Source organism: Lygodium microphyllum, chromosome 13 (assembly GCF_053477565.2).
Source record: "Lygodium microphyllum isolate KBCC chromosome 13, Lygodium_microphyllum_v1.1.10, whole genome shotgun sequence".
Lineage (NCBI taxonomy): Eukaryota > Viridiplantae > Streptophyta > Polypodiopsida > Schizaeales > Lygodiaceae > Lygodium > Lygodium microphyllum.
Window position 1 is genome coordinate 4295 of NC_141147.1, and position 72089 is coordinate 76383.

Genomic DNA, 72089 nt, shown 5'->3' on the forward strand with positions numbered 1-72089 from the left:
AAGAAGGTGCCATTCAGACTATATCAAAAACCCCCACACACAAAAAACCAGGAACAAAAAGAGAAAACCTACAAAATCCACAAACAAAACAACCACTGAGACCATCCCAAGCAAACCACGTCCTATAGAAAATTCGACATGACCTACGCACATATGTGATCGAAAGCTTCATGGTATGCATAACAATCAAGCACCCTGATCCCCATAGACAAGCACACAACAAAAAATAAAAGTGTCACGCATACCGTAACCCAAACACAGACTCAAAAAGTCATGATTGAACCAAAAACCCTAGCCGAAAATATAAAGAACATCGATCAGACCAAGGGCAGACTAATAATCCCAAATCCCACGTAACCTTTAGTGTCCTATAGTGCAGTGAAGTGGGTGGGTGAAACTAACGACTCATTTTTTAGATGATCAATTAAGCACAATTCATTGTTAATTTAATATGTTAATGCATGGTGAGTCGAAAACGTAGCCCAGTCCCTCTCAGACTGGACACGACTTAACTTGACTGGGTCTCTATTAATGCAGTTCATTTTTACAATTATATGATGTGTGACACTTGAGTACATGCATGAATGACTTTGAAGGGTCATTTTAATTACAATTTAAATGTGTTTGGAACGTGTATGCGTGTGCACATATGAATGGTTTTTAATTTACACAAATTAAGTGGGTATAGTGCAAAGGTGTGCATGCAACAATAGGGTTCCTTTTACAATTAGCATTTGGTTCATTTTATTTACAAATTTATGATGTGTATTCTGTTTATTTGGTATGTGCAATGGTCGATAGATTTTAAATTACAATTAATGGTATGTTATGGTGCGCGTGGCACATGGAAAAAGGGAAAAAAAAAATGGTAATGTGCAGGCCTATTTGCAAAGTCTGATACCACGTCCTCAAAGATGGAATGCACAGTCCATGAAAATCCACAAAAAACTAACAGAAAGTCGACTAACAATAATCGTCCTACCGTATAGAAAAAATGGAAACCAACTAATACCTTGACCAAACAAAAAAAATGATACACATGACTAAAATAAATAAAAAATAAATGTGAAGGAGAAAATTTTGATCAATTAAGGGGGAGTTTGTTTTGTGTTTTTTTAATTGTCAATGATGTGGAATGTGGAGTATGATAAAAAGATATATGAGCAGCATTTTGATTTGTTGTGGTTTAGATTTTGCTTTGTGTGCTTTTATTTGTTTGATTTTGTGGGTTTTTTTTTCTCATACCATGACAGTATAGTATGGAGATGTTTTGTTTTGTTTTGTTTTTTTTAACATTAAATGGAAAGAATTTGGGAAAGTATAATGGAATGGTTTTTTTTGTGTTTAAAAAAAATAAGAAACAGATTTTTTCCCCCATGAAGGCTGAAAACCATTTTGCTTTAGATTTTTGGAAAATTGTTAATCATGTTTTTGAATTTTCAAAGGATTTTAAATTATAAATAAATTTTTATAATATTTTTCCATGAAAGAATTATGTCCAAAAAATATGTTTATAATTTCCATTTCAATTTTTTTTCCAAAATATGAAAGAATATGAATGTGATTTTTTTTTTGAAATTTTTTGGTTTTTTGAGATTTTGTTTTCTGATTTTTATGTATTTTTCTAGAATTTATATGAATTTCCATCATTTTATGAATGATTTTGGCCAATTTATTTTTTTCAAAAATTATTTAATGGATTTTTTCATGAGGAAAATTTTGCAAAATGTAGGAAATGGTTTTTAGTTTTTTTGGGGAAAATTTTTATGCTTTTTTTTGAAATTTTAAATATTTTTTAACGGATTTAATGATTGTGAAGGGATTTTCGAGTTGAAAAAAATGAATACATGGGTACGCGCATGTGAACAGCAACGACCTCGCACACCCACGAACGAGTCCGATGCAGGTCCTTATGCGTGAACACCTGCAAATACCACGGATACAATGACCACAAATGGCTACGTGTGAATAGCCGCTAAGAAAACCCGAAAGCACATCCACGTGCACAAACATGCACGAATCCACACACGGAGACACGGCACATGAACCAAGATGAAAAAAAATGGACCCACACGGGGAGGAACACGCATCCATAGGTAGAGGGTACGTGACAGGATGGGGGGTGGGAGTTTAGTTGCGAATTGAGGGGGGTTTCGTAAGAAAGGAGGCGTATGGGGGGATGGGGGGTTTGCAGGGAGGAGGAGAGGGGAGGGTGGGAAAGGGTGCCTAATGGGGGGTGGGGGTTAGTGGGAGGGTTGGTGGTAGGACAGGGGAGGAGCTGTAGGAAAAGGGGGGGGGGGGGGGGGGGGGGGGGGGGGTGCGAGGGGGTGTAGGGGGTTATGGGCGGGCAAGTAGGGGGGCAGGAGGGGTAGGAAAAGGGGGGGTAGGGGGTTATGGACGAGCAGGTAGGGGGTGAGAGGGGTAGGAAAAGGACGAGCTGGCGATGGTGATGGCGATGGCGGCCGGTGGCAATTGGCGGTGCGACGGGTGGCAGCTGGAGGCGACGTGGTGACAACGCGACATCTTGGCGGTGGCATGGTGACGACGCACCAGCCTGGGCAAGAGGCATCGGCAGGTGGAAGGAGGGAGTGGAGGAGGAGGTGGGAGAGGAGGGTGACGAAGGAGGGAGAGAGGGGCGGGGCGGGACGGGGCGAGGCGGGGAGAGGTAAAGAGTGGGAGAGAGAGGGGGTGGCGATGCTGCGGGGAGGAGAAGGGTGGGAGAGGGAGTGAGGGGAAGGAGAAGAAGGAAGAGGAGGAGCAGGAGGAGAGAGAAGGAGAGGAGAGAGAGAGAGGAGAAGAAGAAAGGGAAATTGGGGGGGGGGGGGGGGGGGGGGGGGGGGGTGGGGGAAGGGAAAGAGAAGGTAGTTGGGGGTGGGGGGGGGAACAGGAGTGAAGGGGGGTGGTTTGGTTGTTTGATTTTTTCTTTTTTTTGTTTAAAATTTTTAAAGGTAAAATAAAGAAAATCCATTGAAAAAAAAAACATAAAAAGGGTGGCTTGCCCATGTCCCGTGCGTGTGCGCGGGGGCGAGGATAAAAAAATTTCCATCGGCAAGATCAAACGGGGCGAGGACGGAAGCATGGGAGTCGGGGATGCAACAGAGGCATCTCGAGGTGTGTAAAAGCGAAAACATGTGCGTTCACGCATGAGGCGAGGCACGCAGCAACACGGCAAGACAAATAAAAATTAATAACACACAAATTGTGCATCAGAACGAAATTTTGTAAAAAGGGAAAATGGGCCAGATGATGAGGAAAAGATGAGGAAAAGTGCAACAATGTGTCCAAGGCAAAATCACGGCGTTCATATGGAAAAAATACGAAAAATGAGCCCAAAAATACATACGGGGAATAATATCGGAGAACCCATTTACCAAAACACAGAGCAAAAACTAGAAAAAATGTGCAAAATAATATGCCCTACAAACTTATCATATCAAAACATGGTTTTGACCAAGATAGGATGTGTTCACATGGAAAAAATCCAAAAAACAAACTCGAAATTTAATATGGGAATAACCAAGTACTGAAACGAAGGGCAATAAAAAAGGAAAAATGTCCGAAGGAAGGGGATTCACAAGGTTGTCACATCAAAACTCATTTTCAGGGGAATGAGGAGGGGTTCACATGCGAAAAACAAAAAAAAACCCAAAAACACATTGAAAAATTAATAACTAAAAATCCAGCAGGCGAAATAGGGTGGAGATAAAAGAAAAAATTTGGGGACAAGTTGGCTGGACACGATTGTCAAATCGAACTGGAATTCTGATGAAAATAGTGCATGGTCACATGGAAAACTGTAAAAAATACGCATGAAAATGTCCCGAAAACCCGCAAAAATTAATAACAGAGGAATCGTGCATTGGAATGATGGGTGGTAGAAGGGAAAAATGTCAAGGGAAAGGTGGGGCAGGGATAGCACATCAGATTATTGTTCCGAAGCAAAAACGGATGCATTCACATGGAAACACATCCAATTGATGAAAAATGGTGCAAAAATTAATAATTCAAGAAGTGTTTAGCAGAACAGGGGTTGGTATAAAGGAAAATAGTCAGTTCAAAGGGATGAACATGGCTGTAAGGTTGGATTTGGGTTTCGGTGAATGCAGGGTGCGTGCACATGAAAAAATTTCAAAACAAGGGATAAATGGAAATAGAGAAGGAACGGCCCCAGGAGTGGGGTGAAAGTGAAAGGGTGGATGGATACACAAGTGACTTTTAATCAATTCCTATATAGGAAATCTTGTGAAATGTAGGAAATGTTGTAGTATTTCCTATGTGTGTACGCATGTATTCTCTATATACAACTAGGAAATCACATTTCCCACATCTAATATTAGGGAATTAAAGGTCAATATAGACTATTTCCTACCTTCTTTTAAAATTCCCTATGTAAGAGTACACATGAATGTAATTCCCTACTTCTCCTTGTAGGGAATCATAGGTCACTATGAAGATTTACTATGTTATCTCTAAATTCCCTATATAACAGAATTATGAAAGAGTGCCATTTCCTAATTGTAATAGTAGGAAACTATAAGTACATAGAGAATTTCCTATCTTCTCTCAAAAATCTATGTATAGGATATTATAAGAAATTCAAGCTTTGATCTAGCTTGTAAACACAAATCATAATTAATGAAATTGGAACCATATGAAGGTGATCCTAGATTTTCTAACCCCCCCTACACACACATATGAACATGTTGCGTACACACGTGCCTACATGTACATGTGCACATATACACACAGAAACACATGTGCACATAGACACACACACATGCAAGCCTCTTTAGTTTTAATCAAAAGGCCATATCTAAATATAGTCATGGGCTTGTTTATCCTAGCACTAAATGTTGGAAATGACCACCATGTTGAAGAAAAATGAGGCCTCAAACCAAGTAGTTACATACCTATTTTGTGCAACATTACTCTCTTTTCTCTAACTTTTTTCAATGATATAAACATTTAATGCCTATGTTTTGATATTTCATGTAGACATAGAATATTGTATAATGGCAAACATGGTAATGTTTGGATTAAAAACCTTATAGGTCTTCATGCACGCCTTACATAAATTGTTCTGCAAATCATGGCTATAAGAACAATAGTAAAATACTCATCCGTGCAAGCTTGGACATGCCAATCTAAACATAATCTTGGTCTAGCACTCTATGACCCTTGGATGAGAAACCATCAAGATTTTGAATGGTTTTAGTGTTTGGACTAATGACCTAGATGGTTGAGATGGTCCAATTGTTTTGAGATATCCTATTACTCTTATTAGAAGAAAATGCTGGTATTTGTATAACTTCTTTAAATAAGCAAGATTGTGATTGCCTTTGACTTCCATAGTGAAAAAAAGTGTCCAATGAGCCATAATCTTCCTTTAGTAGTTCTTAAAATAGCAAGACACATATGTTGTATACTCTAGATAACTCAAAAACCCTGGGATCTCCTAGTAAGGCCCCTTATGGACTAACTTTTAGAGGTCCCTAGAAAGGAGGAGTTACACTGTATGACTATTGCAACCATAAAAAAGAAAAATACAAAATACAAAGCAACATAGTTCAACAACCCATTGTGATGGCTTGGTTGGTAGTCATTGTGATAGAGCAATTCTCTAAATGAATGTAAGGATGGCATTATAAGCTTGGGTGGGACCATAGCCATAAATAAGAACTCCACTTTTTCTTCTTTATCACAACTCATTCTAAAGTGACGATGCTAGCAAGCATCCATTTTTGAGCTATATCCATGTAATTTGTAAGGAACCTACGCATTTAAATTAAGACAAAAGTGTTTGCCATTTGGATCAATGCTCTAGAATGACTAAGGGCCATTTCATATTCATTCGGGGACAAATGTGTGCAACAAAGCCATTAATTGAGGTTGCAATTATCGAATGGGGGATAGAACTATCTTAGTGTTGCTACATTTGACACAAAAGAGGTGAGTGGATAGTTGAAAGGTGACAAGGATCAAAGCTTGCTTGGAAGTGAGCTATGGCGGAGAGCAAGAGCAAGAAGAGAGAGAGACACAAATGGGAACTCCAACAATCACAATGTGTGACCGGGCCTTCCTTTATTCAAACTTTCACTAAAAGAATAAAGAATAAAGTGACGGTGACGGGCGCCCACCACCTGCAATGTGCAGTGGCGGGTACTGTCAGTGTAGTAATACACGAGCGGCTAGGCAAAGGCGCCTTTACCCCCAACAACCTCCCACTTAAAGGCGAATCTGCCCTAGTGAGAAGGGAAAAGAAAAAAGAAGAGACAGTACAATGTACACATGTACAACAGGATGAGGAAAAACGTTATCTCATCCAATGCCCATCGATCTCCTGAGGAAGGCAAAGCACTCAGTAGTGAGACTTTTCATGAGTAAATCTATAGGATTTTTGTCAGTGGAGATCTTGACAAGGTCAATAGACTTGTCCTCCACGACCCCACGTATGAAGTGATACCTCAGCTCAATGTGTTTTGTCTTCGCATGGAAAACTGGATTCATGGCTAGCTGAATAGCACTCATAGAATCTGAATGCAGCGTAGGGATAGTATCAATCCCAAGGTCATGAACCAAACGGCCCAACCATATGGCCTCCTTGCAAGCCTCAGTGGCTGCAATATACTCGACCTCAATGGTAGAGAGAGTCGTACATTTCTGAACCCTGGACATCCAAGAAACAACGCCTCCAACATAGGTAAAGACATAGTCAAAAGTGGACTTCCTACTATCTGCAAGTCCTACATAATCGGAGTCTGCTTAGCCTACAACTCCTGTATCTTGGCTACAATAGCAAATACACATATCTGATGTGCCCTTCAAGTATCTCATGATACCCTTTACAGCATCCCAATGCTTTTTTCTAGGTGTAGTCATATAGTGTGCCACAACACCAACTGCAAAGGCAATATTTGGACGAGTGGCTATCATGGCATACATCAAACTGCCCACGGTCGATGCATAAGGGATTTTGGCCATCTCAGCCCTTTGCTCATCCATTTGCAAAAAATCGGCCTTATGAAACCTTCACATAAGAAGGTAATGGATAGCCAATAGGCTTCACGTCCTGCATGCGGAAACACTCAAGAACTTTATGAATGTACTCCCTCTATGAGAGGTAGAGTAGTCCCTGATGCCTGTCGCACTTAATGCACATACCAAGAATGTGAGAGGCATGTCCCAAATCCTTCATCTCAAAGCTCTTCTTCAGCTGAGATTTAAGAGCATCCAGCTCGTCATGAGCTTTCCCTGCTATCAGCACATCATCCACATAAAGTACCAAAATAAGCAAGGAGCCATCACGGGCTTTCTTCGTGAAAAGACACGGATCCATAGCACTCCTGTTGTAGCCCTGTGACTGCATAAAGGCATCAAACTTATGATACTACTCCCTAGGTGCTTGCTTCAAGTCATAAAGATTTTTCTTCAACTTGCACGCTAGGTGCTCCCTGCCAAGTTCTGCAAAGCCCTTAGGCTGCTCCATGTATATCTCATCATGCAAATCCCCATGCAAGAATGCAGTCTTGACATCCATCTGATACATGTCCAAGTGAAGCTGCACAACTAAGGCCAAAACCAAGCATAGGGTGGTCATCTTGACCATAGGAGAAAAGACTTCATCAAAGTCAACTCCATGCTCTTGTTTAAAACCCTTAGCAACAAGTCTTGCCTTATAAGCCAGCTTGGGGTTTTCAGGGGCACTTTTTAACTTGTACACCCATTTGCATGGCAGAGCCTTCTTGCCTTGAGGCAATGCAACAAATCCCAAGTCATATTCTTATGCAAGGAGTCTATGTCAGACTGCATAGCCCTCTCCCAAGAGTGATTGTCACCCCTACACATAGCCTCATGATAGGTGAGAGGCTCTCCTGCATCTGTAACCAAGACATAATGCATCGAGGGCTCAAATCTATCAGGTGGACGTCTAGCTCTAGTAGACCATCTCACGGCAGGTTCTGCGGCTTGTGCAACACCTTGGCTATGTGTACCAGCTACTGCTTTTGCTGCAGGCTGTCCAACTGGCTGTGCAGGAGCATGTGGCTCCTCCTGGAATATAACGCTACATATCTCTACCACCCTCTTAGGCTGCCTATGCATCTTGTCTTCATGGAAGACTACATTATGGCTGCAAATGACTTTCCGCACTTGCAGATCCCAAAGGCAGTAACCCATCTCACCTGCATCTCCATAGCCAAGGAAAATGCATTTGACACTCTTAGGATCCAACTTAGTACGCTTGTCTTTGGGTACATGACAGAATGCCTCACATCCAAAGACACATAGATGCGCATAAGACGGAGGTTTCCCAATCCATACCTCCTCTGCAACCTAGAAATCCAAACCAATAGAAGGTGAACTATTTATGGCATGCACAGTTGTACTGACTGCTTCAGCCAAAAGCTCTGTGGTAAGCTTGTATGGCTAAGCATACTGCGGACATGCTCCTGGATGGTTCTATTCATCCACTCAACCAAACCATTCTGGGGTGGGGTATAGGGGGTGGTCAGCTAACGCTTAATACCCCTCTCGTCACATAGTTGCTCAAAAGCACGTGACACATATTCTCCCCCATTGTCAGTCCTAAGGCATTTCAGCCTATGCCCAATCTAGTTCTCAACAAATGCAAGCCATCTCTAAAATACAACCAAGACTTCTAACTTAAGCTTAATGGGGTAAGCCCAAACTTTATGTGAAAAATCATCAATGAACGTCACAAAATACTTTGTACCGCCCATAGACTGACAGGGCATGGGCCCACAAATATCCAAATGTACCAATGCGCCAAGGGCTCACTCATGCATGTCCTACCAGAATTCTTACATGTATTCCTAGTCTGTCTGCCATAAAGACAATACTCACATAAATCAAAACATGCATAGTCAAGGGGCAGTAAGTACTGCAAACCAGAAAGCATTTTCATTCCCTTCACGGACATATGGCCCAAGCAGGCATGCCAAAGAGATACATGTGGGATGGAACCCACTGACAAAACATGGTCAACAGAGGACCCATCAACTACAAGAGGATAGAGACTGCCAGCTTTGGCACCTCTAGCAAGCATTTCCAGGTAGAATCCCCAAATGAAACATGAAGCCTAGCATGATCAAGCTACCCTACAGACATAAGACTGCATGTAAGCACAGGTACATGATGTACATCCTATAACAAAAAAGTATTTCTAGTAGAGAACTACATCCATACATCCCCAATGCCAACAATAGCAAGTGACCTATCATCACCCAAGCGAGTTGAACTAGAGACAGTGCGGTAGGAGTAGAACCACTCATGGCATGGTGTAACGTGAAATGAAGCACTAGAATCCAAAATCCAGCACTGCGCATACATAGAGTGAACATTAGTCAACGATGTAGCATCACAAGAACTAGCAGCATGTACTCCCCATCAGAGTCATCAGTCTACATGACATTTATCTCCTCAATTTTCACACTGGATTTCGCAAGCATAATGCTACAATCAAAGGACTTTTCCTGTACTTTGTCTTTCCCCTTCTCTTTGCGGTTCTCATTGCGCAACTCATGACACTGTGGGCGTAAAAAACCCTTCTTACTGCAATGATGACATATCACATTAGCATTTCTTCCACTAGACTTGCTACGCGACTTACCACGTGACTTAGACCTAGACTTCTGCGAGTCTCTGCCACGCCCAGTCCCATGGTCATTCTTGCCATTACCATCTCTGCCTCTAACAGTCAAAGCATGCGACACATGAGAGGCATCCAAGTTCTTACGATTAATCTCTTCCTGCCAGAAGAGCACTCTCTACATTAGGCAAGTTCAAAATAGTAGCAAGAGCACATAAGGCAGTGCGGAATACATCCCATGACTCACTTAGAGTCCCAAGCAAAAACAATGGAGTAAGCTCATCATTAAAGGTAATACCCTGTGAAGTCAAGTTCTTGAGAATAGCATGGAACTAGCTCAAATGAGCAGACTTTGTCATATTCTCCTTCATGCGCAAGTCCATAAGCTGCTTCAGCCAATAAATCTGACTTGCTAGACTTGCTAGACTTTGTGCTTCCTCAACCACATTGTAATGCACCTGTTCAGTGAGAGACAAGATGAGGGTGGACTTACATAACTCATCAAGCTCATCCCATTCATCATCAGTCATAGTTTCAAGTCATAGTTTCAGGCTGCTCGCCATGCATCCTTAGTGGCTTTATTTGCAATTTTACACCAATACCTGCCAAACTTGGCTCTTCCAATAGGCATAATTCGTACCATCAAGCTTTGTGATGTTGAAGATAGCACTGCCAGTGGAAGAAGAATCCATAATGCAGTCCAAAATAGTGCAGATAGTTCAAAACTACTTGTTGTTTTCTGCTGTGAACAGCAAAATACCACCAAAACCAAGGCAAAATGACCACGTACTGATAGCTAATGATGCTACCCACCAAGTACCATCAAAAGTACATAAAATCAAGATGATTTAGCATGAAAATTCCACATCAATCCATACATAACTGCTTGTTGTAATAAATTACAGTCAAGTACAATGAGAGCAAACTGTAAACAAAATCAATGCACCAAGTCAACCACGGACTGTCAAAGCATAACCAGCATCAAGCGGGCATAAATCATCATATGACAATCATATGGACATTGAGAAAACGCCCAAGCATGTGAAACAAATCCGTTAGTAAGCCGGCACACCCCCTGTGTATAGGGCAAAGTGTACACAACACTAGCAAGACTTGACACAAAGAGGTGTATGCTCAAGGAGTGCGAAGCCCAAATCAGCCCAAGTACATGTATACGAACCACAACATATCAATCATGCAACATCCAAGTGAAGAAGATCCCAATCTCATAAGACTCAAAGCTCAATAGCATAAACCACCAGCTCAATATCTGTCAAACATCCAACGATGTTCCCACTGGCACAAAAGCCATAGGGTTCAATCCAAGAAGCTCAAGAAATGCATATGAGAGCACTAGTGATGAAAGATCCAAGATCAGACATCAATAAGACATCATGAGCATATATGCTATGTGGCCTCCAAGTATAGCATCCATAGACATCAATTATATCCCAAATACAACTCAGGCAAGCCAAGAAATATCCCAAGTAAGTTTTGGGAAGCCAGATGCAAGCCAAGACAAGGAACTAGTAGCAATCGGCTCCAAACAATGTAACGAGCATGTACTAGTGGCATAGGCCAAGCATGTCAAGATCGATCAAACATAGGTAACATACATGCCACATGTACATCCAAGACATAGCATCAAATGCATTCCAAAGCCAAGTTTGAGTGCAAATAAAGATCAAGAATCAAAGACAAGCTCAATGTCGTACCCCAAAGGTCAAAAGTTCATTGCATATCCCAAAGACATAGCCTGAAGCCAATAGGCATAACCAAACATGAGGTAATAGGCTTCCGCCCAGTGTTGTACAGATGTGATTTACTATTCAAAACTAAGTATTTTCAGCAATAAAATCAATCCAAAATGATGGCATAACATGTGCCTTGCATCCTCCAAACAATTGGTCATCAATAGGTCTCAAATCGCTTAACTAGGAAGCACCAAACAAGCATAGGCATCAATTGCTAGTGTAGCATTGACATTTAATGTTTGTAGACTATTGTAAACTATTTCAAAATAGTGCTATAGGACCTTAAATCAATTTTCAAGGCTTGGGGAGGCTTCAAAGCATGTCAAGCATCAATGCCAAGGGTGCCACATTGATCCAGGATCAAGGCATGACCTTCAGCAAGTGGGAGATGAGCTATCCAAGGAGCATGTAGATCAGGCGCAAATCATGCTGATCTGTTGAGGGCTTCTGCTACTATTCTTGTGCTAGTCAGGATGGTAAGGAAGCTATGGGGGGTGCCCAAGGAGGCACACAACAAGCCTCAAGTTCCTAAATGCAAGAGGGAGCAAGATACAAGCTCCAAGGGTTTGAGCTATGGCTGCCCTAATTGAGTGCAACCTGAGAATTGAATAAAAGCACTGAAAGAACATTTCAATACCTCTATAGAAATTCCCTGAGGGTGTCTCAATAGGTCGCAAAGGTGCTCGAGAAGCCGGGGAGTGACAAGAGCTTGAGAAGGTCGGCTATGGTGGCTGTCGGGAAGGAGACCCAATGCTGTAGGTATTTGAATGGAAGCTAAGAATGCCATGAACCAAGCTTGAGAATTTGGGAAGCCTCGCTTTGATACCAGTTGAAAGGTGAGAAGGATCAAAGCTTGCTTGGAAGTGAGCTATGGCCGGAGAGCAAGAGCAAGAATAGAGAGAGACACAAATGGGAACTCCAACAATCACAATGTGTGACTGGGCCTTCCTTTATTCAAACTATCACTAAAAGAATAAAGAATAAAGTGACAGTGAGACGGGCACCCGCCACCTGCAATGTGTAGTGGTGGGTACTGTTAGTGTAGTAATACACAAGCGGCTAGGCAGAGGCACCTTTACCCCCAACAACAGTTTTCTATAGTACACAAAAAGGAGTGGCTAGCCATTGCCACCAATCAAATGCATGCAAGCATCCAAACAAATTTGAAAGCAAGAGCACCCAAATCATGTTTGATTTGCCTTTCATTTCTTTTGATTTATGCATTCTAATGTGTTTGTTCGTTTGGATATCTATGAAGCCTTCCTAAGCCAACAATGTTTCTCAAGGTGATCAGGTCCACAAGTCAACTTTGGCTCTTTACATGCGTAGCCTAGTATGTCTAACCAACAAAGCACCATTCCAAGTCTATTTCATAACCTAGTACATCTATCCAAGATTAGATAGAGCACCATTCCAAGTCTATTCATAAATCACACTTGTTGGCTTGTGGGGGCTAAAATCTTGTCTAACTTACAATTATCAAAAGTACAATCCAATTTGGTGATGAGGATACATCTAACGCAATACAATTATCAAAGATACCATAGAGAAAATTGAATTACACCAATCAAAATACATCATGGAGAGAAAAAGTGGATGTGTGTGAAATAGGAACAAAGTTTGATTCTGGTTATGACACGTGAGCTTTTGGATGACTTGTGCCTATGTGGTTTCTGAAGTGTGCCTCAATCGCTTTAATATTATAGTGTTAGGAGCTGAAAATGGATCCCATTGGGTTTCCTGTGCTAATGGAGCCCTAAAAGGCATTTGTCATTATTAAAGGTAGATTATGTGCTCTCAGATCCACTTTGATTTTCTAGCAAAAAAGGACATGAGAAGTGGGAAATTTTATTAGTAGAGTTGCTCTTGTAATATATTCAACAATCAATTTTTTGCATGTCTTTACTGATATGTAGATAGTTGAGGTATATATTTTTTATTTAAACCTTCAACAAATTTTCAACCTCTTGCTAGTTGTATGATAATTCCACTATGCATCATCAGGCTAGAGGTGATTGAAAAAGACAAACAAGGGGGCCTATTCCTGGATAAGACAAGAAGGAATAAATTGTGGTGGGTCCATGAGAACCTTGAGTAGGGGATACTACTATCTTTCAAGGGAAGCAAATGATATTCTGGACTTGCATTGAGAAGAAGACCACGGTGAAGAAGGTGACCAAACTATGGAAAGAGGTTGACAAAAACAGAACCAATAATTGCAACAAATCATTAACAGAAGGATGGACAATGTCTTTTGAAAGCAAGACAAATAGAGTGTTGCAGTAGGCTGAACCTGGTTGAGATTCTCTTGCATTGTACAACCTCACATGCAAGTATTTATTTCTACCATAAGGGAATCTCTTTAAAAATACATGCAAACCATCATCCACAAGTAGAGAGCAAACACAATGTAAGCGTAAAGTTGATCTATTCTACATTGCTCCATGTCATGTTTGGTGATATCCACTTGAAATCTAACCCAATGGTATTCATTCCATATTTCCCTTGCTAGCATGTGTAGTCCTTATATCTATCCACAAATCCATTTGTTTAAAAACTTGGTATTGGAGGCTAAGTATTAAACCTAAAGTCTAAAGAAAGTTTAAAGCTTTTGTATGTGAAAGTTCCTCTTGCATGCTTTGCATTTCAAAGACACTTTTCATGTGTAGGCACTGATGGAAAAACCATTTCATATAGCTATTGTTTACACCAAACATAGTTTTATGTACTAATCGCATGATGCATAGAACTTTTAATGTGATGTAGTATTGCAAAGATTCTATTATGGTAACATAGGAAACTTGCAAATTTATCAAGGTGTAAAATTTCCAAAGTAAATTTTTCATATCCCAGATATTTATTCATATTCTCATGCATGGTTTATATATCTAATGTCTAGATAATCATGCATTTGCATATACACTTATTTATTAAAGTCGCACATACACATGTTTGGCCAGGGACATAATAGCCCATTATGTCTATGATACACAATATCTATGATGTCTATATTTATATATAATGTCCAAGGAGCTGTAGAACTAAATGTTGAGACATAGGCATATGAACCCTATGTAGCACCATAAAGCATTTCAAAGGAGGTGTAGAACTAAATGTTGAGACATAGGCATATGAACCCTATGTAGCACCATAAAGCTTGAAAAGCTTTATGGTGCTACAGGAAAGAACTCTAAAATTTTCGTTAAGATCAAAAATTTTAGTTTGGAGTATAAGCAAGGTAGGTAAGTTCATTTCTCACATGAAGGGGCTTATGGCACAACTATCCTCAGTTCAAGCTCCAATTCATGATAGGTCAAGCTCCATATCTTATAGCTTGCCAAGACTAGTATTTATGCTTTTTGTGCCAAGTGAAGATGCGAGCATATTCATCCATAATCATGGGGGAAAAATCTAGCAAATCATACATCCTCTTCAAGTCATGCCATTTTTCCTTCTCACATGCAATCGTGATACTGTTTCCATGGAAGCGGTCAACCTTAGTTGGCATCTTGTTCTAGTCCCCTACGAAGATGGTACACTCTTTTGAAATTTTTCCTTTCAAAGCTTCCCAAAGCCTTGATCTATTCATGGATGCAAACACATTTCTATATATTTCTCTATGACATTCGTTTTCATTGGAGACATTGCCAACCGGACATAGCAATACTTTCATGTGTTTAGGGTGCAAGAATTTATAACTAGTTGCATGTGTAATGCACCCAACATACCTTCTCTCTTGATTGTCCTTGAAAGGAATTAATGTTTAGCTTCGAGATGACCCTATTCATATTTTAACTTTATTACTATTTTCTTACAAATTCTAATCCTTCTATCATTGAAGCATGGGTTTAAGATGGCCATATTTACAAGAGCAGTAAATGAGGATAGAATATATCAAATATCTATATCATCATATCATAGTAAAAGAACTAAAACTAAATAAATATAAGCCATGAGCCATGATTTACAAGAAATTAAAGTCATTAGAGCACTTCCATGTATCAACAATCCCATCTATAATGCACACAATCATCATTCAATTTTGTGAGTAGATGTTTTATCTGCAATGTTAATGTTGGAAATGATTGTTCCCAAAATGGTCAAGAGAAATGTTATGTGATAAGTTCAAAATAATTGCACTTGGCATAAATCACTATTCTCAAAAATTCAAATCAAATTGTGTTATAATCCTTGGAGGGGTTAGACAAAAAGATATTCTCTATACTTAAAAGTAGAAATTCAAGATTAGAAATCTTAAATACTTTAGTTGAAAATGCTTCAAATTGCATTTTTTATAGACATATCTACAATATTTTTCTATCAATTTTTTTAATCTACCATGAAAGTTAGGAAAAATATGCTCATGCATCATGCTCAACATCCGTGCCATGGCATATGCTATGATCATGAGCATGGGGAAGGAAGCCCATCATGGGTTCATTTCCAAAGGATTCCCATAGGATTACCAAACATTAGAAACAAATGAAACTACATGGGCCAAAATATCTTGCAAAACCCTTTAAAAAAATTCGCTAATGGTAACACCCTTTTGAAGGGTAGCCGTATGTCGTCTTTTGCCCATCGTCTGTCTTGAAGGGCAGTCGTTTGTTGTCTGTCTGGCGGGGGGGGCCTTTGTAGCAGCATTGTCTCTATCTTGAAGGCTTCCCGATCGCCACCAGTCTCAATATTCCCAATTGCCGAGGTCTTGCTCTCCCTCAAAATCATGAAGACCAACGCTCACCAATACGAGGATGAACAATGAGAGATTGGTGGATTTGGAGCTAAATTTGGCAAGGTAAATCATACACAATATAATTTATCATTAGCTAGATGAGCCTTCTCATTTGTTAGTATGCTAATGTGAATAGACTTCGTGTTCGTATTAGTCCACCAATGATCATCAAAGCTAATTAATTATAAGAATCGCATGTAGCAACACATATGAACACTTCAATGTAGGCAGATTTGGTGATGATGAGCCTGCTTGTAGAGGGTGAGGCCTGCTTGGATAGTTCTCTTGTGGTGTAGAAGGGGTTGAGGGTATTGGTGACAGTCCTCTCCATGGAAGGCAAATAAAAACTTTGGGTAGTTGGGTAGAAAAGCATGACTACCTCCTTGTAATTGACCCCAAGTTAGACCAACCTACCTGCCTGCTTTTTCAACTAAATCTCTACCTTTGTGCATTTGTGGATGCAGATTCTCATGCCTGGGATTCGACATGTCTTATCCATGTATTGGTGGACTCTGTTTGGATAGTAATCTACTAGAGATAGATGATCCAGAATGTAGATGTTCAAGAGCTTCAAATCTAAATAGGTATTCCTTCTTCTACTATGTTGTTGCTATAAAACATACTAGAGATAGATGATCTAGAATGTAGATGTTGAATTAACTCTGGCATGGCAATAGAACTATAGAAACTGGCTACTTCTAAATTATCTCTAACATGGCAATAAATGCTAATGTAATATATGAGCTTGGTACAATTGTGTTGCATGCAACTAGGACTACGTGGTCATCTCCCTGCATGGGTTTTCTATTGCTAGAGATTACTTGGAAAACTCTTGGTTATTGACCTTTATCTAGGGTGCAAATGTCAACTCCATAGAATGTGAGAGAGAGGTGTTATTAGTAGACACCAATTTTAAGAAAGTAGAGGATATATTGGTTTAGACCTGTGTGTAAAAAGCAATGCTTGGGGAAAAGGGGACTTAGAGATATGTATCATAATACATGAGGACCAACTTGCATAAAGTCAACAAAGCCAGCTAGATTATATGTTTTGGTGGAGACTATGGCAAGCATAAAGTCAGGTATAAAATGTTTGAATTACTTTTTCAAGATGCATAGACACTTCAGTCTGATATCATAATGGATTCATAACTAACTGATGATTATCCTAATTCGTACTTCTTGGTTATGGCATGGAATATACTTCAACATGGTACATGGATATGGTTGAACTCTGAGGTCTAAAAACAAGTGGTACATTGTGACTAGAGGTAAGATTTGTTTGGAGGATGTAGGGCTAGCTAGATACATTCCTTGAGAACCCGAAATCTACTTTAGCATGGTTTGTTGTCTCTGAGTGAAGCTACAGATTTTTTCACAAGATCAGATCAAAAAATATCATGATGCAACAATCATCAATTATGCAACTTGTGTAGTGGACTTTAAGCTTGTAATTATCCATGATGTCATGTTGGAGATGGCCCTTCTGCATCTTGATCTCCACCAGAGACTAAGACCACCCAATCGAGATTTTGTGGTTACATATTTTCTACAATCCAGTAAGTACTACTGTAGCCTATTCCTAGATATTGTGGTTCCTGGTAAGTACTACTGTAACCAATCAAGATTTTGTGGTTACATATTTTCTGCAATCCGGTAAGTACTACTGTAGCCTATTAACGGAGTCCAAAGACAATAAATGTAGAGCCGAGCTGGAGAGGAGCCCCTTGTTGCATCCTAGCACTCCTTCATGGTACAACATTTGTGCAAAATTTCTCTGGATTGATCATCATGATCTGCATCATGCAGAGGTTGATCTGTTGGTATCATAAGCTACTGCAGTATTGCAGCTGGGCAGAGTTGTCCATCTCTTTTTGCAACTTGCCTTCTAGTCGAAGATGGTGGATTTGAAGATGCCCCTTCCTACATATGTGCAGATCAACAGCCTATCCTCAAAGGACTTGTAGATCATCACCCCTCAAAAATTAGGGGCTAGGACTTGTGCTTGGATCCATGCTCCAGGTAATTTCAATAACTGGTACTGAAAGGCTAGTGGACACACTTCTCGACCAGATCAGGCATTATTCAGAGCTCTTGTGTGCTCAGCATGATCGATTGACATAGGTATTTGGATCAATAGTTCCTGAATCTCCTGTAGCCAACTCCAATCCCCTCTCCCTAGTAGACCAGAATCATGAGAGAAGTGAGAGCTACAATGACTACCCTTGTGGAGAGGGATGGCATCATGCCCTAGAAGAAGCGCATTAATGTCTTTGTATCCCCCTTTTCAGGCTCTGTGTTGTTGACACAGTGCATGAGGAACATGCAAAGCAGGGAGATGACCGAGCTGGGGAGGACCCCCTTGCTTACAGCATTTACAAAAGAGAGTGTCAGAGGTGACTTGCTCTCGTTTTGGTGTGATCAGCCAGGCCGTTTAATGATCCTTCCATGGTGCCAATCGTCTCTGTGATCTGGATTGGATCTGTTGATGGCCCCATAGGTTTTGTTGTTCCGTTATGCGGAATTTGATTATCTCTTCAGTCAGATTTCATACTTGTCTGAGATCAGAAGGCAGCCCCTTCCCATCCAGGGTTTTTAATGTTGCCCTCCCCATGCAGGTGCATTCAACAAATTACCTTGGTTCTACAATCAGAATGCGCAGACTGCCCCTCACGTGGTTCTTTCAGGTCTTCTTCCTGTTCCATTCATTACCAAGTTATGATTAGATCCACTTTGATTTCATATATCTGTTTTCTCTTCTAGCTCTTTGTATTCTTGTCATTTGATCATTTACAGACATTCTTTGAGCACTGCTCTCAGTCAGTAGATGAAAACATCTACACTGTCCCACTGCATTCTATGTCTCCTATTCCCTGGGTTTAGTCATTTAATAATGATAAAGATCACAGGCCTTTCCTTCGAATCAAGAAGATGTGGTTGCCTATTCCTTGGTTTTAGTCATTTAATATTGATAAAGACCATAGGCCCTTCCTTGGAATCAACATCGGGTGCGACTGCCCGTTGTCTACTCCATGCTATTTACAGGGTAATGCTACTGTTTGATGAAAACAAAATCCTACAACTCTAATGTTGGAAGTGATAGATGATCCCTCATATTTCTGCCAATGAACAATCAGATACTCACAAGTACATTACTTTCATCATTTTTTCTTTGCTCATTAGAAAGTGTGGCATGTATTGTGGCTATATTGGAGTCATATGTTCTTGATGAGCCTGAAATTGGTTGTTGTCACTCGGTGTGGGAGAGTACATGGCTACACAGAAAGCATTTATGGAGGCAAAATTATTCGAAAGTGATTACTCAGATGAGTCTCTCTGCACCTATGAACTGACCTGTGGCTTCACATCTAGAGATGCTAAAGTTTGAGGTAAGATTGTGCTTCTCTGAACTGTATTGTTTCTTTGACCATCGTGCATTCCTAATGAAAACATGCTTGTAACTTATAGAGACATCCCGGAACTCCATCATCAAACTCATTTGTCGAGTCAAGAAAATCTGCCTCTTCTCAGGATCAATCGGCACCTCATAAGCCTTCTGGACAACATTAAAAGTGTTGATCTATTTTTCCTTCTTTTTTCCCTTATTGAAACGAAAAGAGTCTGAGGAAGCAGAGATGATTTCCTCCTTGATTGAGGAGAAGGCCTTCTCTCTCTCTAAGATGCTCACCTCCTTGATTGAGGATAAGGCACACATATGTAGTTAGCTTGAGAGCCATGAAAGATCTTCTACCCCATAGTCTTCAACCTTACTACTGAGTCTAATATTGACATTTCCTTGCTAGAGGAGTGTTATGATCGGTTCCACAATTTGAAGATGCCCCTTCCCAAATATGTGCACAGATCAAAAGCATATCCTCAAATGACCTGCAGATCAGAGCAGCACTATGAAGCTAATGAAAACATAGGCATATCCTCAAGCTAATGAAAACAGAGCCATAGCATGCATGAAAATTGAGATCGCAAACGTCTCCCAGAGAGGAGGAGGAGGAGGATAGTCTGTCAGAGCTGCATGCAATGGACTCTGCATGTAGCCATGCCACTGAAATTGCACCCATGGGCCCACCTTTAATCGTGCTTTTTAAAATTTTGTTTATGTATGGTTTAGATAACTATTGCTAAAGTACTTATGTAGCTCTATTGCTAAAGTACTTCAGTCCATATAGTTTAAATGTAGCAATATTGTTAAACTAGTATGGACTATGATATGTCTATGCAACTAAAATATGTTATCGGTCGGATTTTTTTTGCAGTCTTGGAGTTTTAATTGTGGAGCTCATAATTTCATCAACCTTGGATTGAAGATTGAAGATACTCAAGTAAGGGATGTCTTCTTCTACAAGCACATTAACAAAATGTATATATAACTACAAAATGTTTAATTATTTCATTTTCTTAGCATCAGTAGCAATCCACAAATGTGTAATTATGTTGGATATGTGGCCTAGTGTGTAGAAAATGGACAATATGTTGGCTAGATGATAACATCAGCACTCCAAAATGGTGTAGTAGGTGGGCATTCTCCATGATGAGAGGTATGCCATGTTTGAATTCCTTTTTAAGGATACATAGACACTTCTTGGTTACATCACGATATATTCATGCAATCCTCGAGGAGAATGTGAACAGGAAGATCGTCATCATAACCGGGGCTTCATCTGGCATCAGCAAGGTATGATCAACAACTTGTATTTTACTGAATTTCTGTGACAACTAGATAGCTTTTAGTAGTTTGGTGTTCTCATGACTGATCTGCCATATGGTGAAAGGAAGATAAATACAATCACTCACATTGCCAATGGGATAACATCAATTCCAGTAGGGATGAATCCCATATACAACAATAAATTGTACAAAACTTTGCTTACTTCCTAATTGACTTGTTCACTTTCATACTGTTGTAACGTTTATGGATCTACTGATGATTTAAACTGAAGCTCTATAGACATCCGTCTTTTTTCAACACATGCATTAAATGTTTTTACATAGGCTTTTGATAGTATGGCTAAACATAATTTGATCGCACTTTCAGGTGCCCCTTAAATAGGAGCACATCACTTAGTTAGTCACAGTATGAATTAATCTCTGAAAAGATGACAACACTAGCTGGGAGTACATTGGTGTTTAGGTTTTCTCACTCTCAATGTTCAAAATGTGTACTAATATTTCAAGGACTAGGATGGTGTGAGGTTTTCTTATCTAACATTCACTATGTGTATTGATATTTTCTGCATATGCAAGTTTGTGTTTCAATTAGCAAAGCATCATCATCAAATGATATTTCAAAGAAGAGTAAAGGTTCCAAGGAGGAACCATAAAAAAAAGAGAGAAAGGTGTATAGTTTACCAGGGTAGAAGCATGATCCTCTAGATGAGGTGGCATATATTCTCTCTCTCTTTTTTGTGAGCTTACTGATAAATGAAAAACTATTGTTCAAGCTTACTGATAAATGACAGCTCTGTGAGTTACTACTATAGAACATGGCCATTATGTTTGTCATGGTTCCTTCAATTTTGTACTATTGTTATTGAGTTGCAATGTTTTAAGGGATTGCCTTGAACATCAAGCACTTGCAGTTGCTAAAGATGTAGCAAAAGGAGTAGCTGAATGACAACAAAGCATGACAGAATGACTCAAGCTTGATGTAGAAGATAGCATCCTAGAAGACAAGGATGTTGATGAATTTGTAGAAATCAGGGGATCAGAATCTCCCATGTAGAAATCACGGGATCATAGCCGTTTGGATCTGATCAACAGCCCATAAGCACTACATGACACCAGAGCAGCCTCAAGCACTAGAAAATGTAGCACCCACTAGGCATCGGGAGTCCGGAATTCTTGAATCTCCCTTTGGAGTTCCTCTTAGGCCTTGCTTTTGCCTTTCTGGCCAACCATTTGGATGCAGACAGGACCTGCTATCAGTAAAAGGGGCATAACTTTTTGTAGGGAACTCCTATTGATGAGATTTTTGGAAGTTGGAGGGGACAAAGTCCTCTTTGAGATGAGATATTAACCTTTGTGACAAAAAATGATCATAATTTTTTGCAATGGATCTGTGCTTGTCCTAGAGCGGTCTTCTGCACCCTATCCATAGTGACCCTAGTGCACAAAAATAGGCATAACTTTCAAACCGTAGCTTCGATTGGGGAGGTTTTTTATTCAAATCAAGGGACTACTCCCAAATTCAAAATGAAAATTTCTACAATGGGATCTTCTTGATTGTCCTATAGGATTGTGACCAAAAACACTGCCTGGCTCTTATTGCAAAAGCCTTACATGGATGGAGCATAGTTAGAAAGGCATGATCAGCAACATAAATAGCATCTTGAGCATATTGAGCATTATCCCAAGCATCATTGCATACCCATCTTATATCTGCCATCAATGCATAAGTGAATTCACTCCCATACATCTCTTCTGACTACATGCACTTCAAGTGTTATATATGGATGCCATTTAGCATTGATGGGGTATCCAAGGGGAATCATTGCATTAGGAAAAATGGAGTTCATGGGGAAGTACCTGAACTTGCATACAAGTATCGAGCTCTGGATCACCGAGAGGTGGGCAAAGTTCCCCACGGGCCAGGTTGTGCACCCCTTTAGGGTCTTAAGTGGTAAGGGAGGGTCACCTCTTTTTTGTCTTACCACATCACCTGCTGGCATCGGCCTTTTTCCTCAGTTGAAGTATACATGGCAGATATTTTAATTAAGCAATCATCATGAGATGCATTAGAAAGGAGACATTGAGCCTTTTCATGAGATGCAAGGAGTGGATAAGGGTTGGGGTAGGGGTTACCTTGACAGTCCAGTGGCTACTACTTACCCAATTTACAATGGCTATTATTCACTTTGAGGCTTATCCTAGGCACAAGACAAAATGGGGGGTTAATGTCAGCCAATACAATGAATTTTCAGGATTGGATATGATGCATGCATGTAGAGGCAATTGAGCTACTGAGCCTATGCAATGTTGAATCTCTCCAACAAGGGATTAAGCTCAGTAAGTGGCTAAATTTGAGAGATTAACATACCTCTTCAATGCTTGGGGAGACCATTGAATCATAGCCATGATGCTCGTTTGCTCCATCAATCAAGCCCAATTGGTTGGGGCATTCCCATGGGAGAAGACTTCAGCATTTGAATACTCCTAAAGATGATGATGGCTCCTATGCTTGTTCCTGAGCTTGAGCTTCAGAGAGGGAAAGCTTCAAGTGAATCTTTCATGCCTTCCCACAAGGCTCCCATGCAAGCTGAGCTCCATGTCTTCAATCCAGGTAAGGAAGGGAAAAAGGGGTTGAGAGATCTCCTGATGGTTGAGCTCCACAGGTTGTGGGATGGATCAAGAGCTTGGATTGAGTAGTAATGGTTGCCCACATACAGTGTTCAACAGGGGATTCAATCAAGGTCTCAATGTTAGAGGGGAAGGGGTCAAATCTTGTTAAAGAGGGTTTAGCCCTTGCCCCCCCAAGAGGCCAAGAGTGCTAGGGGGAAGGCTAGGAGTAGGAGAAGGAGGCAGAAAGAAGCCAGGGGTAGCAGCACAATTTGCTCCACAAATTGCAGGTTGCTGCCTGCTACCTTTGATAGGGATTCCTTTTGAGGTTGCCTGATGGTTGGAGCAAGCTTGGAGGGTTTGTGTTGGTTGGTAAAAGTAATTGGGATTTTTTCCCTCTTCCAACTCTTGGAACTCCAAACTTGGCTTGCGACCCCTAAATTTTGCATGAAAAGAAGTGATGACCTGCTATTTTAACTGTTTCACCTCCAGATATGTCTAAGTCTCTAGCCGTAGCTCCTACTTGCTCCAAAAAGCTGAGGTTAACTACAGTCCTTCTTGTTATACCTATACATGTAAGTTGAGTAACTAGGTTTTTGGGATTTGAAAAGGAAGAAAGGGGAAAGAAGAAAAGGACCAAAGTCTAAAGCTCTCATACTACTTGTAATGAATGAAACTAAGAGGAGAGAGAAGAAGAGCTGAAGAGAGAGACAGAGAGCAAGAAGGGAAAAGAAGACTAGAAGAGGAGAGAGAAAGACAGAAAAGAGGAGAGAAGAAAGTAGGAAGCTGGAGATGAAGATGAAGAGTATGTTCTTGATAATAACTTGTTTCCCTAATCTGGGACTCTTACACCTTATATACCCTAGTTAGTGTGATTGGGTATCTAACCCCTAGTATGTGTGTATTCCGCTTGTTACATAGGAAAAAAACCCTATATAGAAAAATATTCTCTATTTAGGAAATTTTTCTTAACATAGAAAAAAAAAGCCTATAAAGTGAAAAGTTTTAACATAATCTATTAGATGTGTATTATGTCTTATTTGAAATTAACTAAAAAATCTCTATATAAATTTCTATTTGAAAATTTGCTAGATAAATTTCTACTTAGAAATTCACATAAGTAGGAATATGTAAACTAAGAAAAATGTAATATTTTCAAGTTATAGAAAAATTAGAATCACATAAGATATTTTCTATATAGGAAAATTACCATATGTAGGGAAACATAGTGGAAATATTTTCCTACTTATAAAAGAAAAAAAAGGAAATTCCCTATCAATTCCCTAATTAAAATTACACACAAGTACGAAAAGTAAATAATAGGGAAAGTGGAACGTTTCCTAGTTAGAGAAACTAAGAAATCGCATAGGAAATTCTCTACATTCCCTAGATGGCTATGTAGGGAATTTCCTATGTGATTCCCTAGTTTCTCTAACTAGGAAATGTTCCACTTTCCCTACTTGTGTGTATTTTTAACTAGGGAATTGATAGGGAATTTCCTTTTTTTTCCTATGTAGGAAACGATTAAAAGTCCCTTGTGATAAGGGACCCCATCAGGTTAAAAGCAGGGCATGGCATAGATGCATGATCAAATTGAGGCATATGCAGGGGGTATGCATCATAGATGTGCAGGGACGTGTCTCCACACTTAAAACCTTAATGGGAAGGGCAAACCAAACATCAGGGACTAGGACCACACATTAGACCAATTGCTGACGTCCCCACACTTAAGACTTGACCATCACTAAGAAACAAAATGTGTAAGTTTAGAAAAACTTGGCCCATGTTGGAGAGAATTGAGGTTGACTGTCGATGTCACATATTGTGTCGCAATCGGATGTAGGAGAGACCAAGGTGTCTTTGCAACACGTTCACATCTAGCATGGTAGGCGCCATGTAGTAGCAATACCTAGGGAGGCAGCTTTGTTGAGGAAATCACACAAAACTGTCGATTGCGCAGAATATTGCACTCAGCTCACGGTCACTCAAATGGAATGAAAGAACAATCACTCGCCCCATTATTGACATCACTCAAGTGAATCATGATGCAAACCCAACTCTCACACCCAAGTTAGGAATCGACAAGGAGGATGGTGCAGAGGGAGTATGCCAAGGTGCATAGTTGATGGTGCATTAGTGCGTCCAATCCCATCTAGTATAGGTGCAAGCAGGAAGGCTAGGGATCTGGATAATGCAATGCACAAAATAAAGTGACGTGTCATGTGGTGATAGTAGAGACCAATCCCGTGTGTGCATAGGAAAATGAGAATATATCCGACTCCAATTGTCGTAATGTCCCTCAATTCTCACCTCTCAATAATTGATTTAGGAAACACTAGTCACACTCAACCCCCCTCTATCTCACACTCTGTGGATAGATACAAGAGGACATCACATTCCTAAAACCCATTGGTGTTATCCTCTGTTGAGATTGAGCGAGGCAGAGACAGAGTGAGGAGCAAGCATGCTCTCATCTTCTTCATTCATACATTCTCACTTAACCACACACATAGAGTAAGTGTATACAATAGTACTAAGGTCCGTAGGATCATTCACACTGGGTCTAAGACCACCGACTTATTTAATGTCCCACACTTGCAGATACAGTTGGACATAGCTAATGTCGGTCATACATACTAACAGGAGAATAGTATGAGCTTGATATGCTAACAATCCCCCTCAAGCTCAAATCATCTGATGAACTCCAAGTAGTTGTCTAAAACTACTAAGCTTATCTTTACCCAAAGACTTGGTAAAGATATCTGCAACCTGTTCATCAGTCTTCACATGCATAAGATCTACTCTCCCTGCAAGAACCATCTCTCTGATAAAATGATAGTGTATCTCTATGTGTTTTGTCTTGGCATGGTATACTGGATTCGTTGCCAGGAGTACACTACTGAGATTGTCACATAATAAGGTCACTGGAGCATCCACCTGAATATCCAAATCAGCCATAAGCTTGAGCAGCCATGAAATCTCACATGCTGCCAATGCAGCACCCCTGTACTCTGCCTCAGTACTAGACAATGCAACTGTTGGTTGCTTCTTGCTGCTCCAGCTGATCATGCCACTTCCAAGACCAAAAGCATAACCACTTGTAGATCTGCGATCATATGAGCATCCTGCCCAATCTGCATCTGTGTATCCAACTAGTTTCAAGGGCTTATCTCTCATATAGAATAACCCATAATCTATAGTGGACTTAACATACCTCATAATCCGCCTAACAGCATCCAAATGTGGCTTTCTGGGCTTTTGCATAAACTGACTTATGAGCCCAACTGCATAACTCAAATCTGGCCTAGTGATGGTCAAATAGATCAGACTTCCAACCATCTGCCTATACATAGTCACATCCTGAATTTCAGCTCCAGTGCTAATATCCAACTTGACATTCTGATCAAGGGGTGTATCCAATGGTTTGCATTCAACCATGCCATACTTCTTCAGCATTTCCATGGCATAATGTTTCTGCATTAGCCATAAACCATTTTCAGCCTTGATTACCTCAATACCCAAAAAATACTTCAACTCATCGAGATCTTTCATGTCAAATTCAGATTTCAGCATCTTCATTACATGTTGTATGCCCAAGTCATCATTACCAGTGATTATCAAATCATCAACATATATGACCAGCACTACAGTCTTCTTTGTAAATAGCCTGTGATCAGCCCTACCAACAGTAAATCCCAACCTCTGCAAGTAGTTACTGATCCTAGCATGCCAAGCTCTCGGAGCCTGCTTCAGCCCATACAATGCCTTTTTCAGCTTGCATACATAATGCTGAAAATCAGGGTGAACATACCCTTCTGGCTGAACCATATAGACATCCTCTGCTAAGTCACCGTTAAGAAATGCATTCTTAACATCCATTTGCTGTAATTTCCATCCTCTAGCAGCAACCAAGGCAATCACAGTGCATATGGTTGCCATCTTGGCAAGATGGCTGAATGTTTCCTCATAATCAGGTCCATACTGTTGGGCATACCCCTTAGCAACCAGCCTGGATTTATACCTTTCCACACTGCCATCCAACTTGCATTTGATTTTGTAGACCCATTTACAACCAATGGTCTTTTTTCCTTCAGGCAGTGGCACGAGATCCCATGTCTTATTTTCAGCCAAGGCATTCATTTCTTCATCCATGGCTGCACACCAGTTCTCATTTTCCACTACTTCAGCATATGTACTTGGTTCTTTGATCTCCATCACTTTTGTCATGTAAGCATAATGCTTTGCAATGTAGCCACTATATGTCAACCTGTCAACAGGGTGTCTGACCCTCTGTGAGCGTCTAAGTTGTGGTGCACTGCTCGATTTCCCTCTCTCATGAGACAGAATGTACCTAGTCTGCCTTGCACCAGGTGTATAGACAGTCGGAATACCAAGTTCACTGTCTAAAGTGTCAATAGACTCATATCTAGAAGTCATTCTACCAGGTGTCATCATCCCAAATACATCCTCAGTAACTTTCTCTTTTCCTTTGTCCGCGAGATCATATCTCCCCCTCACTAACATACTAGTGTCAGTGGACGGTGAGCTCCTCAATCTCCCTGTCCATGGGGATGATGTTTGACTACTAGGTCCTGTCATAGCAGTGCTCTGCTGCATATCAATTGTGAATACATGAGTAGAAGGCATATCTGATGGCACTGTAGCCAGTGATACATAGCAAGAACCCATCTCATAAAAAATAACATCCCTGCTCACCAAGGTCTCCCTGGTAGAGGGATCATAGCATTTGTATGCCTTCTTCTCCTGCGAATATCCAATGAAAACACACTTATGCGCTTTTGGATCCAACTTTTTTCTTTTTTCATCTAGAATATGCACATAAGCAAGATAGCCAAAGACTTTCATGTGACTTACATCCGGCTTATAGCCATACAGCTTCTCAAACGGTATCATCTCATGAATACCTGCAGTGGGAGTCCGATTCAAGATATACATGGCTGTCATAACAGCCTTAGCCCAATAATAGAGCAGCATCTTCTTCTCATTCGTCGTGGCACGAGCAACTTCCATCAAGACCCTGTTCTTTCTTTCAGCTACCCCATTCTACTGAGGAGTGTAGCTGCAGGTAAGTTGCCTGCGTATGCCATTTTGAGCCAAAAAGTTGTCAAAACTCATTTGATACATACTCCCCACCTCTATCTGATCTCAAGCAAGAGATATAACAGTCAAATTCCTTTTCAACCTGCTTTTTAAACTACTGAAAAATAGCAAACACCTCATCCTTTGTCTTCAGAATGTAAACCCAAGTATAGTGATTGTAATCATCAATGAATGTCACATAATACTTCGAGCCTCCCATGGATGCATTATGGGTTGGCCCCCAAACATCATAGTGCACTAACTGCAACAGACATGTACTCTGCCTTACATGCCTGACAAATGGCAACCTTGACTACTTACCAAACTGGCAAGCATCACATACATGACCAATATCTGAATATTGGAACTTGGGTAAACCTGTAACAAGATGTTTTTTTTGCATAATTTGCAGCCTTTTCAAATTTACATGCCCCACTCTCTTGTGCCAAATTTCCAAGTCTCTAATAGTGCCAAAACCATGGGCAAACATAGCTCAATTCAGCTTTGGCAAGGTAGCATCAAGAGTAAACATTCTGCCATTCCTGTGACCACGAGCTATCAACTTGCATCCATTTCCAAACTCTTCAATAAAGCAACCATGCTTGTTGAATCTAACCTGCAAGTTTTGCTCCGTCATCTGACCAACAGATAGTAGATTCTTCGTAATCGAAGGAACATGCAATACATCATGCAAATTTTTCTTTCTGCCATCATGAACCACAAGAGGCACTTTACCTTTATGCTCAATGCTATGTTGCGTGTCATCACCTGTACAGACATAGCCATTTTTTTCAGCCACCATATCAGTGAACCAATCACCGTGAGGAGTCATGTGGTTTGATGCCCCTAAATCAATGTACCAAACTACATCATCAGTGCATTTTTAGCAACTCTATCTTTTACATACTGCATGACAAACAATCTATCTCCTGAAGTATCATCTGCCTAACTAGATGTAGCAAAATATCCATGTTGTTTGCCTTTTTGATTTCCCTGCTTCTTCTAGTAGTCCTCCTTGGCAATATGCCCATACTTCCCGTAGTAATGACAATCCTTATCCTTGTTCGGATTGTCAGATGGACGCTGCTGTTGCCAGGAGCCTCTACCTCTAGGGCTAGATCTCCCCCTGCCTCTAAAGTTTCCACCACTTCTTGCATTCGATACCTGCTGGTTGTTATTGCCATAGGATGCATTTTGCTGGCCTCCTCTACCAAATCCATAGCCTCTACCACGGTTTCCATGGCTGCGTTGATTGGAATAGAAAACTGCATCCTTGTTTTTAGAATTGCTAGATCCTGCAGCCAAGCCAAGCTTAACCTCTTCATGGATAAGCAATGCAACCAGCTCATTGAAATCAGGCATTTCAGCCCGCACAGACACAGAAGTGTCAAAAGACTTATACTTAGGCCCCAAGCCATTCAAAGTCATAGCAACCATGTCTTCATCTTCAACCTGTGAACCAACAAATGCCAACTGATCCGCAATGGTCTTAACCTTCATGACATAATCTTGTATAGATCTGCTCTTCCTCTCCATGTTGTTGAACTTCTGCTTCAACTGTATCTTCCTGGCACTTGTGGTTGTGCCGTAATACTTGACCAAAATGTCCTATGCATCCTTAGGAGAGCTGCAGTTCATTATCTGCATTACCATGGCATCTGAGATACATAAAAAGAGCCAATGCAAGACTCTACGAGCTCTTTCTGTTCAAGCTCAGTGTAATCGTCTCTGATCAGTTGTACGTCGATCTGGGAGCTCAGGTTCAGCTTCCGCTCCAGTCACCAACTCCCAATAGCCTTTCCCTATTAAGAAGTTCTCCATGCGGAACTTCCATATGGCATAATTGTTACTGTCAAGATTTTCCCCCACTATCTGGGTTATGTTGTCAGTCCTCTCTGCATTAGCCATGTTGTACCAAACACTTTTTAGTCACTGCCTGACTTCCTGCAAACTAACAAGTATGACTAACCAAGTTCAATCCTCAACTATTTATGACAGTTTTTTGCAATTAATTTCAGTTAAAAACCAGGGTATTTTAGCCCAATGACAGCTCAAAATAGTCCACAAACCAGTGATCTAACTCATAAGCATAACAGTTCAATACATATGCTATGGAGTTTCTTCGACTTAAACTCCTGCAACCTCACTACCAGAGTAAATACATACAGTCTGAAAATTGTAAACTATGAGTAACCAGCAGCAATGTCAAGGCCAAAATCAATGTGTATACGTGTCATACATGTTCCAAACCCTCCAGAATATCTGCTGGTACATGTGGGAGTCCAGTCATAAGCATATGGGTACACAACAGTGCATATCCAGCAAGTACAAGTGACATAAATTTACTCACAGATTGTATACAGCCAATAAACTGTCAAACCAAGATGTATTTTAGCCCAAGATGTCCTCAAACCACTTCATACATATGCCACTATGTGTACAGGTCAATACATGACCAAACAAGCATCCACAAACACTCTATCTGTAAGAGGCAATGTCATATAGTGCATTCACTGTTTATGACCAGCCAAATACCCTATGAATACATTTGTTTCCAGATTCATACGTCAATTTTGAAGAGCTTTCAATGCTCATATCAATGCTTATAGCATTCAACAGTCATATCTAGTACCATACAACTCCCTGTAGGTAACAAAAGGCATGTACTTCTTCAAGGCCAATGAGTATATATTGATGATAGTTTATGATAGTTTTCAGCCTGTCATAAACTCATAAATCTCAGATAATTCTAGCTCCAATGCATGACCTCAAGTCTATATGTCTTCCTGGTATATACATGTGCTTTAACGATGATTCTGAGCATGTTTGAATGCTCCTGTCTCATGTTACAGATGCATACCTGTTGTATGTTACTTGTATAAAGTAGTCCATTATTTATTCCAGATCTGTGAATAGTCCTTCAAGCTCATTAATGAGTCCATGATCAAGTACTGATATATCCAGAACTTCAATGACCTTCCAAAGAGCATAGACAAGCTATGTGTCAGTCTATGGATGATGGAGTTGATGATTTGTAGACCATGAAGGCATCAACATAAACAGGCGCAGTCACGTTGTTTTCAAAAACCTGGACCAACAGCTACTGTTGATGATAATGATGATGATGAGCACTCAAATGTGCTCAAGGATGCTCCCAAAGACTCCCAGGAAAGTCTTCACTACTGCCATGAAGCATAGAGTCTCACATGAACAAATGCATACCTTAGAGAAACAATAGCAGCCTGTTTGGTCTTGAGAAGTCCTGATCTTCAACTCTTGCAAGTCTTCTTGACTTCCTCCTACTTTAGAGAGCCCGCCTAGCATGGCTCTGATACCATGTTGAAATTGAGAGAGGCAGAGACAAAGTGAGGAGCAAGCATGCTCTCACCTTCTTCATTCATACATTCTCACTTAACCACACACATAGAGTAAGTGTATACAATAGTACTGATACTGCTAGACACGGCTAATGCCAGTCATACATACTAACAGGAGAATAGTATGACCTTGATATGCTAACATCCTCATAGTCACTCGTGCAGAGGTGGTATGCCTTGTGCACAATTGATGGTGCAATTGTGCATCCCGCCCTGTGCTAGCATACTGTGCAAGAAGGAAGACCAAGGAGCCTGATAGTGTAGTACATAAGAATAGATCACGCTTTGTGCATTGAGAGGCCCAACCCATGTGTGCAACACTCCATTCACACATCGCACCTCTCTATTTGATGCCAGGAGGCATATTCCACGGTGGATTCCGTAAACTTAGAAGACCGGGGCTCATACGCAAAGAGGATTCTTTGTGCGAGAAGTTGATGGGGACGCCTGTCCTTTTCGGGCGTTTCATTAATTTAGTGTGTACATGGGTGATTCCATAGCGGGTGATTCCGCAAAATGCATATTAAATTAATAAACGTTTATGAGTTTAGAGTGCGCACTCGTAATAAATTAAGGTTAGGATTTATTTCTAACCAGTTGATTTATTTATGTAGCTGAAGACTGCTAGGTATTCACTTTTGTCGGTTTAATTGTATTGTTTTACTAACGATTGTGAATGCTTCAGTTGATGTGTAGAGATAGCAGCAGTGGCGGAGGAAAGCATTGGAGTCTAGCGGGTTTTCGACTTTTGGATTAGATTTTGATAGGCGCCACGCCTATATTTTGTTATGTCTATTGAGACATCGATTATTTATTATTATTTTGTACGCGCTTATGCGTCTGGATATGTTATTTCTATTTGGACATTGAGATTGGGCGTGCCAGACACTATGGGCACCGTCCATTAGCTTTATTTTCCTATTTTTGGTAGAAAGCAAACTCAAAAGCTAAAAGCTTGTCATATTTTTGTAATTGGGCTATTATTGAGCATGAAGATTGGAAATATACATTAAATACATGCTTTGTGAAGCGCTCACACAAGGCATGGGGGAGATTGAACCCAATTTGTCTCTTGCCTCTTGTCGTGCTTGCTTTTACATGGGTTTTTGTGCTAAAAAGTAGAGTACTTTGTTCTTGGGGACCTTCCGGGATTCACCACGTGAGCTATCTGCGACCGATCTGCGCACCAGTGGTATCAGAGCGGAGCAGAGATCAAGAGCTTCCAATCGCTACCAATCTCGGGCGAAGGCGGAGCTCCAGGAACAAACGGCCTCTACAGTCAATCTCGTCGCGAACCGTCGATACAGGCAGACTTCTGGCGATCAAGAACCCCTGTTTCCACTGTCAGATCGCGAAGGACCAGGCTCTGTCGACGGAGGACCACTCATACATTCCCTTCATCAAGTCGTTGCAAACAGAGATAAGCTCTTCTCAAATCCAACTTAATTATTTTATTAAAGCTTAATCTTAAGCTTAGAAGCTTTAAAAAAGCTTCAAACTCCACGAATTTGAGTCGTGATATCAGGAAGTAGCCCCGAAAAATCCGCGCAGGCAAAAACGGCCCCCCCCCCACGAAAATTGACGTCGTGCTGCCCATTACTTCCTCCTAACATAGCTTAAGCTATTAAGCTTAAGGTCACACAATACTTTGCAAGTTACACAGGGCAGAGAAGTCGATATACTCCAGGTCTCGCACTCCTGAAGTCAAGTTCCGTAAGTCGACTCTAATCAAGTTCTGCAAGTTCTGCAAGTCGGCCTAAGTCCAGCAAGTCAGCAACTCTGCAAGTCTGCTAAGTCAGCAACTCTGCAAGTCAGACTAAATCAAAACTGACTAGTGCTTAAAACTCATAGAAGACTTGTTCGTATGCAAAAACTTTGAACTGGAAAGTTGTTCGCAGCAAGCTGTTCTACCTATCTACAAGTTCGTTGAAGTACTTTCAGCAAATGGAGACAGAAATATTGCAGAATTTCTGAAAATTGAAGAAGAAAATACCCAAAAATACATAGCCTTGTAACCCCAAATTTGAGCTACGCTCATCCCGCTAACTGATTTTGAGTGAGAAAGGTTTGTTGAGTTTTATAGGATGACTACTCCACATATGGATGATCCTATGGTTGAAGATGACCTACCCGAGCCTACCATGGAACAAAAGCTGGATCTTATCATGTTGCAATTGGAAGAAGAGCGAAGAGCTAGGCAAGCCTTGCAAGCGCAATTGACAAAGCTACAAGGAGCGTCCACTGATAAAGAAGAACCTCAAGCTGAAGATTTGATTCGCCGTACCATCGACGCCACTCTTGAAGCACAAACCATCCGCAAGGAATCCAAGATAAGTAAACGAAGTTTCAAGTTTCGCACTTTCAATGGCATAAGAGAAGGAAAGACTGTTTTATCATTCATTAGCCAGTTTGATGACTATTTCCATGAGGAAACTTATCCCGAGAAAGATAAAATCAAGTGTGTTACTAATCATCTGATAGACAGAGCATCACTTTGGTGGACTGTAGTCCGCAAGAGCATAGAATGTCCTGCTACATGGGAAGATTTCAAGAAGAAGTTCATGCAAAATTTCCTACCACTGCAATTTCTTGAGAAGGCTATCAAGCAATGGGATTTACTTCAACAGCGCGATCGTGAGCCTATTCCACAGTATACAGAGCGTTTTTGGAATGCACTCCTACAGTTACGCATGCTTGAAGATGTACCAGAGACGACACATAAGCGGAAGTATATGTCTGGACTTCTTGGACATTACTACGCTGAAGTGAACATGTTCAAGCCTGCTACCCTTGAAGACGCCATTTCCTTAGCTCACGACACTGAAGATAAGTTACGTGGAAGAGATCGACGACCACAGCCATTCCAAGCAAACGGTAATTATGGATCTAAACAATTCAATTCCAATTTCAGAAGGTTTAATCCAGGTCGTTTCTCATCACCATCTTTCCGCAAGAATTGGCCTAAACCACCTGCATTACCATCCACTGTCAATCCAAATCCTAAGCCTATTCCACAAGCAAATCCAAATATACCCAGACTCCCAGCCATTGCAAATAATGTGACCAAAGCCAAGCCCATCGTATGCTACAAGTGTCACCAGCCAGGGCATCTCGCAGCAAATTGTCATTCAAAGAAGCCATCAGCACATATCAACTACCTTGGAGCTATGGACGAAGACGAGCATGAGGATATGCCGGATTTCACTGAAGAAGAAGATGATCCTACTACTACTTCCGATACTTTACCAGGTATGCCTACTTCACATTCATTGTTGACTATGAAATGTATGGTGCATGGAAAAGAAAGAACTATATTGCATGATGACGGTAGTACCCATGACTTTATTTCAGCAAAATTGGTAAAGGAATTAAAACTGCATACTGTACCTACGCACTATCGCATAAAAGCTGCATTCTTAGGCACTAGGTACAATGGCACACAAGAAGTTCAAGATTTAGAAATTCAAATTGGTCCATATATTGAAAGAAGAAATTTCTTAGTTGTCCCATTACAGTCTAGCGACATTATTCTAGGAATGCCATGGAGACACCAACATAATCCCAATATAGATTATTCCACACACACAATGAATATAAATTTTCAAGGAAAATCTATTACATTATTTGGTATGTATGCATCTCATATGTTTCCACTGCTTTCGCATACTCAAGCAAAACGTGCACTACGCAAGAATACTAAATCATATCTCATTTGGGTGAATGAATTGCACGCAAAGGAAACTCATATGCACCCTAAGCATAAGGAATTTCTCGCATATTTTAAGGATTGTTTTGCAGAAGACTTACCACCAGGTTTACCTCCATCACGTCCAGAAGACCATAAGATTGACCTAATACCTGGCACACAACCACCTTGCAAAGCCCCATATAGGCACAATCAAATAGAACAAAAAGAAATTCAGAGTCAAGTAGAAGAATTACTAAATACAGGCTTAATTCGACCTAGCAGTTCTCCATTCGGTGCACCTGTGCTCTTAGTCAAGAAAAAGAATAATACTTATCAGATGTGTATTGACTACCGAGCATTAAATAAGATCACTGTAAAGAATATGTATCCTATACCTAGAGTTGATGACCTTATGGACAAACTGTAAGGATCTTCTATATTTAGTAAAATTGACCTTAAGTCTGGATATCATTAGGTGAGGTTAGATAGATCCGACATATTTAAGACTGCATTCAGGACACAGTTTGGCCATTACGAATTCTTAGTTATGCCATTCGGATTAACTAATGCACCTGCTACTTTCAGTAGAATGATGAACCGTATTTTTCTAAAATATCAATATTGTGTGATTGTTTTCTTTGATGATATTTTAGTATTCAGTCAAAGTGAAAAAGAGCATTATGAGCATTTATCATTAGTTTTTTAATTACTCAAAGAAAATCAATTGTTTGCAAACCCTGACAAGAGTGAATTCTTTAAGACAGAAATAGAATATCTAGGTCATATTGTATCAAAAGAAGGAATAAAAGTTGATCCTAAGAAAATTGATGCAATATTGCATTGGCCTATTCCTAAAAATGTACATGAATTATGCTCATTCCTTGGTCTTGCTAGTTTCTATAGGAAGTTTGTACGTAATTTCTCATTACTTGCTTTACCATTGACCAAACTTCTTAAGAAAGGCATTGTTTATCAATGGACTGAAAATCAGCAGAAATCCTTTGATTTACTCAAACGTGCATTAACCAATGCCCCTGTTCTACAATTGCCTGACTTTAACAGACCATTCTTTTTAGTTGTGACCGATGCTAGCGGATCAGGAATAGGAGCCGTATTAATGCAAGACAACCATCCAATAGCATATTCTAGTTCTAAGCTGAAACTTTCTGAGCTTAAATATTCCACTTATGACAAGGAACTCTTAGCAGTTGTCCAAGCATTAAAACAATGGAAGCATTATTTAATGGGTTCAGAATTTATGATAAAGACCGACCAGCAAAGCATTAGACATCTACTTAGCCAACCCCAAATTTCTGACCGTCATATCAAATGGGCTTCATTCATTCAAAGTTTTCATCCTATCATTCAATACCAACCTGGAAAAGAAAATGTAGTTGCTGATGCATTGAGTAGAAGACCTGCAATTCATAACATTTCTATCATATCTTTTGATTCTTTGATTGCTATGAAAGACACATATCACCAGGATATTACTTTTCATTCTGATTGGCAAAAATTAGTTCAAAATAATTTCATTCCTATTGATTCATTGTCATATCATGATGGATTCATGTTCTTTGAAAAGAGACTGTGTGTTACTATTCCATTCCAATCTTTTGTTTTGAATGAAATTCATTGTCCCCCATATCAAGGTCATAGAGGTATCATTTCTACATTACGCATGTTAACTGAAGATTTTTATTGGCCACATATGGATGCAGATGTATCTAATTTCGTTTCTGAATGTTTGATTTGTCAAAGAATAAAGAGACATCATGGTAAACAGTATGGACTATTAATGCCTTTGTCTATTCCATCTAAACCTTGGGAACATATATCTATGGATTTCATCACTGGTTTACCAAATACTAAATCTAACCATGACATGATTTGGACAATTGTAGATAGATTTAGTAAGCAAGCATATTTCATTGCATGTAAGAAAACTTTAACAGCATCACAAGCAGTACAGTTATTTTTTAAAACTGTTTTTACTAACCATGGATTGCCAAAAGTGATTATTTCAGATCGTGATTCTAGATTTTGTAATAATTTTTGGATTACACTGTTTGCAAATCTAGGCACAAAGATTGATTTCTCATCTGCATTTCATCCAAAAACAAATGGACAAACAGAAGCCACAAATAGCACTATTCTAGATCTTTTACGTGCATACACTATCTCTAAACCTCAGACATGGGATACTCATTTACATTTATTACAGTTTGGATATAATAATACACCGCACACATCTACAAAGAAAGCACATTTTGAAGTTATTTATGGATATAGATTATCTACACATGTTGCATCTTTGTCTAATAGAATACAAAGTGCCGATGATATTGCTGTTATGCATAACACTATTTTTGATGAAGTAAAGGATATGATTGCTAAAGCCCAACAATCATATACCAAACAAGCCAACAAGAAAAGACAAGCTATGAATTTCAAAGTTGATGATTATGTTTGGCTTAGAATAGAAAAGCGTAGACTGCAAAGTGTAGATAAACATCCAGTTGTCAAATTAGCTCCTAGATTCTACGGACCATTTAGAATCATTCATAAGATTAATGACAATGCTTTCAAGTTAGAACTGCCATCTCATTGGAAAATTCATAATACATTTCATATTAGTTTATTGAGACCATTTAAAGGCCAATTACCTATCCACCCTGTCTATGAAAACCCACCTTTACTAGAAGAAGAGATTGAAATACTTGAACCCGAAGCCATCATAGACACTGACTACATGACCACTAGAACTGGCCGAAGGTATTCTAGATATCTAGTAAAATTTAAGAACCATCCTCTAGAGGAAGCACAATGGATGCACGCTAGAGACCTAAATGCTTTCCCCACTCTGTTAGCTCCACATTGAGCTAATAGCAATTGAGGTCAATTGCTATCCCACCCCGGGGGTATGATGCCAGGAGGCATATTCCACGGTGGATTCCGTGAGGTTTTACGGTGAATTCCGTAAACTTAGAAGACCGGGGCTCATACGCAAAGAGGATTCTTTGTGCGAGAAGTTGATGGGGACGCCTGTCCTTTTCGGGCGTTTCATTAATTTAGTGTGTACATGGGTGATTCCATAGCGGGTGATTCCGCAAAATGCATATTAAATTAATAAATGTTTATGAGTTTAGAGTGCGCACTCGTAATAAATTAAGGTTAGGATTTATTTCTAACCAGTTGATTTATTTATGTAGCTGAAGACTGCTAGGTATTCACTTTTGTCGGTTTAATTGTATTATTTTACTAACGATTGTGAATACTTTAGTTGATGTGTAGAGATAGCAGCAGTGGCGGAGGAAAGCATTGGAGTCTAGCGGGTTTTCGACTCTTGGATTAGATTTTGATAGGCGCCACGCCTATATTTTGTTATGTCTATTGAGACATCGATTATTTATTATTATTTTGTACGCGCTTATGCGCCTGGATATGTTATTTCTATTTGGACATTGAGATTGGGCGTGCCAGACACTATGGGCACCGTCCATTAGCTTTATTTTTCTATTTTTGGTAGAAAGCAAACTCAAAAGCTAAAAGCTTGTCATATTTTTGTAATTGGGCTATTATTGAGCATGAAGATTGGAAATATACATTAAATACATGCTTTGTGAAGCGCTCACACAAGGCATGGGGGAGATTGAACCCAATTTGTCTCTTGCCTCTTGTCGTGCTTGCTTTTACATGGGTTTTTGTGCTAAAAAGTAGAGTACTTTGTTCTTGGGGACCTTCCGGGATTCACCACGTGAGCTATCTGCGACCGATCTACGCACCACTATTAAATGTAAAGGGCAACGACTGGTCGCTCACCCCACCCTCTGTCTTACACTCATTGATAGATATAGAGGGCAGACCATACTCACATCCCGATCCAATTAGGATGAAAACTTGCATCACTCAAGGGGCTATTGATGAAGATTGCTTCATCTATTATTGTCATCAGGGTGTTGAAGATAAGGTGTACCCAGGGAGGCAGCCAACATGTCAAGTACTTTGATTAGGTTGGAAAATAGATCGTCTGTTGAAGGAGTCAAATGAGTTGATAAAGTTGCAAAGACAGCACACCAAGGTGGCTTGAAATTGTATTTGAAGAAGTTTCGTGGGTGAATCAGCTATCCTGAATTGTGGGGTATTACCACCTTTTCCATAGCCAATTTCCTGTCCAAGGGTGTTTCCACCTTTTCTCAGAACGAGACCTACTATGACAAAGAATTGCTTCCTTTTCTTCCATAGCACTTTGTTTGTTTGTTTGTCTTTTTTTTAATATTTTTTTTTTTCTTCTTTCCTACTCCCGAGGGTGTTTTCACATTTTCTCGAAGAATAGGTCGACATGACAGGGACTGAATCATTTTTCTCCCATGACTAATATATTTTTATTTTTTATTTTTTTTAAACTTAAGAAAGAGAATGGTAGAAATACCTTAATACTTATATCCCCATTCCACCGGCTGCACAGTTGCAATATTTCCTACATGGATTGGATTTCAATATCTAGGTGCAACTCAATAGTGTCGCTTTGGCCGACATTGACACTGCTATTACCCAAGCAAGAGTAGAGTCATGCTTGCAAGCACCTTACGTAGCAATGATAAATTGGAATGGTAATAATTTGGCACTGACCAATAGGAGTCAAGGGGGCCCCATGTCAAATGTGAATGGAAGAGGGAGTATCATGCCGAATCTGCCTATGTTACCAGCTCCTCCTAATAGTATGACTATGCCTATGGCTAGTTAAGCGGGCCCACTAAATTGTGGAGGCCAAATAATAAATCTGAATGTTGTCCCAATAGGTCAACGGCCAAATCCTAATCAAGTGGTTAGGCCAATGGGACGACAGACAAACGATTGCGGCTATGAGTTAAGTGCCTCTAATGTCCTTGGAGAAGTTAAGGACATAATGAAGCACTACACCGATATGATTTTTGAACAGTATAGACAAATAGCTCTGGATATCAATTTCCTTAAGAATCGATAGAATTTGATAGGGAGTTGAAGCCCTCAAGAGGATGCCCCCTCAAGATTCAGCTATAAGTGGTGTGGCGGCCAACATTTCCCTAGGAATTGACCGAATGTCAAATGCAATATTTGTAGAAAGTCTGGCCATTCAGCCCTACATGTTAGAGTAAGATCAGTTCTCTCCAAAAAGGGAGTAAACTACCAGGTCTAGTTAACCATCGCACACAAGGAAATAATCTCCACCAAGACGAGGGACCAAGACAAATATTGCAACGAGGAAAAGGTATTGTAGAGGAGTTGCCTCATGGCAGTGGAGTCAGTCTTATTGAGGCTATATGTGTCAATGACGCTGAAACTTTTAATCTACGAGCCGTAACAAGAGGTCAAAAGATTAAAGAGGGTGACAAAGGAACTGTAAAACCTGTTGAGGGAAATCCTAAGCAAGATGCTAGGGGAAGGTAAGTTCTAAATCCTGATATGGAAGGTTGACCTCTAAGGCCTGTTGATAGTAAAGTTGATCCCGAGAAGGATAAAGGATTGCCAAGAAAGAAGGAAAAAGTTTTAAAAAAGGCACCAAAGCCGGTCCAAAGACCAAAGGAGAGAATGGTTTGGTGCGAGAAGAGAGCTTTGGCTAACGACCACGACTTTGATCTAGCAAGTTCGCTTTGCGAAGTTAAACCAGATGTGAATCTCTTTCTCTTGCAATTGATTAAACTTTCTCTAGGAGTACACAAGGAGTTCAAGAAAATCCTGTGTATTGGGTATATTGTAGAACCTTTGGGCATAGCACAAGTGGGAGAAGATTGGTTCGATCATGCTGAAAAGCATTGTCCTAGGGTTCCAGCATATGTGGATGGAATATTAGTTGAGCATGCTATCGTGGACATTGGATCCTTTGTCAATATCATGAGTTCAGACTTAATGGAGAGGCTAGGTCTCAAAATTCAAAAAGATAGCTCCACACTTCTTAGGATGGCGGATGACAGTCTAAGACAACCAAAAGGTTGCATCACTAAAGTCCACGTTACAGTTGCAAGCGTGGAATGCTATTTAGAATTTAGGGTGATAAGGTTTGCAGGACGCCCTAGCTATCAAGTTTTGCTATGTAGGCCATGGATCTTACGAACAGACTGCCAAGTCGATATACCCATTGGTCGAGTGATTCTAGGTAGAGGTGCTAATCGTATAATAGTGGATGCTTACCCTGAATCTTCTCAGAGTGAGAAACCTCCTTTATCCTCTACTAAACTAGAAACATTAGATCATCCATCTGGTAGTGAGACGTCATCAAGCGACGGATCTAAAGAAGGGTCCACTACAAATGACATTTATCAGATAACATTGAATGAACCGATCGAGCCTCAAGATCGAATAAGAGACGCAAACGCTATTGAGTTGGACCTTGGTATGCCTAATGATTTGCAGCCAATTAAATTAGGTTCCATGCTCAGTTCGGAAGAGAGAGAGGACTATGTGTCCATGATTCAGGAGTTTCGTGACATCCTCGCTTGGAGCTATGACGAACTTAGGGGCATTTAGGGGTATAATCAAATGGCGATTGCTGAGCAAGACAAGCTGAAAATGACATTTATTACTATCTTTGATACCTTTGCGTACCATCTGATGGCATTTGGTTTATGTAATGCACCTAGTTCATGGCAAAGAACAGCTGAAAAGACCTTTGGTGACATCTCCCCAAAGGCGTTGAAAGTATTCATTGATGACCTGGGGGCAACTACCACAAGAAAAAGATAATTTATTATTTTGAGAAAGTGTTTTGAGCTTTGTAGACAATTTTGCATAGCTCTTAAACCACGGAAGTGCGTCTTTGGAGTGCCTTATGGGCTATTGCTAGGTCATGTGGTTAGCTCAGTAGGGATCAAGACTGACCCTGAAAAGATCAAAGTCATAGTCGCCATGAGTTTTCTGCGTACTCCAAAGTAGGTGCATAGCTTTTTGCCATTGATAGGGTATTATCGAAGGTTTATCAATGCCTTGGCAGAAAGAGCGTTGCCACTGATGAACCTATTGTCTTTCAACTGTCAATTTACATGGAGTGATGCTTGCAAAGTATCTTTTGACAATGTGAAGCAGGAGCTTGCCAAAGCACCTATTTTAAAAGCACCTAAAAGGGGCAAAATGTTCTATATATTTTTAGCAGATATGTATAGTATTAGTTGTTATCCCAAATTTGGGAGGAAAAGTGGTACCATCCAATAGCCTTTGCTAGTCGGAAGTTGGGCATATCAGAAAGTAACTATATCTATTGGAGAAGTTATGCATTGCGATGGTATTTGCAACCAAAAAGTTTAGGCATTGTATTCTTTATGAGAAGGTGGTTTTTTATACGAAGGCGGAAGGGCTTCGATTGTTGCTGGAACAAGTTACAGCTGTCGGACCATTTAGCAAAGCGGTTAATCACTTTGCAAGAGTTTGATTATGAGATCAAGAGCAAGCCACCGAAGCTACAAGGCATTGTAGAATGTCTAGTGGATTTCAGTGAGCCAAAAGAGGTCTTGGCTGAAGGAAGTGACATGGAAACTTTGTTTAAGATTGATACGACATCTATTCCCTCCTAGTATACTACTATAATGCACTATTTATCTACGGGAGAGACTGGAGCTACTCTATCCAAATTCGAGAAGAGGAAAATTAAACAGCATGCATTGAAATTTTCTTTGATTGCACGAACAGCATGCATTGAAATTAGACAGGGTGTTGATGATATCTATCCTCAATGTGTGATGCTTGACAAGGTTCCATTTATCTTGGAGGAGTGCCATGAGTCCACTTATGGACGGCACTTTGTTGGGCAGTTGACGGAACAGAAGGCTTTAAGAGCTGGATATTGGTGGCCGTCCATCTTCTAAGATTCATTTGAGTATGTTAAGAGATGTGATACATGTTAAATACATGACAATTGAGAGAATAGGAAGTGACCACTTACGCCTATTATGGCTATTCTTCCATTTGAGAAGTGGAGCATCGAATTTGTGGGTCCCATTACCTTGTTGTCTCCACTCAAAAGAGATATATTATAGTATCCACTGATTACTTTACAAAGTGGTCAGAAGCACGGGCGACGAGGCATGACAATGCAAAAGAGATTGCCAGTTTCCTACTTGAGTGGATCATGTGCTATTTTGGTCCGCCAAAGGAAATAGTATCGAACCGTGAAACTCACTTTTTGAATAAGGTGATTAAAAGCTTGACTAAGACATGGAAAATCAAGTATAACAAGATGACCCCCCCTATAATCCACAAGCCAATGGACAAGTTGAAAGTACCAATAAGCAGCTTGTGGGTATCCTATCCAAAATAGTCTCCAAAAAGAAACGGGACTGGGATACAAAATTATATGTGGTGGTTTGGGCATATAACACAATGTTTAAACGAGCCATTGGCCACACCCCATTCAAATTAGTTTATAAGGAGGAGTGTGTATTGCCCTTGGAAATTGAGTTTTTGACCATAAGTTTCGCAATCAATCATTCTTTCGGTGATGAAGATGCCCTATTCGAGCGGTTTACGACTATAGCCCACTTGGATGAGCTTAAATTGCAGAGTCTGTTGCACCAGGAGGTAGCTAAGCATCGGATAAAGCTATTGCATGATCTAAAAGTGAAGAAATATACCTTTAAGAAAGGACATTTAGTTCTATACTACGTTATGCATAGGGAACTATTTCCAGGAAAGCTGGAACCTAGATGGGATGGCCCTTACAAGGTAGTTAGGATAGGTAGAAATAAGTCCACATCTTTATTTGTTGATCTACAGGGAGTGGAACTTAAAAATAAGGTTAATCTTAATAAGATTAAACCTTATTATTTTTTCGTATGCTAACGCGCTAAATGCATTGCAAGTCCATGCTGGGGTTGATCTAAGACCTGCAGGAGATCTTAAATTGGTTGATGGGGCAGTTAATCCCTTATTTGGAGCACCCATATCTAGAGCAAAGATATCATCAGGGGAAGCTTATCTAGTGGAGCAAAGGATTAAAAGTGATTGAGCAAGAAGACGGTACCCTTGTGTGGGAGATTAAAGTTTTCTGCCATCACTATTTACAAATCTTGACAAGCATCCATGTTGAGTTTAATGAAGAAGGTGGGATGGAGCTGTCAGTTCATCCTCTAAATATTGAATTTTGATTATCATAATTACGAATAGGGGAGTTTTTGATGGCTAGATGTATAAACCCATTGTGGACGTACACGTTATACTTTGATGGAGCATCCAGGGGCCCTAATATAAAAGGGAGTGCTGGAGTAGTTATCTGAGATCCCCAACGTAGGGTTACAATGAAATTAGCTACTTATCTTGGGGTAGGATTCAGTAACAATATGGCAGAGTATAAAGCCTTGATTATGAGACTAAATATTACCAAGAAAGGTAGTATTTGACAGTTGTTAGTAAAAGGGGATTCCCAACTGATTGCAAATCAATTAAATGGGACATATATAGTCCGGAATCCCATCCTTTGCATGTATCAATGAACTGCTATAACCCTACTTGATGACTTTGAGAGTGTATCTCTTCAACTCATTCCACATTCATGGGACCAGTTTGCAAATTCATTATCCAATTTTGCTTATGAAGAGGATCTCTTCTTGAATTGTAGTCCTAGTCGGGATGTTGCTATTGATCATGAGACAGGACCTGGTCGCTTGTGGGGAGTTTTATCAGATCACGTGTTATATGGCAAGCGATGGTTGATATGGGTAATGCGAAGAGTAGCTGAGACCCATCTACCACTATTATCCTAGATCCACAAGTTGATTCGACAACGTGTTATGCGTACACCTCTTGCTATATATGCAGGAGGGATTCCTTCTTCCAAGGAGGGATCTATATGAGTTGGTTTATTTGATTTATTTAGACTAAGAGGGCCAATTGCTTTAAGGTTTTAATGTCTAATTTCTTTAGGCCAAGAGGGCCAGTTAATTTTGTAGTGTCATGATTGATTTCTTTAGGCCAAGAGGGCCAGTTAGTTTGTAGTAAAATGTTTGATTCCTTTAGGCCAAGAGGGCCCTATGTCCGTTTGGTGCAGGTGCGTTTAATGGTTTGCTATTTTATTGATTGCACTATACAAGTTGACGAAGTTGCTAGAGGGAGCCTTTGCTGCAAAGGAGCTTCTTGTGGCCATTCCAAGTGGTTTCGTCCCCTTTCTGAGTTTTTTTTCCCCTTAAGCAATTAATGATACATGTGTATGTAAGGATGCTTTCTTTTTGTTTGTTGGGGACTGTGAATCAAGGCATGAAGTCCCATGTTTAGGTTATATATGTCTGTGGGAGGTCTGAGTAGTCATTGCCTCCTACAAAGGCATTGTCAGACACTGAAAGACTTGTTTTAGATGGGAGTTCTAGGGACCCTGTTCTACTAACCTGCTAGGCAAATGATCTAGGAGGTCCTATTAGTGTGGGGAAGTTAGAGAAGCCTACTCAAAATAACCAAAATGAAAAAAATCCTAAACATCCAAAAGAAAATCTATGAATATACAGAGCTTTGTAAAAAGGGGTTCTAACCCCTATAAAAATAGAGAAGAAAGAATAATCTTTGACCAGTTGTTTATCACCTTGTGAAGGCCCAATAGGTTCCTGGGGACGAGACAAGACCCGGGGCCAATGCCTTGTCTTCCTAGGGGTGGCAACTAGCTAAAAAGCACATCAAATAAAAGAAGCTTGGAGCGAAAATAAAAGTGAGCGTTAGAAAAGGATTAAGTGTCACCTTGTGAGGGCTTGGTAGGTTCTTGGGTACCGAGATAGGACCTGAGGCCGATGCCTTGTTCTCCTTGGGTCACTACGTTCAGTTTCCTCCTTTTTACACGCCCAAGTATGGAAACCTAAAGAAAGATGTGCCAAAATGCGATACTACTTTTTTATCACACTATAGGAGTCCTCGCCTAGGAGGAGCTCCTGGTTAAGTTGTCCTTAGTTCGGTAGGTAGTTCAAACCACCACTTAGGATGAGCTCTCTGATAGTTCTTTTTAGCTTGGCCATGTTGGAGCGGTCAGTTAGTGACTAGCTTTGGGCTTTTTGTCAAATTATGCTAGGCCTACTCATAGATTTCCTACCTTGGTTTTATTACGGGGTAGGGTGAGAGCTGTGATATGTTTTGTTATGTATCTATTTTGTATCAGCTTGATGCTCTTTTTGGTTGTATTTATGTGCAGATTTGTTCGTGGGATTTGATGGGCTGAGTCGTCCTATTCCATGGTCGCCAATGACAACTGATTTTTGACTTCAAGAAGGGCTTAAGAAAAGCCAGAAAATCTAAATTGCAAGGGAAAAATAGACTTTGTCGAAGGCGATAGCTACAACCAGTACAATTTTAAACGGCAAACCCCTAAAGTACTTTAAAGACCCACCGAGCGATGGTTGGGAAATTTTCATAATTTCTTGGCATGTTAGATGAGACTCCGGGAGATTCCCCATAGTGCGAGACTTCGAGATGAGTGTTTTGAACTTTCCAGACCTCAAATCGGACATCGGACAGTAGAATAGAAGTGCCCGGGGTCCAAAGACCAAAGAAGGCCAAGTATAAATGGGTTTTAGGGGCCAAAGGGTGTCTCCCTTGGGGGCTCCCTTTGAGGGCCCCTAAAAATTTTGATTTTGGGGGGGGGGGTGTTTTTTCCAACACGTAAAAAATGAATGCCATTGTTGCAGGGGACGTGATTTGGAGGGAGAGAGGGGCTATGGTGGTGGGCTGAGAACAACTCCCCCTTCTGATTATATATGTCACCTTGTGCTTATCCACGCTCTCCATCGCGAGTCTTCGCACGTCTAATGGCTGCCCGGATGAAGAGATACACTTTCAATATTTCTCTCTCCTCCCTCTCTCCCCCCTTAAGGGGCAGTTCATGGACATGAAGAAGAATGAAGACCAGTTGAAGGAGGCTTGTCCGACATGAACCGGATTACTCCAAGATCAAGAGGAGGCTGAGGGGACATGCTTAGCATTGAAGATTTGTTGTTGGTCGGTCCGTTGGAAACCCGAGAAAATAATCAAAAAACCCGCAACACGCAAGTAAGCGGTATGCGCCATTTTTACAAAGGAAATTTGCTTCTTGTTGATGTTTGATGGTTGAAATGGAATTCATATGGGAAAAAAAATTATTTGGAGCTTTTTTGCATTATGATTGCGGGCTGTGCATAAAAGAAATGTAGATACATAATAATAAATAGTCGCAATAATTAAATTATAGGCCAAAAAGCACATTTTTAGTGTAAAAATGAAGGTTTTATTGGTTTCCGGTGGGGAAAAATCGATGCGCATGGGATAAAATTTTGAGAAAAAACATATTTCAGCTGTCATAATTATTCACTAATCACAAATCAGAAAATAATCTATTTTTATGCACAAATAAATAGAGAAAAAAGCTAAAAATGAAAAAAAATAAGATTTTTGCGTTATAAAAATCTAGAAAATTAGGATTCATGGTTGTGGCTGTATAACAAAGCTGAGGCATGAAGTTTGGATTCAGTTTGGCTTTGTTTATGTGTCATACTTCATGTTTTTTTATTTTATGCAAAAAATACATACAAAATAAAACCCTACACCTATGCAACACAGCATAACCTAAACGTTAGAGGGAAAGGGTGATGTTAAGAGATTGAGGGGGTTTAGAGGATTTTGAATCTTTGAAATATTTGATTGTGCATTTCATTTAGAATTGCGATATTCCAATTTAAGGGGCTAGTAGCACGAGAAATCGATGCTAGTCTCCATATATCGAAGCATATGTTTAGTGAAAATCATGAAAGAGCTGTTTTTTCCACATCACAAAATGTTGATTTGATGAATATTGTTTGTGCACTAGGATCATATGCACTATGCATGACGCATGACATGGTATCAGTCCTGAATTGCATAGCAATTGTCTTCGTAGGACATGACTTATACGTGGAGTGGAAAGGAGCCTTTGTTGTAGGTCAGTTGTATACTTTCCTTGGGACTGTTTGGTGAGGTTCTATATATTCCTGGATGGTACAAAACAAGAAAAGAGTGGAGTTTGTGCATTATGTTTTATATGTTGGAGCGATGCATCTTGGGGCTAATCCGCGAGGTGTAGGAGAGTCGCAGTGGAGCCGCGACAATTAGTCGAGAGGAGCTTCCTTATGTTTGCGTTACAAGGCACTATGCCTATATGTTATGGGATCTCCCTCTGAGGAGAAGGGAAGGTAAATTTTGGACTACATATCAAGCTACAAATGCATAATTAAGTCTATCTAGTATATGTCGATGTATTACAGACGCTCCTGGCTCGCGCAAGGCCATGTAGTGGGGTTTTTTGTTGTGTGCATGAGATCTAGCTAGTGCCATAGCCACTGCCGGACCATTTTAGGTCCCATCAGATCACATACTTGTACGCCAAGTGCCCTAGGAAAAAACATTCCACTAGTTCGACTATCATGCCATCCATACCATTGGGACTATTCATAGTTAAAACACTTGATGGCAAAGCCATGCCAATTCCACTGAATGTCATGACCTAAGCACAAGCAAAGCAGGCTTATAATTCATTACTAGGATCTAGCAACCTCGATGCAGCTTCAATAGGGAAGAGAAGCTATAGAAGAAGGAGAAAGAGTGTTGAGATGAAGATTACACTTAAGACAGATAGTGCCACCATGCTAACCAAGGGGAAGCAAGTCATGGATGCAGAGGCAGAGACATCTCTTCCTAAGATAGCAGAAAAGGGAAGTGCCAAGATTGGGAAATATCCCAATCTGAGACAGAGATATCTCTTCCTAAGATAGTAGAAAAGGGAAGTGCCAAGATTGGGCAATATCCCAATCCGAGGCACCAATTAGAAGTGGTTGATAAGGTTAAGGAGTGGGTGAGAGAAGCCCAAGCATAGCTAAAGGATGCAAAACCCACTATCAAAGACAATATTGATGAGCTCTCTAGTGTGAGCACACTAGTCTTGCCTACTCAGTTCAAATCAAGAGATGTATCCGAACCCCATGTAACACCACATAGATAGCGCCTAGATGCCACAGGTAGGTAGATTACCCAAGATCATTGGCAAAAGATTGTAGAGCCTAATGGAAAGCAAGTAGTTGGCAACATTCTCACAACATTGATATCAACCCTCCTAACTGTATCTCTAGGAGAGCTTCTTACATAGAACCGGATGCTATGGCAAGGGTTGAAGCAGTGGGTAGAATGATGTGATGAGCTTGGAGTGACCGACTTGCCTAACCACGATGCAATAGTGCACATATCTAGCTTAACCTTGGACTTAGTGCCTAAGTCTTTGCATGTGAATGCTTTTTGGGAAGGCACAAAGATGCATACATTCTTGCCTATCAATGCATTAGGAGATGCCACAAGAAAGGGAATTGTAGATACAAGAGCTAGAGTAAGTGTACTAAGCCATGCAGTATTCTAAGCTTGGGGTAACACACCTGTGGAGAACACAAGGTTTAATGTCATGCTGGCTAACAGAATGAAAGTTAGGCCATTTGGTTTAGGGACTAATTGGTACATCTCAGCTGCCAAAGGGTAAGACCCCACCATTAGTACCACTTTGCATGATGACTAGGAGCTCTAGCAAACAACCAACACATGTCCCTTTCCACATTTCTACTAACAAACTCAAACTCTAGGAGACCCTTGAATACTAGACAAAAGGGCTGGTAGGTAACCCATCTGCCAATCTCAAACCCCTCAAGGATCTCATGGATGAGCCAAAGTGATAGTGTACCCAAGTGCACAACTTGAACCTAATGTACAATTGGGCATTGATCACAGATGAGAAGAGGATTCAGATTAGAAACCTAGGAGACAATGAGTAGTCAAAAGATAACGATTCAGACGATGAGTATGAAGACTATTACTCTATAAATGATGAAAGTGAGGAAGAGGTCGAGACAATAGAGTATGATATGAATGGCCAAGTGATCGAACAAATACGAGTATACTCCAAGCCATGGAAATCCAAGGTCCTTAGGATCGAAAGAGGAGTCTTCAAAATAGAATGTGACGGTTGGGGACCACCTAGGGGTGATGGACCACGAGTAAGCTGTATTAGTTCAACCAAGTACTACACCACTCCTTAGAACAAAATTGACCTCAGAGTTGAACCACTAGGGGAAACTCCTTCTTCTAGCAAAGGTTGTAAGTTTCACTCCATGTAAAAAGTGAGCTCTAAAAGTGACTTAGTAATTCCCTAACCAACTAGGACTAAACACACCAAAGAGAACCTCCCACTCCACCTAAGGCACATGCGATTGAAGGAGGACAAGAGGAAGTAGCCAAGGGGATTAGAAGTCGAAGAGCAATGGAAGCCCCAGAACTTACCTAAGCGCTTCACAAAGTTAAAAAAGGGCGACATATTAGTGATCTTACTAGGAGCTAAGAGGCAAGGACAAGAAAATGCACCAATAGAAGGGCATACTAAGGTCAAGGAAGCCAACTTGGCAGGGGAAGAGGAAAAGCCTCGATCCATATTTATAGCTGATGACCTAACTAAGCAAGAGGAGGAGGATCTCATCGCTCTCTTGTGAGAGTTCATAGATGTATTTTCTTGGTCTTTAGATGAACTCAAAGAAGTCAATCCAAGTGTCATGACCCATAACATCCTAATTACTCCAGATACAACATCAGTTAAACACTAGCCCTACCTGATGAATCCAAAGCACACATACACTCTCAAGGAAGAGATAGATAAGTTGTTGAAGGCTTGATTCATCTACAAAATCGAGCACATGGACTAGGTATCGCCCATAGTGATTGTCCTAAAGAAGTACTGAAAGATTCAAGTGTGCGTAAACTATAGAAAGGTAAATGATGCAATAAAGAGAGATAACTATTCACTGCCCTACATGGAGCATATGCTCAAATGCTCATACTTTTGCTCTTCTAATACTGTTTACCAATGCACATTTGTAGCCTATAAAAAAAGTTCTTTGTCTCAAGTGTTAGCTACTTTATAGCACTCAATTACTCATACTTTTGCTCAAAAATCCTTTGCAATTTTGGAGCAGAAAGCCCATGTGCAAGTTTGGAAACCCACTCTAGGAAATATCTCTTCATTGCACGATCTACATCTTTAAGATAAAATTCACATTTTAGAGGTCTCTTGAAAGTAGCCCATGTAGTCCCATGCTTTGTATCTATTGCATTCACTTTGGTCCATAGCTCATAAGTCATAGCTCTATCAAAGTACCTTGGCATCATTTTGGTCATTCGACTGGCCATCTCAAGTTTTTCTATATAAACATGGAGAAATTTGGTAATATTTTATTCATTGGATTTCTTGACTTCTACTATGACCTTGTTTAAAGCATTAGTCATAGCTTCTTCCTATTTGAATATCTTGTAGGTTCTCATGAAGTTCATGAATTCACATATCCATATTGTCTCCCATCTTATTGTTGAGATATTTGCAATCACACCTACTTTAGTCTCTTTGTAAGAAGTAGTGAGGGCTCACGACCAGAATCCCATACACACAGTAGGAGAAGTGCCACCATTCAATTTCCTATAAAGCATTGTATTTGCACTCTTTTTCTATGTAATGAAAGTACTCTTTTCTTTCCACTAAAGTGTCATTCTCACTGTTGCAACATTTTTGATATCTAAACCCCGTGATACTCACGCAAGACAATGCCGGCAGTGGGTCCCAGACAGTACGACATTAAAACACGATGTATCATAATCTCCATTGGCAGAACCGAGACTATGGTTTTATGAAACCGCATATGTCGCATGAATCCCCTCTTGGGAAGAAGTCATAAGGATAATAATTGAATTATGGAAATTTTTTTTAGTATTATCCCCTCTTTCCCCCAGCCGACAGTCGTGCTGGAGGAGAGGGGTATAGCAAGGATGACTGAGCATCCTTGTTGGAGCTCGCAGGGGGGTGGAGGCCATGCGTAAGGCCGATGTCGTCGCGTTCAGAGTTGAAGGTCTACCACGGGGCTTTTAGTACAGAAGAAGAGTTCAGGATTCAAGATTCGGGAAGGGAAAATGGATTGGGGTTTAATAAGATCCGGGATTTAGAAATGATTTAGATACGGAAGAAGAGTTCAAGCCTTTTCACTACATACGTAGCATACATGAACAGAAGGAATAAGACTAACTTGATTACATCAAATGCCTTTGGATACATACATCATATCATAAAGGATATTTTCAGATTCTCAATTCATTTATGAATGTCAAATGCAAGCTCTAATGGCATTTATTTCAAGTACATAGATGGATTTCAACCCTTTGGTTCAAGTATATTGTTGATAGATTCAAATGCATCCAAGATTTGGGCCAAAGATACATGAAATGAATTGAAAAAATATAATTTTAGCTTCAGCCCTATTTTAAAACAGAAAATTCCAGCCCATAATCAAGTTCAAAATGAGTGCATAAACTCAAGAGGAAGCACTTCTCGTGGGCTACCCTGTTTATGACTGGTTATTTCAGCCCATAATAGCCCATAAGTCTTCAATATCCTCACCCTTTGCTTGCCCCAAAGTCACTCAAGTACTTGGGTACAAGTCGGGCTTCATTGGACCAAGAATAAGGTAAACAAAATGAGAGAAGTCGTGCATAAGAGCAAGCTGAATCCTCTTCTCTCAGATTTCCTTCTTTTATAGACTGTTTCAGCATGCATTTTCGTCAGACCAAAGAGGCAGAGAAGTGGAGCTCTCACCATGTTTACATCTTCAGTAGTTGGGCCTGTTGATCTTCAGTTTGCATGCTCCATTTCATGCACCATAGCTCCAGCTCTGTCTAGTTTGCCTCAGACGGTGCAGCCCCATTTTGCGCCGAAAAACGCGGGCTGCTCCCTGCTCAGTCCTTGGTCACTTTTTGACCAGCCTAGGTCACTTGCTGGTCACTTAAGTCTGTTACTCCTGGTCCCATGTGGACCTAGTGGACTTTTGGCAAATTTTGGCATCTTTCTTGGGTTCTGACCATATTTTTGTACCTGAATTAATGTGATTTATCCTACAGACTGTCAATTCCTTCTAGATGACCAAGTTGTAGGTTCCCATAGACTTATTTTTCATAAATATTCATGGTATAACTGAAAATTATATGCTAAATACAAAAGAACTTGTGTAACTAAGGTGGTTATTGAATAACAATGTCTGAATTTTGTATGCAGATTTCTCATATAACTTCCAGTGAAGCTCTTCTGTGTTCATAAGAATCCCATGATTTATATTATGAACAATAAACTCTTTGACATTCACCCCCTCCTAACCTGCACATCCTCCGGCATGTGCCATTTCATAAGATTACAGGTCAAGGAGGATCTTCTTCATCATCTTCATTCTCTAAGTCTCTTTCTTCCTGCATGTCTTCAAGTAGAGGGCTTATATTGAAGTCATCAAGTTCATAAGTTGAAGATTCTCTTCGTTTGAAGAGTTTGATTCGTTTCCCAGCTATTGGAATCTTTATCATGGTCCCATCCATTTCAACCAAAGAGTAAGTAGCATTATTATGTACTACTTTTACAACATATGGTCCAAATCATCGCTTGGCTAACTTCCTATGAGCACTATATTGATTGTCTAGGCTGCTATCATAGACAATAACCCAATCATTCTCTTGAATAGCTCTTGGACGGAGTCGATGATGCTTGTCAAACCTCTTCTTATTCTTTAATCTTGCTGTTTTTAGCCTTTCAAGGGTTGTTTTGACATCTTCTGGCCTTCTTTCAAGTTGCCTTATGCGTAAAGAGAGCAATTCTTTTCTATTCATGCCTTCATCCCAAGGCAAGATACTCCATGTGACAATAGATTCCTCAATAGGCATAACAGGTGGATGTCCATACATGAGTTCAGCTCTGGCATATATCCTGTCACTGCGCTATGGGTAGTTCTATCAGCCCATAATGCGAATGGTAGCATTTTAGGCCATTCCCTCAACTTTCCTTTGCATGATTTTGCTAAAGCTTTAAGAATTGGTTGATGGCCTCTTTCACACTTACCATTGCCTTCAGGATTGTAGGCTGAGGTAAGAGATAGCTTAATTCCCAATTGAGCAAAGAAATGGCGAGCCTCATCGGCATCCAATTCTCCTCTATCAACAGTTACTTTAGCAACACATCCATACCTACAAAATACTTCTTCAAGTAAAAATCTACAAATAGCATGAGTGGACTTTGTTGTCAAGGACTTTCCTTTCACTTGATTTGTGAGATCTTCTCTAGCAAGTACTAGACATCTCATGTTCCAAATTCCTGTAGGCATGGTTACTAAATCAATAACCCATCTATAGTGAATGGATAAAGGATAGGTAGGCTGAAGCCCATCTCTATGCTTTACCATAGAATACATTTGACAAACATGACAAGATTCAACAAAATGCTCAATGTCTTTATACATGTTTTGCCACCAAAATTTCTCTTTTATTTTGGCAAAAGTGCCCCATATGCCTCTATGACTAGCCAATAGGCTATCATGGAATTCTTGCATGACCTGTCTTTGTGTCTTTTCATCTCTTAAGACACGAACAGGTGCCCTTCCTTTATTTTTCGCATGCTTCCAGAGGTATCCATCTTTAAGAAAAAAACCATAGGCTTTTCTCTTAATTCTCTTGAACTCTTCATTAGTCCAATCTTCTTTCTTTGTCATAGTGCTCAAAAATTTGCCAATTTTTAGCCAATCATCTTCTTTAAAGTGTGAACAAACCATAACAAAACATGGAATATGTTGTTTACTAGCTGTCCATTGTCCTTCTTTGTTGATTCGTCCTTCCTTGCTGATGTAAAAGTTGTTTTAATAGTTGAACCTGTTGTTCTTGCTGTAATTTTTGTTGTACCTGCATTAACAGCATCATTTATAAACTCTGATTCTTCTTCATCCATCATTTTTCCTTCATCCATATATCTGGCACGTGAACGCATGTCAGCAACTGGATTATCTCTACCTGCAATATGTTTCAAATCAGGATTTAAGGATTTAATATAGGCTATCCATCTTAACATGGCTATGTCAGGAGTGGAACAGTTGGCGATCATGCCCAAGAGTGGAAGGCAATCTGTCTCAACTATAACATGTGCGCCCATGAAGTACTCCCTATCACATTTTAATGCAGTTACTACTCCCCAAATCTCTCTTTTAATTTGAGCATACCTTCTTTGTCGTTCATTAAGAACCTTTGCTCCAAAACGGATTACATATCTGTTGCCTTCAAGGTTGTCTTGTCCAACTGCCCATCCTATTCCAATAGGACTTGCGTCCACTGTGAGTATAATGGGCTGTCCATTAGAGTAGTTAGCCCACTTTAAAGTGGGGGCTGAAATAAGCATTTTCTTGAGTTTCCGAATAGCCTGAGTGTGTTCTTTTGTCCATAGAAACCTTTGGCCCTTTCTTAGAAGCTGATAAAGACTTTTAGCAACATGGGCAAAATGTGGAATCCAAATAAGGTAGAAGACAGATGCAGCAAGAAATCTTCTCACCTCTGAAACATTTGTACATTTTTCTTGCATTTTGCCGATAGCATCTATTTTGGATGGAGAAGGCTTTCGGCCATATGGACCACACATATGTCTGACCACAAGGACTTCTTCGACTCCAAAAACAGATTTAGCTCCTGAAAGAGTAAGATGGACTTCTTCCAATTTAGACAAGATTTGAGCACAATCATTAATATGATCAGAGACAAACTTTCGACATCCAAGTTCATTGAGTTCTTCATTTTTCTTATGAACTTCACATCCTTTGATTGGAACATCGTCAAGAAAAGGAAGACTCAATTGGGGAATATAATCTCTCAATACTTTATGCATAGCATTCATCATGTGAGCTACTGAATTTGTAGCCCCTTGAGGTAGAGTACACATGCGGACTAGGCCAAGAGGCGTCTTCATTGTGGTAATGTCATGGCTTTCCAAAGCAAGGTGAAATTGATCGTAGCCTGAATATAAGTCTCCCATGGAATAGATTGCCCTACCTGCAAAAGCTTCAGCAAACTCATCCACAATTGGTCCTGATCCAACATTTCTAATAGTGACTTTATTGACGGGTTGTAAATCTTGAATGAATCGTAAAGATCCATTCTTCTTAGGTACGGTAAACCAACGATTGGAATATGGAGCTGAAGATGGCTTCAATATTCGCATTTTAATCTTTTCATTTAAAAGTTCCAATAACTTAGGCAAATGAGCCCTTGGAATTGGAATTGGTTTAAGATTCCAAGGCACATGTGGATTCGTAAAAATTACTATTGGTGCCACAATGCTCGGATCCACACAGCCAATTTCATGTGGCTGAAATGAAAAGGCTTTACCATGGTTCTTTAACATCTGCATGAAGATTTTCTTTTCAGTCGGCAAGAGAAAAGAGTCTTCACCAATTTTCAGCTTTTGTAGACTTTCTGCTATAAACTGGTGACCAATATCTTTAGGATCACGAAGGCTTGGTTGCTTGGATACCCTTTCTGCTAGTCCTTCACTTTCAGGTGGTAGAGGAGTAGCTACCGGCTTGACCTTCTTATCAACTGTTTTATACTTAGTTTCTACTCTTGCTTCATCCTTGTTTGGTTGTCCAAAAGCTTCATAATCTGCAAATTCTTGAATTATGTCATACATATCCAATGTACACACCTGTATGGACTGAGCTTGATTTTCTGCATGAATGGCTATATAAATTTCAGCCATTGTAACATTATAATTCAGCCCATAAAATAGTCCTGAAATTTCTTCATCTTTAGGTAAAACATCAATTTGCTTCAGCTCTTGCTCCATATGACTTAAATACTTTTTTTCAGCCCTGTTCATGGCTGAAAACTGTTTATAACAGCCCACACCATTGGCTGAAAAAAACCAGCAAATCAGCTTTTGACCTTGCCTCCTTCATATGTGGAGGCAATTTTTTGTGACATGATGCACTGCCATAGCCTCCACTTATAGCAGCGCTACCCGAAAACCCTTAAATTCTCGGGCATTAGGAGGAACAGGATGATCTCTCAATCGATCCCTATTCTGATGGTGATTAACACAGACAGTTCGGAATTGAACAGCTTTATCATTATCCTTGCTTCTTATCCGAGCATATGATGAACCATCATCAAGAGCATTTGTCTCTAAACGAGACTCGAAAATAAATGGTTGTCCAAGAATGATAGGATAACTACAGGAATCTTGAACAAAGAAATGAAATTCATCTTTTACATTACCAATAGTAACTTGTGCATAAGGACATGCTGCATAAAGATCGCCAGAAGAGTTATTGGCTGCCTTCATGCGCCATCCTGGGTCCACATCAATGGGCCATCCACCATTCTCATAGAGACTTCTTGACATAACATTCATTTCCGATCTATGGTCTATAAGGGCAATGCATGGAGTTTCTTTCTCACCGATTTTAACAACAGTTTCAGTAATCGCCCTTGCCCAATGGGTACGGGAATAGTGACTACTAGGAATAAAGTGAGTTTCACTTTCTTCTTGCATATTGTGAAGAAGAGTCTCTTTCTTATGCATGGGCTGTACTTTAGATTGAGAAGTTCCCACCATTATGGCTTCTTCAGCTTCTTCTTCATAAATGTCTTCATCTTTGGCTTCTATGGCTGCAATCAATTCTTTGATTGCCTCCAATCGAATCCCTTGAGTTTTCAGCTTCTCTTCATCCTGCAAATACACATGAAGTACTTGAAAAAAAGCATGTACAGATTCTTCAGTTTCCTCACCAACATAATGTCTTTTTTGTTTAATTACATCAATTATTACATCATGAAATCCTCGTTTTGCAATACCGAGAATTTCACCTAATGTGAATTCAATTCTACTTCCAAGAATCTTCTCTTTTAGGATCCGTTTAGGATCCGTTGCGGTCTCTATGTTAGACTGCAACTTGTAACTAGGATGTTTGCTTTTTCTTTTTCCTTCTGTCTTCTTTGCTTGAGGGGCATCTCCCATGTCATATTCTAGTGGCGGCGGATTTTCAGCAGCCTTTTGTTGGTCTGGTTTACTTCTTGTTATGCGTTTAGTCAGTCCTGAAGAAGAAGGACCGGCAACATCTTCATCTCTTCTTCTCTTCTCTTCTATCATGGCTTCTTGATTATTAATTTCAGCTAACTGGGCAAAAGCTAAAAATGAATCCACAGGCTCGGACCATCCGATTCTCCCTCGAATACATTGACTGGCAGTGGTTAAATCATCCTTAGTTGCCTTGCCTTGCTCCATGCATTCCAAGGCCTGCGTCCACACTTTAGATTTTGCAATAGTTTTACATGCTTTAACAATTTCATTAGTTGGCTCAATTTGCAACCCATAAGTTGCAGTATCAACAGCTGCGTAGGCCGTTCTTGTTGCCAAATCCTCCAATCTTTTCTTCATGCCACCGTTGTCGAAGTTTGGCTGAAGAAGAAGCCCGGTTTCGATTGCATGAATTTTACCATCCTTCCAAAAGACTAATTTTTGTGCTTCAGCTTCACGGAATGCACCGCGCTCCCTCTTGACATGCTGAAGGCTATCACACCAAATGCAGCGTCTTTTGAAGCCTTCTCGTGCAAGCCTTTGGGCAGTTGACCGACCCCTTTCTTCTACTTTTACATCAAGCCTTTCTACTTTAGAATTAATTTTTGTTAAATTAAGATGGAGATCCCACATGCTTTTAATTAGCTCGTCCATGACATCCTTCTTTGGATAAGGAACATCAGAATTTCTTGTTTGCTCGGTCATAGAGACAGGAGGACGAGAAACTGGAACATGCTCCTTCATAGATTCAGTTGTTGGGGGGGAGGGGGTTAATCCCCATCTTAAACGCAATCGCTCTCTTCGAGCAATCATATTAACTGCTTCAGTGACATCACTCCAAACAGTCTTCAATCCCGACTCAGAGTCAGGGTCTTCAAGTCGGTCAGTCAATTTCTCCTGAAGAGAAGAATCTGCAGCCTTTAAAAATAATTCAATCTTTTGACTTTCCATACCTTGTTGGTCATCAGGATCTAGTTGGGCAAATTTGCTTTCAAATTCTCGATGAAGAGCAGTAGTGGTTAGACCCTTATTGGGCCTTTCGACCCATTCGGTGAAGACTTTCTTTGTCATAAGGCCAGAGTCTTCAAGGAAAAATTCTTCTCGAAGAGTCTTCTTGAACACAGTCCATCCAGCATCTTTTTGGAAAAGACCATGAATTCGGTCCTGGAGACCATGCACAGCCAGGCGGGCAAAGTAACGGCTCCAGGCATGTTGAGGAACTCCAAAGAAGACCATCTTGTCAATGTAGAGGCGGATAAAAGAGGACACATTTTGTCCATTAAATTGCTTGAGCTCATGCCCAACTGCTTCTAAGGCCTTAATGGCAGCAGCATCAATCCGCTCTTCTTCTTGTCTCCGTTGTTGCAATTGCAACTGCTGCTGAAATTGCAGTTGTTGTTGTTGGCTCTCTTGCTTTGACAAACCAACTGTTGCAAAGCATCTCCTCCCGAACTTGATGGTTCTCCCTTTGGACTTCTTCTTCCACAGCGGACCTTCACGTCGGGTTCACCATTGTCGTCGCGTTCAGAGTTGAAGGTCTACCACCAAGGCTTTTAGTACAGAAGAAGAGTTTAGGATTCAAGATTCGGGAAGGGAAAATGGATTGGGGTTTAATAAGATCTGAGATTTAGAAATGATTTAGGTACGGAAGAAGAGTTCAAGCATTTTCACTATGTACGTAGCATACATGAACAGAAGGAATAAGACTAACTTGATTACATCAAATGCCTTTGGATATATACATCATATCATAAAGGATATTTTCAGATTCTCAATTCATTTATGAATGTCAAATGCAAGCTCTAATGGCATTTATTTCAAGTACATAGATGGATTTCAACCCTTTGGTTCAAGTATATTGTTGATAGATTCAAATGCATCCAAGATTTGGGCCAAAGATACATGAAATGAATTGAAAAAATATAATTTTAGCTTCAGCCCTGTTTTAAAACAGAAAATTCCAGCCCATAATCAAGTTCAAAATGAGTGCATAAACTCAAGAGGAAGCACTTCTAATCATTCATGAACAATGTCCTAAAGAAAAGAGGTCATTTCCTTCCATTACAACCATAAAAATCCCATTTTTTGCTCATAAAAATGGACCATAACAGTGGGCTGCCCTGTTTATGACTGGTTATTTCAGCCCATAACAGCCCATAAGTCTTCAATATCCTCACCCTTTGCTTGCCCCAAAGTCACTCAAGTACTTGGGTACAAGTCGGACTTCATTGGACCAAGAATAAGGTAAACAAAATGAGAGAAGTCGTGCATAAGAGCAGGCTGAATCCTCTTCTCTCAGATTTTCCTCTTTTATAGACTGTTTCAGCATGCATTTTCGTCAGACCAAAGAGGCAGAGAAGTGGAGCTCTCACCATGTTTACATCTTCAGTAGTTGGGCCTGTTGATCTTCAATTTGCATGCTCCATTTCATGCACCATAGCTCCAGCTCTCTCCAGTTTGCCTCAGACGGTGCAGCTTGCATTTTGCGCTGAAAAACGCGGGCTGCTCCCTGCTCAGTCCCTGGTCACTTTTTGACTAGCCTAGGTCACTTGCTGGTCACTTAAGTCTGTTACTCCTGGTCCCATGTGGACCTACTGGACTTTTGGCAATTTTGGCATCTTTCTTGGGTTCTGACCATATTTTTGTACCTGAATTAATGTGATTTATCCTACAGACTGTCAATTCCTTCTAGATGACCAAGTTGTAGGTTCCCATAGACTTATTTTTCATAAATATTCATGGTATAACTGAAAATTATATGCTAAATACAAAAGAACTTGTGTAACTAAGGTGGTTATTGAATAACAATGTCTGAATTTTGTATGCAAATTTCTCATATAACTTCCAGTGAAGCTCTTCTGTGTTCATAAGAATCCCATGATTTATATTATGAAAAGTAAACTCTTTGACACCGCGTGGGGGAGGGAGGTTCCTCTCCCCTCACCTATATAAGCCCTGTACCATGGGCAGAGAGGAGGAGGCGATAATTATCATCACGCTGCAGTAAGGAGAAGAGGGAGCTGTCACACTACTGACACTGTTGTAGAGGGGAATGAAGGTTTTGAGAGAGGACGGGACGTCGCCAGTATGAGGGGAGTCGAGAAGGAGCAAGCCACCGCCTGAAGGATAGTGTGCCGTGTGAGAGGAGTAACCTTGCATCAGCTGCCGCTGCCGCCAGAAGAACCGCATGCCAACACGCCGCCAGAACTTGCCTCCTTTTTTTCTCCACATGGAGTGGATGCCCACAGAAGCTTCTCAGAAGCTTTTGAGAAGCTTCTAAAAGGCCTTTTGGGAAGCCCCCCCTTCTTGTGGGCTTCCTTGAAGGGCCTTTCAAGTGGGTTTAATAACCCCCCAATCCCCCCTCCCCTGGGATCCAAAGCCCCCCCTTCCCATGCCCTTTCCTATTGCCCTTACAAAGCGGGTTTTTATAACCCCTTTCCATCCCCGGGATTTAAACCCTTCTCGTGAGTTCTCCCCCCAAAAAAAAAAAAACTCTCTTAAAGGTTTTTTACACCCCATGCCCCCTCTTTCAATCCACTAAAGACCATTTAGAACCCCCTTTCTCGTGGAAATCCTCACTTCTGGGTTTCAAAACCCTTTTCCCATTGGCCCTACAAAGCGGGTTTTTCAAACCCGGAGTTTAAGCCCCTTAGCATTTTCACAAAGTCATTATTGACGGTTGTAAGGTCCTAATCGTGAAATCCCTACTTCAAGGAGGAAACCTATAAAGCCTTCTAAAGCCGATTCCGAAAGACGGTGCAAGCGGTCACAAAGGGAGTTTCGAGTGCGAAGGAGATGGCCAAGATCATAAATCTACATCCAAGGTGAAAATGTCGAATTCGAGATGGCTCCTAAGAAGGCACAAGGCGCAAACCCAGGAGGATCATCTCCTAACATCCATGTGGACATTTCACCACAAGTCCAGGTTTTTCTTTCTCCTAAAATTGATTAACGTCATAATATTTCGATTGTGCATGGATCATTTATGAAATTAGGATGCACTTTTTCGATTGAAACACTTTGGATAAATTAAAAGGAAATAGCTTACGATCAAGGAATTGGTCATTTGTAATTTTCCAATGGAATGAATGAAAGGACATAAGACGTCTATGCATCCTTAGCAATTTGTTATATGCATTACAATAATGAATTTAGATTAATTAAAGATCATATTTTCAAAGTTATTATTGTACACTTCGATTAGGCATGGAAAGAATAAATCGCATGTCGCATTATTAGGCATCTTTACTTCGAAATGATTCATTAAAAGAAGTTGCTAATAATCCATAGGAATTTGCAAGGCAGGGAAATGGTTCTTGAGCTGCTTAAAGTAGATTAAACTCTAGTCGATTGGCTTAAATCTCAATCAAATACATAAATAGTTATGAAAGGTTGTGTAATGCTCATTCAGCGTACAAAAAAATCTCATTTAGAAAAGAAGTTAGAAAAAGCTGCATGGTTCAAACATAAAACCCTAATGATTTGTAGCATAAATCTTGAATGCATGTTATATAAGGATCAATTGGAATTATGCTATAACTTAACCTATGCTTTGATCTTAACCCGAAAAGTTAGGGTTTGTAAATCAACTTATACGTAGGCAATGAATCAAGTGGTTACGGAAATGGCAGCGTAATTATCTTCAAGAATAGACAAGTAAAATTGGTTTAACCTAAACACCTAAACCTGAGGGACTCGTTTAGGAATGGTTAAATCAATGCAACATATCTCAAGTGCTAACTAGGATTTAACACGTTGAGGACATGACCTAATCGCTCTTATTGCCAAAGCTGAAACTCCTATACCCTAAAAGACTTGCCCACATTCACGGAATGTAGGGACAATAGGACATACTATGAGAAACGATTTAGGGTTTTTACCCTAAGGTTCGCTCGCTAAAAGGTTGAAACTCGATTTGAATTTGGAACCTTAGGACCGACAATATCAGCCTAGTGCAATCAGGAACGGATTGTTATGAAGACACCCTAACCCTGTTTCCTATCTAATCATGATTTCGTGATTAGAAGACGCCATTCAATGGATAGAATAGTCCCATGGATTAGATGCGACACTCGTGCAACAAGTTGCAGAGTCGCATGATCTTGTGATTTGATCACAAGGGAATGGCCAATTCCTTGGAATAATATTGGCAGATTCTTATGCAAGTTTATCTTGCAAGAGGATGAATAATCGTCTTGATATAGTACCTTTCTCGGGTAAAGTAACCAAGATACGGGGATAAGATATTTGCTTGGAAGCAAAGGACCAATCAGTAAATTGGAATATAATATGTAGTGCTAATTGAACTTAAGGTATTGATTAAGTCAGATTAATAGGGTACAGCCCTAACCCAAGGATATAGGGTTAACAAACAAACCCTTGGGAATCTTGCCGAGTCACAATTGATCCCAGATTGAGTGCTGAATGCATTCTAAAAGAAGGATTCACTCCTTAGCAGTTGGCCAAATAACGACCAATGGAAATGATTGTGCTTGTAACAGCTTTGAGAGCACTGTTTTGCTTTGTTTTCTCAAAGAATTAAAGGATGAAAATATATCTAATGCTTCAGGTTGAAGGCCTGAAGGGAGAGGCAACTTCAGTTACCCCGACTGGCTGCCTGACCCTAACCAAGGGGGTTGTTAACCGCTCCGAGAAGGTGGACCGAACCCGCCGCAAGAGGTCTCTCCATTGAGCGCTACTCGGAGTAGGAGGACGCTTGGGTGCCAGAGGGGGCTCTGGCCATAAATCCCTCACCTTCCGGGCCCTGCACAAGAGGCTAACGTGACTCGGGATTGGATCTCGAGGCCCGCATACTAGTCTACGGGCGGAATCTTGGATTAGTAATCCCTATGGAGTGCTGGATAGCCTTCAAGCGGATTATGGATAGGCCTATGGGCTGGACTTTATAAATGTATTCCAAGATAAATATGATAAGCTGTTGAAAATGAACTTGTTTGACATTGTTTTTCTATGTCAAGTGCTATGATTACGTGAAGGAACCAGTGCCTAGTGGGATAATTAATGAAGTTGATTGATGCATGTCCAACTAAATGTGGTAGGTAATTAGATAACTAAAACAACCTGAGGAAAGTGCGGTGGATGTGGCCATGGGTCTGTCCTACGGATGGGTGGTCTCGGTTGGCCGGGAACTTTTCTCAATCATGATGGACAGCAAGAAGATCGTTTTTCAAAGGACACGAACAGCAAGGGCACTGACCTAGAGTCTAAGTTATAATAATCATGATTTATGATGTTTTAGGGGAATGGAATGGGACTATGCCTTATGGCAGAGAGGTCGAGCCTTGCATCCCTCTCGTTTTCCATTCTCCTTGAACCAAGTGCAGCGTGAATCCGCTTCGACCCTAGCGTTTCTGCATAAAGTAGTTCGCTTGAGGTTTGACGCTAATTGCCATTAGGAAATGACCATTAGGAAAAAACCCTGATTCAGGTCGGTCCTAAGTGGGAACAGCCAGAATACTTTCGCTACATGGCAGATGCCGAAAGTCCTAGATCGCAAACCCCGTGACATTCCATGGGAGTACTAGGCAGAGCTTTCTAGACATCCTTTCTGATGGATTGCCAAGACGTGTCCTGAAGATTACAAGCAGACACGTTATAACTGTCCACACACAAGATTATGTTTATCAGTCCAAGTCTCAATCTTGGAACCTAATTCACTTGTGTGACAATTTGACTTGTCAGTATCAATGTCTTCATGAGTTCATTCTTCCTATTTCAACATCCACCATAGCTTCTGTCATAGCCATGTCCTAAATCTGAGTTTTATCACTTGTTGAATATGGATGTGGCTTTTCTTGTCGAGTTCACCAAGCCACTAATCAATGGAGTTCAAGCGATACGACAAGAAAGATGAAAGAATCTAGATGAAACCAAAAGATACAAATTACAAAGTCTATGTCCATGATGGTGATGTATGTGTGATGAATAAGATGAAGAATCTCATTGAGAGCTGACTACTCTCTCCGTTGCACCTATCTCTCTCTCTCATTCTTTCTACATGGCATCAAAGTATAAACCCCCATGAACCCACAAAGTGTGTGAAGCCTAAAAGCTTGGTATTGGAGTTGCAGGAGAGCTAGAATGAAGAGACTTGTGAGTGGTCTGCAAGAGTAAACAACTGTCCTAGAATGTTGGCAGCCAATTTGCCTACAAAACAATGATCAAAGCCTATTGAGGCTTGTTTGTAGGGGTTATTGGAAAGCATTGGAGCTCTTGACAATGAGCATTGACCTCAACAAGTGTAGCAGCATTTTCTGGATAGACAAGAAGAGGACAACATACACCTACTTGGTTGTAGCTCATTGGAAGCTATATTGGACTCCATTGTTGTCTACTAATGCTTTGTAATGTATATGCCTTTATTCTCATGCATTTCGGGATGGCCTTGAAGAGTTTAAAACTCATATCTGGAAGGCACAAGCACGTTGAAATCTATGTGTGAATGTATGATAGATTATGCTTGACAATTGAATCTAAGGATTAAAACTATCCTATGCAAAGTGCACTTGGTCTACAGTAGACAGTTAGGCACTATCTAATTCAGACTGCATTAAATACATAGAGTTGCAGAGATAGAAAATGCTAATAGGCCTCATTACATAACTTAAATACTAGGTGAGAAACTTGATAACAATAACTATGCTATCTGGAAGTTCAAGATGGAGAACTTTCTCATCAGCAAGGGTTATTGGGACTTGGTTACAAGTGCAAAGGCTACATGGCTGAAATGCGTGGCTTTAATGAATTGGTATCCTTGCTTATCCATGAAGAAGTGAAATTGGTGTTGACTATGAGCTCAAGTAGCTCTAAAAATAGAGATGTAGCTTTTTACTCTAATTAGAGAGGCCATGGTCATTGTGGCAGAGGTTCTAGCCATGGCAAGGGAACCCTACAGCATGCATCTCAGCATGGGTAGAATCAGCAAGGATTTTTTGGTAGAGATGGTGGATACTCGTGCAAGGGGGAGATCTCAGTCTTCTAGGGGGGTAGAGGATCCTAGCATACTCCACTAGTCATGAAAGTTTAAAACAAGGATAAATATTGTCATTACTGTGGCAAGCATGGCTGCATTTCAAAAGAGTGTTAGAAGAAGCAGGATGATCAGAAATAATAGATAGCCAGGTCACTATGCATCTTCTAGTCATGCAAAACCTGACACTAGTGACAGACTGTTTGTTATGACTCATGTATACAACAAGGGAAAATAGTAAGAAAAGTGTGATGATGTTTGGTATATAGATTCTAGTTCCTCAAGCCACATGACACCACATGGTGAGTGGTTTGATGAGCTAAAATTAGGTGCTAATGGCTATGTATGTATTGAAGATGATTCTCAATGTGACATAGCACACACAAGGATTGTTCCCTTAGTTATTCCTAATGGAAGAAAAAAGTGATTGCATGATGTACTACATGTTCCATCGATCACCAAGAATTTGCTATATGTTGATCAAATGGTTGAGCAGAACCTACAGAGGTAGGATTTAGTAGAGATGGTTGCTTCATAGAGGAATATGGAAGAGGGTGTAGATTGGTTGCTAAAGGCTGGAGACATGGTAGGATGTTTACACTAAATGCAAACATCCTTGAATTGAATGTTTGTCATTGGATGAATATGACCCTCATCTCCATCCATGACTTTAGATATTGCTAGATTGGTCTTTTTGAGTACTTGAATATATTATCTATTCACAAAGCCATCATCAATGAAACATGTGGAGGCCCCGGAGTTGACCAGGGCTTTAAGGGAAAGGGCCTTTCTCGCAGCAGGATCATCTGGACTATGACAAGGAAAGTTTCCATGGGTATGGCTAGGATCAAGAGACTATTTCTTATATCAAGGTCATGTTGTATGGTCTCATTTACAACTGGATGTCCTCTTTTCTTACTTGAGGATGGTTGCATCAACTCTTGGGATTCTTGCCCTCTTATTTTGGAAATATAAGGTGATGTTTTGAGGGTTTTCACAATATAGGCACAAATGATTCTCTCTTCATCTTTGCTTTTCTTGTGGGGTCAAGGGCTAAATTTTGGTATTATCTACTTGCATCGATTTGGACTTGGTTTCTTCTCTAATTGTCTCTTTTTGGGGCTAGGTTCCATTGGAAAGGCCTTAATTATTCTTAATTTTCTTGTCTCCTCTTGAACAATCTATTATCACACTAGATAGCTTGCATGATATAATCTTTAAGTATTTTTTCCTTAGCTATAGTGAGCATGAGGTCATTGATGTCATCTCAAAGACCCCATATGAATTGGCTGATAAAATACTCATCATGCCAAGTGAGGTCACAAATTAATTGTCTAAATTTAGAGGAATACAGAGAGACAAGGTGGTTACCTTATCATAGATTCCAAAGTTTTGTTTCTGCTACTCAACCAATGTTTGTATCTCCAAATGTGGAAGTGAGCTTACAAAGAAATGCCTCATAGTTATGAAGTACTGGCATATTCCAAGATTGGGGCGAATCATGATAAAGATTGACCAAAAATCAAAGTCCCAATGAGTCTCGCCTTGGAAGCAACATCTGGATATCTATCCTATTGCATGCAGATATAGACCTTTACTTGTTACAGGAATCCCTTGAACTTCGAACAGTCACCATTAAACTTCTCTCATATGTTGATCTTGGGGTCTCTTGTTGGGGGTTGATAAACACACAAAATCATTTGATCACTTCCTCTATTGTTCTGCAAGTCTCGGATCTCATCTTACATCTCTTGAAGCACAAGGTCTAGATGCATAGGGTGTTCTATTTGAAGTTGCAATTGTTGTTCATTCAAGTCTTGAATTTTTTGTTGGAGGTTTTGGAGGGAGGTCACAATTCTTTCAAGGGTCGCCTCCATGGTGCTCAATAGGGCTAGAAAGCACTCTTGCCAAATTGTTATGGAAGCATTGGACTGTGTTCGAGAGACTAGACTAGATGCAAGATTTGTTACAAGAATTCTAATTACAAGATAATCCCATGTAGGGGCACAATGTACAATGATAACTTAGCAAGACACGAAAAACCCCACAACCCAAAACCGTAGATATAGACAATAGGACTCAATAGGATATGAACGATCCCACAACCCAATACTATAGGTATGGATACAAGATATCAAAATTATAAGATCTCCCTCGATGGGGATGAACAAGATACAAGATAGTACTAGACAAGATCTCATACTATGAGATTATAAGGTAACAAGACAATAGGAGTATAAGACTAGATACCATGACTAGACAGGAACTAGAATTGGACTCAAAGTTACTTACTTGGAGGTCTCGACTCCTTGAGCTCCCAAGACTAGCATTGGCAAGACTAAGGAGCTCTATGGTGAGCCCCTCCTTTTGTAGGTGTTGGAGGGTGGCTAGAGATCTTCTAGAATGTTCCACGATGATATCCTTGATGATGTAGGTGATGACATGGCATATCTTGTGGAAGGTTCTATGATGACATGGCAAGGGTGGATTCACATGGTTGGCTTGAGGATGTCCTATTAAGGGTGTGTTTGCATGGGGTGTGGATTCATATGGGAGGAGCAAGAATTAATCCCTACACTTGATCATAACATGTCCATGACAATATATGATGACACTTCACATGGCATGTACACTGAAAATGGACAGCAAAGCACTGCTTTTATCAGTAGAGCTACTCAGGATGCATCTGGCAGTGTAAGTCATTGGACTAGAAGGCTCCACAACCATGGGTCTTCATCCACTAACATGGATATGACAGTGATGAGGGGGAGAGATAAAGGAAAAGAGAAGGCTTCTGATTATATTACAGGTCCATTGACTTCAGGATATGACTCTTTTGAGAGTCTTGATAGAGTGATTTTGGTATACCTGCAGTGGTTACACTTGGAGTTAAGTAGAGATACACACTACCTCATAAGAGAGTAAAATCTAGTTCACCTTTGTTGCAGAGATCACAGAGAGAAAGGAAGTTGGTGGATAGGCTTACCTACAGTGGATACTCGATGAAACATTATGCATACATGACAGAGGTGTAAAAATACAAAGAGCCTATATCTTTTGCAAAAGCCAATAAGGATGAGAACTAGTGCAAGGCTATGGATGATGAAAATGAGGCTTTGCTAAAAAATAAAACACGAGATTTGGTTGAGTTTCCTAAGGGAAAAATATTTATTGGATGCAAGTGGGTCTATAAAATAAAATGTAAGTCTAATGATTCACAAAGCCAGATTGGTAGTGAAAGGATATGCCTAGAAGTATGGGATGGATTATGAGGAAACCTTTAGTCTGGTTGCTAAGATGGCAACTATATGGACTATTATTGCATTGGCTATACCCAAAGGATGGAATCTTTATCAGATGGATGTGAAAAATTCTTTCTTAAATGGTGATTTGGTAGAAGAGGTTTATATGGATCAGCTAGAGGGCTATGTGCATCCCGACTATCCATCCTATGTATGCATATTGAAGAAAGCATTGTATGGCTTAAAGCAAGCCCCATGGGCCTGGAATGCTAGGATTACTTCCTACTTGCAACCACTTGGATTTTAGCTAGATAAATCTGATCATAGCCTATTTACTAGGAAAATAGAGACAGGATATGTGATTTTGGTGATCTATGTAGATGATTTGGTGATCATAGGTGATGACATATGGGGCGGCATTGATGACATAAAATCTATGTTGCAGAAAGAATTTCAGATTATACAGTGGGAGAGTCAAAAATTTTCTTAGGGATTGAAGTTATGTGTACACCTCATGGGATATGGGATGATAGAGAAACAATGTGCACAAAATATATTGGAGAAGTATGGCATGTTGGAATGCAAACCCATGGATACACCATTGGAGCAAAATGTAAAGCTAGCTTTTGATACATGGAATGTGATAGATAACGTGACTATGTATAGACAGATGGTTGGGAGTCTAATCTATCTCACTGTTACTAGACCGGCGGACTTGAGTTATGCAATTGGTTTGATTAGTCGGTATATGCAGTAGCCAAGAAAGCCTCACCTAGATACTGTGAGGAGAATTTTGAGATATGTGAAGGGTACAATGTCTTATGGGCTATTCAATAAGCATGGTAAGCATGTTGATCTTACAAGTTATTTTGATGCATATTAGGCTGGTAGGAGATCTCGACTAGTGGATATGCATTTGGACTTGGAAGTAGCATTGTCAACTGGAGTAGTAAGAAAAAACCACCAACTATGACCCTCTCAAGTACAGAAGTAGATACAGGGGTGTAGCATTTGATGCATGTGAAGCTGCTTGGTTGGTAAAGTTGATGAATGACTTGGGGATTTGTGTGGATAACCTAGTCAAGTTGTATTGTGATAACATGAGTAGTGTGCTCCTGGCAAGCAATCTAGTTTATCATGCTAAGTCAAAGCACATAGAGGTACATTACCATTTCATTAGAGAAATGGTGCTTGGAGGCAAGATAAACCTCATACATGTGAAGACTAAAGACCAAGTGGTAGATATCTTTACCAAATCACTTGGTAGAGATAAATTCACTCATTTTAGATTGCTACTTGGAATACAAGCAGTGACTTGAGCTTGAGGGGGAGTGTTGAGATATGCAAGCTCAGTCAGTGTACCTTCTGACATGATAGATGGGTGTGTGTAGCTATCTATTATGTGTGTGTCTTCAGTAAGTTGGTACTTGACTTAATGATAGTTATTCAATGGTTAGTTCTTTTGGTCACTAAGACCTAGTTCATGTATTGAGTTAGTGAGTATGTGAGATAAATAAGATGAAGAATCTCATTGAGACCTGACTGCTCTCTGTTGCCCCTATCTATCTCTCTCATTCTTTCTAGAACTTAATAATTGATATTTAGACTATTTGAGATACTCATTTTGAACTTAGAAAAACTTGTTTGCATCCTGATTAAATCTTTCATAAACATATACCTAAAAAGCCTGTATAAATATCTTTCCCTGAATTTTCCTTCACTGAATGTGTAGCACATGACAATGTTGGGCTCATATAATTTTATTTCCCTATCTTAGGACCAAGATCAAGATTATAACCTTATATGAGAGCCCTATTGGTTCTCGTCTCATCTTAAGGAGAACCTTCGTATATAGATGACCATATGTACCTAAGCAATGCTCATCCGTCTTAGGTAGTTCATATACAACTCTAGGTAAACAATATCTAAGGTGGTGTGGCCATGGGGATAGTATCATGCATCAATCCCATCTAGTTGTTAAAGCCACAAACATTTTTAGAATCTCTTCAAGGATTCTATGCAACTAAAATCGGTGAAACAAATAATCAATAACCAATCCTTTCCAAATAAGGGTCAAGTCAAACTTTCCCATTGAATTTTCAGTAATTTCTATTCAACATCTAAAATTCAACTTATAATTTGAGTTTAAGTTCATGCATGTGAATGCACCTTAAACTTAAGGTATCTAAATTAAATTTTGATAGCCTTGGAAAATACAAAAATAACAATTTACGAGTTATCCAACACCTTTTTGCTAACTATAAAAAATATAAGCACAACATGCGTAATCTATAAAAGATTACTTTTTAAATATAATTTCTAGACTATGACTACAAAAATATTAATTTTCATTTATCATTTAGTGATATTACAAACAAAAATGTATATAAGAGTCTAATCATTTAAAAATAAA

At 40.1% G+C, this 72089-nt stretch overlaps 1 protein-coding gene across 15 annotated transcripts; it reads left to right on the top strand.

Annotated features, from left to right (window-relative positions):
- The first annotated feature begins 15864 nt into the window (after positions 1-15864).
- Positions 15865-39128, top strand: LOC148026265 (uncharacterized). Of its 15 annotated transcripts, none has more exons than XM_087690674.1 (7): positions 15865-16156; positions 16558-16677; positions 18711-18779; positions 19359-19481; positions 20364-20429; positions 20559-20782; positions 32545-35977. In XM_087690674.1, exon 7 carries the CDS (start codon positions 33944-33946, stop codon positions 35972-35974), a length of 2031 nt encoding a protein of 676 aa, XP_087546800.1. In that variant the 5' UTR covers positions 15865-16156; positions 16558-16677; positions 18711-18779; positions 19359-19481; positions 20364-20429; positions 20559-20782; positions 32545-33943; the 3' UTR covers positions 35975-35977. The 15 variants fall into 15 exon arrangements, 13 of the variants coding, with proteins under 13 accessions (XP_087546800.1, XP_087546804.1, XP_087546802.1 ...); XM_087690678.1 differs by having other exon boundaries at positions 20566-20782; XM_087690676.1 differs by having other exon boundaries at positions 19376-19481.
- The last annotated feature ends 32961 nt before the right edge of the window (positions 39129-72089 follow it).

What these genes read in the sequence shown, in the direction of transcription:
- LOC148026265 (XM_087690674.1), top strand. Translation starts at nt 33,944, where the DNA reads ATGACTACTCCACATATGGATGATCCTATGGTTGAAGATGACCTACCC.